At 40.8% G+C, this 72,089-nt stretch overlaps 1 protein-coding gene across 1 annotated transcript; it reads left to right on the forward strand.

The window, feature by feature from the left end:
• Window positions 1-4,404: 4,404 nt before the first annotated feature.
• Window positions 4,405-51,304, forward strand: Atp6v0d2 (ATPase H+ transporting V0 subunit d2). Its single transcript, XM_032890356.1, has 8 exons — window positions 4,405-4,631; window positions 18,128-18,299; window positions 38,658-38,836; window positions 41,100-41,179; window positions 42,488-42,565; window positions 47,940-48,116; window positions 49,350-49,424; window positions 50,987-51,304. Exons 1-8 carry the CDS (start codon window positions 4,502-4,504, stop codon window positions 51,146-51,148), a joined length of 1,053 nt encoding a protein of 350 aa, XP_032746247.1. The 5' UTR covers window positions 4,405-4,501; the 3' UTR covers window positions 51,149-51,304.
• The last annotated feature ends 20,785 nt before the right edge of the window (window positions 51,305-72,089 follow it).

The following is a 72,089-nucleotide window of genomic DNA, read 5'->3' on the forward strand; positions in this document are numbered from 1 at the left end:
GAGGCTAGATGTCCCATCATAGGGGAATGCTAGGGCACTGAGATGGGAGTGGATGGAAGGGTGGGGGAGCAGCCTCAAAGAGGCAGGAGATGGGGAGGAGATGGGGGTTAGTGGAGGGGAAACTGGGAAGGGGGTAGCATTTGAAATGTAAATAAATAAAATAACCAATGTAATTCAAAATATGAGAGAGAGAGAGAGAGAGAGAGAGAGAGAGAGAGAGAGAGAGAAGAGAAGCTAAGAGTGGTAGCACAGACTGAAGTCCCAACTCACAGAATGCAGAAGCAGCAAATGCATCTGTTTGAAGCCAACCTGTATTATATAGCAGGATTCCATCTCAGAATAAATAAAAGTAAAACAACTATACAAAAAGGTGAATATCTTTCTCAGGTAACTCATTTGTTTCTCTGCTACTCCTACTTCAAGAATCTAGACTCAGAATTAGATTAAACAAAAATGTCCTTAGGTATTGGAAGTAAACAGATAGTTGAGGATTTTGAGTGTTTTACTTTTGTTTTATAGTTGGGCCTACATGAATATTCTATTAACACAGGGGGTTTGTTTCTCTCCCTTTCTCAGCAGATTGAGATATCTCCTAATAAGTCATACATACAGTGGTCTCTTTGAAGAGTACAGAGCAATCAGGAGGGAAGGCATGAACTAAATCAGGTCCAATTTTAATTGGTGTATAAACAAAAGAATAATGTTTGTTCCAGTACAAAAGGTGAACCTTAGGTTAGGCATTTCTGTAGTCACCAACAGGGCAGGTTTAACAACTAACCTCATGAAAGCCTTTAATCTTCTCTTCAGAATAAATCATTAAAACACTCAGAACTTCAGCTCACTTAGGGGGCTGGGACAATCAAAATACTTTGCATAGATGTAAAAAATTCTCTTGGAATGAAAAGAAATTAAGCAATATAAAATTCTTTTAACTCTTAAAATTGTCTATTTTGGATTAACTGGTCTTGCTTTCAACCTCAGAAAGACGAGTGTATTTCTGAGGTAGCCATGTGAAAGCCAGTGATCTGGTGACAGATGAAAAGGTCCAGTGAACCAGGAGTGTGCTCCACCTTGTGGTATGACAACTATTTGAAACCCAAGTCCAGAGAGTAAGTTTACTTTGCTTGGTCTTTTGGTATTGAAGACAAGCACAAGTTTCCTGGATTTGCTTACTGGACTCCACTTTAATCAAGTTGAGGTCCTTGAAGAAGAAAATATACGAAAAGTAAAGTCTGTGTGGCTGTTGAAGTCAGTGCTTCAGTGGAACATTTTCCTTAGACTGATAGGGGATGTTTGTTCTGGGTTTGTTAGGTTCGGTTTTAAATAGAGAGGTAATTCAGGGAAAGTAGCTACATATTCATCCCTAAAAGAACTGAGCACATCAGCTCATAAGTCTGCCACCAAGAAACTGAACTCAGCTTCAGGAAAGGAGTGCCCATGCACACACTGCCCAGCCCAGCACAGCACAGCCCAGCACAGCCCAGCACAGCCCAGCCCAGCACAGCCCAGCACAGCACAGCCCAGCACAGCACAGCACAGCACAGCACAGCACAGTGCAGGGGCCTTTTCTCAGACTGTTCATGGTTCATCTATGTTGTTGACAATGGCAGGATTTCCTTAGTTTTGTAATGATAACAACAGACACACACATCACTTTCTTTCTGCACTCATTTGGTGATGGGTGCCTCAGGTGTTTGCAAGTCTTGGCTATTCTCAATAGTACCACAATAAAGCTGGCAGCAAAAATAGGCTTTTGAAATACTAATGTCAAGTCCTTTACTACACAAATACAGTCTTGGAACTGAGAACACAAATACTGTTTGAGCTCACTTACGTGTGGCCTCTGAAAAGCTGAAGTTTTAAACAAGGGGTAGGACAGCCAGGGATGGCTGATTGGGAGGGCTGTGGAGATGGTAGTCATGGGGGACACATTTTTTTTCATGTATAATGTGATTAATGTGACGGTTATAGTTAGCAATAGTGTATACGTGAAATAAAAGTGGAACAATAACAGCATGTGGCTAAACTTTGTTCTACAGAATGGGAACATTTTGTTTTGTCTTGTGTGCTGATTCACATAAAAGCTTTGAAATACTGTGAGTGGAGAGGAGGCTCAGAAGTTGAGAGCATTTCCTGCTCTCACAGAAGGCTAGGTTTACGTTCCCTGCATCCACATCAGGTGGCCTGCAACTGCCTGTAATTCTAGTCCTAGGGAATCTGATGTCTCTCCTGTCCTACTCAGGTACCTGCACTACTCAGTAGACACCATACATATATATGTATTCACATGAATATGTGTCTTAGTTAGGGTTTTACTGCTGTGAATAGACACCGTGACCAAGGCAACTCTTACAAAGGATAACATTTAGTTGGGGCTGGCTTACAGGTTCAGAGGCTCAGTCCCTTATTGTCAAGGCAAGAACATGGCAGCTTCCACCCAGGCATGGTGCAGGAGGAACTAACAGTTCAATATCTTCATTCGAAGGCTGCTAGTGGAAGACCGACTTCTAGGCAGCTAGAATGAGGGTCTTAAGCCCATGCCCACAGTGACACACTCCAACAAGGCCACAGTTACACACCTACTCCAACAAGGCCACACCTCCTAACAGTGCCACTCCCTGAGCTAAGCATATACAAACCATCACAATATACATATATAAATCCCTCTTTCTAAATTTCTAAATATTAAAAGGAAAGGTCCATTTTGCCTGTTTTCATGGGATACATACTCCTATCATGGTAGGCCAAGAAGAATTGCATAGGAGCACACTGATGGGTGGAATGTTTCCCTCTTGGGTAATGGGGTAGTTCATTGCTATAGTTTGCTAAGAGTGTTCTAGGGCTTGATTCAGTAACACGCACAGAAAGGAAGAATGAAAGGAGAAAAATTACCATTCAAATCAAATAGATCCAACATCAAGGAAAGAAATAATAGAGAAACATAAGAAAATGATAAAACATTGTTGTCACACATTATGTGTAAATTTCCATCCATTTTTAACTATGTAAAATGACAACGTACATCCAAATTAGACCTGTGAAAATGATAAAGAAGCTCATACGAATGATTCATGAGAAAGCAGGATCAGGATGTTTGCAGACGGTGGGATTGTAGGAGAGCTGTGGCAATATAATCAGAGCCTTGATCTCCTGTCAATCATGGACATTCAGACGTGGACCGTGAGCAGAGCTAAGAATTTGATTCTCTGTGGTAAAAAAAAAAAAATACAGCAGAATTTGCATGGATTAGAACTTTTCTACTTGCCAGTATTTCCGAGGGAGCCCAGAGAAGTTCTGACACCTTAACTCTATGTGAACCCTTGACAGAATACATAGGAAACCCTGTCCCAGAAAATCATGGGGAAGACATTTGCGAGTTTGTGAGCTGAGTCTATGGGAAGAAGAAGTAACCCTTTTAGAGTATCCATCTCAGCAGTTAAGTACCCGCTGCGTTAACATCTCCTGCGTGGCCAGCTGTGCTTTCTGAGCTGCCTCAAGGCTTTGGAAATCTAACTTGTTATCTGTGACTTGGGGAGTCACAGCATCTGTCTCAAAGTAACCATGGGAAGCAGGGGGCAGGGACAAAGAGCACATAATCAGCTCCCGAAATGTGCAAAGGTAGTAGTTTATTAGAATGTAATTGTAAGGCTCTGAATATAGACTGGTTAAGAAATAACTGGCAGCCCTTAGCAATGTCAAGACATTGCTAATTTGTTGAACAAATACACTATATTACAGAATTATCTCTTCTGTCTATAAGTTGTTGTTGTTGTTCTTGTTTTCTTTTTAAATGCTTTTTGCTTATTTTTATTTTTTGAGACAAGAGTTTCATTCTGTAACCCACGCTCTCCTCACATTCATGGCAAATCTCCACGTATAGTCTCTCAAGTGCTGTGTACTAAAGGCATGAACCATCAGCATTTTTTCAGTGTTTTAAGAAAGGAAACTTTTGGGTGAGGCGTTGTGGCTCATGCCTTTAATCTCACCATTCAGAAGCTGAGGCAGGTGAATCTCTAAGAGTTCAAGGCCAGCTTGGTCTATAAAGTGAGTTTCCAGACAGCCAGGGCTGCTACACAGAGAAACCCTGCCTCGAAAAATAAGAAACTTTTGCTCATATTAACAGTCCCCCCTAAATGAAGTAAATATAACTTAGAATTGTTGTTCAGAATTGGGAAAGGTATATTTACAACAGCATCCTGGTGTCACTGGCAAAACTGGGCACGACCTTGGACTGTGCCAGGGAAGAAATGCCAGGACCCCTCCTCTCACCTCTCCTCCCGACAGCGAATTCTCTCCGGGTGCCTCTTAGACCGTTTGGCTGACTCACTGTTGCTGTAAAAACAAAGTCGTATGAGGCACTGTGTTGACTGCCTCTGAAACCGGAGCAAACTAGTCAGTAGCACCCTGACTATCAGCTGAGTGACCGCAACACCCACACTTCCCCAGACCAAGGCCAGTTCAGCGGCTCTCCAGGACTCAGAGCTGCTTCAGCCTGAGCAGGATGCTTGAGACGGCAGAGCTGTACTTCAATGTGGACCATGGCTACCTGGAGGGCCTGGTGCGAGGGTGCAAAGCCAGCCTCCTAACTCAACAGGACTATGTCAACTTAGTGCAGTGTGAGACCTTGGAAGGTAAGCCACTCGCCTCATCCCATTCCAACAAACAAGCATGATGTTGCTCTCTGGGAGGAGGGGAAAGGGATTGTGATCTCCTTGGCAGAAGTCCCAAAGAGGTTTCTGGTCCTGGTGTTCAGATCCCCAGAGGCATTGGCTGTGAAAAGAAAAAGATCTCTGTTCCCCGTATTCTCTAGATGCAATTTAATATTTCTTTCCATTATAGAGCAGTAGGGATAAACCATGTGGTAGGTATAATCATCACCTGAGATACTTGACACCCAGAAACCCACAGCGTCCCCTGAAGTTGTCGCAGAAATGTATATTAAAGTTTCTATGGTTTGCAATCAGAGTAGATGGTACATTCATCTTTTAACTTGATTTCTAACGTCTCAATAAAGAGCAGTTTTTAAGATATTGTGATAATTATACTTTAAAGTACTGTGTTCCCTTTGTCGTCCTATCTATTTTTATCCACGTAATTGCAAACACTATTGGTAAGAACCTTCGCCAACCAGCTTAGAGTCTATGTAGAAAAAAGAAACAGGTAATACGTTTGGCTTGGGAGATTTTTTTTTATCTAGCTCCAGTTTTCCAGTATTGATTTGAGAGTTTGCTTGAGATTTGCCTTTAGAGCTGAAGGGCAAGAACAAAAGAAAAGAAAGGCCAGGAGTGTAGTGGATCTACCATGGGTTAAAATCCTGACTTTGACCTCTGCTACATCTGAGTTGGTGACCTGGTTTTGCCAAGACCCTGAGCCTCCCTCGGAAGCCCTCTCATGCATACCATACACACCGGGTAATAATTCCTATTCAGTTACCAAGGGAAAAATAGCTAAGCACTCCATAAACAATAATTTCCCTCAGTTCACATTTTTTTCTCAAACCTTAACAAAGAATGTACATCGGTAACCATTTTTATTAATAAAACTGCTTTGCTTATTCATTTTCAGAGACGTCTAGATTATTCTAGAAGACGTAAGCAAGCACTAAGGAAAAAACTTTTAGAAAAGGAATTAATTAGTAGGTGTTGTGGGGCTGAACAAACCATATTTAAAAAAACAAAAATCTGATGGTGACTTTGCTGGCTTTCTTGTAAGGCTGAGGGGAGCTGAGATCACTCTTGCATAGTTGGGACTGGTTACAGCCAGAGTCAATTGCCCAAGGTCAGATCAGCCTTGCTCTGCCCACGATTTTCTTTTTTTTCTTTTTTGGTATAAATAGATCTTTCAGATGATAGTTCTATTGACTCCAAACAATGTTATATAATTCCAAGTACAGCATATTCAGTTGGGAGTTTGGTGACTAGAAAATGTTAATTACTTATAAAAATGCATGTATAACTTAAAGTAGGGGAAAAACAGGAACCTTAACACAGGGCAGAATATTTACTCAGAGAAAAGTCAGCCATTTGAATAAATTTTATAGAGTTTTGAATCAAGCCTCTAAAAGCAATAAAAAATGCTAATTTACATCCAACCATCAGTTAAGGTGGCTTTTGACTCCAAACACATACTGCTCGCAGAAGAATTCAGAGAGAAATCAAAGAAGTTGTGTCAAAGTCAGAGAGATGATTCTAGGACATGAAAAGTAAAGAGGACACAAATCAAGATTTAAAAGTGACCACCAGGGCCAGCAAGATGGCTGAGTGGATCAGAGTAAGTTCTGCTCTTACAGGGGGACCTGAATTCAGTTCACAGCATGCTCACTGGACAGACAGCTCACCGTCATCTAATCCTGCCAGCTCCAGGGGGATCTGGTGCCTAATGCCTCCCAAAGCACCTGCCTTACATACATATACACAGAGTTTAAAATGAAATGAATCTGTTTGGTTTTTGTAAGTTACAAGACTTTTTGCCATAGGGAGTTTTAACTAAAAGATTCCATTGAAAATGAAAGAGAAGAGAAGAAGGAAACATATATAGCATATATCTAGCCTAGAAGAGTCACCTAGCTGAATTTAGTATCAAAACTTTTCAGACCCTTTTGGAGACTTCAGGATGCTTCTATACATGTGTCCACATACATAACTTCCCAAACAGTGCTAAAGCAGTGATCCACTTGACAGCATCCCTGTATCCAAGTTAAGAACCCTGCCCATGTATCATTGCTGTATAATTAACTACACCTCATGATTTTCTACCTTTCTTTTCAACATGCAGCTTTTCAATTATTAAATTTCCAGATATCTGTCTATAGACTCAGAACTCAGAAGGGCAGGCTGACCCAACAGAATCTCATGATAGTTTATAGGGATTGCCTCCAACCATTCATGATTCTGTATGCCAGTGTGCCAGACTGCAATTTGGAGGTACCCAGAAATACTGAAAATCAAAAATCAGTAAACCACATTTGAGTTATTATAGGTGCTGAAAAAATACAAATAAGAAAACATTTTTTACTGAATTCTGTTATTATTATTATTATTATTATTATTATTATTATTATTCGAATCATTCCATTTCTTTACATCTCAAATGAGATCTTACTTCCCGCTTACCCATCCACAAGCCCAACAACCTACAACCTGGCTCTCCTTCCTCCCATTTGCCTCTATGAGGGTGCTCCCCCACACACACCACCCTCTCTTGCCCCACCCTTCCAGCATCCTCCCTACACTGGGGCATCAAATCTCCATAGGTCCAAGGGTCTCCCCTCCCATTGATGTCAGACAAGGCCATCCTCTGTTACCTATGTACATGGAACCATGGATTCCTCCCTGCATTGTCAGCTGCTGGCTAAACCTCCCAAGAAGCAGTCATACAGGATTTCTGTCAACAAGTGCCTCTTGGCAGCAGGAATAGTGTCAGGTTTGGTGTCTGCAGACGGGATGGATCCTCGGGTGGGGCAGTCACTGGATGGCCCTTCCTTCAGTCTCTGCTCCAGTTTTTGTCCCTGTTCTTCCTTTAGACAGGAACGTTTCTGGGTTAAAAACTTTGAGATGGGTGCGTGGCCCCATCCCATCACCAGGGGCTGTGCCTATCTACTGAAAGTGGTCTCTTCAGGTTCTATCTCCCCTTCTCTGCTAAAATAAGAAAACTTTTAAAGACTTTTTAAAATGTGTATATATGCATGTTGCATTTGTATGCATGAATGTATGTGTATGTCACATGTATATGTGTCCACAGAGGTCAAAAGAGAGCATGGGATGCCTTGGAGACCACCAAGCACAAGGTTGAGCACCACCTTATATGGTGATAACCAACCTGAAAGAGTAGCAAGCACTCTTAACCGCTGAACCGTACCTCAAGCTTCTCAAGTAAGGACTTCTTGTCTTCATATAGCAGAGGACACTGAAGCTTAGGATGGCTGTAAGCAACCTACAGGCCAGCAACAGCAGCAAAAATATCTTTTTGTGCATTAAAATTCTACTCAAAGGCACATAATGTGTATCAGGAGATATGGCTCAGTGGTAGAGTGCTTGCCACTAGCCCAGCCATGAATAAAGCTCTGGGTGACATCTCCAGCAACATACACACACACAGAGATCCATGAATACAACCATGACGTTTTGATGTTAACTCTGTTTTGCTAATAGAAATAACACAGACTGCCTACTTAGTTCATTTCTAACATGTTAGAAATTAAATAGTCCCCAAAAGCAGTGTATCTGTTGCTTCTGTGACTATGCAGGTACCTCATGAGCTAATTCAGGGTTAAGAATTAGTCAAGGGCACATGCTGGGATGTAAGTTAAGGACATGGTGGAGTATGCACTATATAAACTATGGGTTAAGAAGAAAAGGCAGCGCTCGTTGTCACAGCACAACATTGAAGCAGGTGCATTTCACAAAAGAAAAGCTAACCTGGTAAAGGCTAATCTTATTTCACTGTTTTAAAGTCTGTCTTCTTTAAACATCTTCTGACGTGATACCAACGGGACTGTTCTAGAATCACTTACAAAGAACACGAAGTATTTCAAGTAAGTTTAGAGGGCAGAAAAAAAATTGTCTAGGAAAGCTTTAGAGAGTCTTCATATTCAGGATTGTGCTGGCTTGTGAGCCAATGTGCTCAGAAATACTCACCCATTCCAAGTCTGACCCTGACTAATGCAAGCACGAGTCATGGGAGCCACTGAGTCAGTCTTTCCTGGGAACAAAAGAAGGAAGCTGTTACCATGTTAAAAGCTAACACTATGTTCAGAATCTCGATTGGAAATGCTTATGCAAATTGTCTTAGCTCTTAGAAAACGACAAGATGGAGACAGTAATACCTGAAGCTTAGTAGTGAGTAATATTTTTTTCTGAACATGATGATAGTGTGTGCTGGCTCTGGGTGTGGACAAGACTCCAGATAGTATTTTCATATTGTTTGCTTTGCCACCCTCTTTATATTCCTAACAATTGGGTCTCTTTAAAGGGATTGATCTCCAGTTTTTCTCCAACTGTAGGAACTAATTCAAGCCACCATACACTAGTCACTTTCTAGCTAAGCAAGTAAACACGGATAAGATATAGTTTCTGCCTTTTAAATGTCTTTCATTCTAGAAAATGAAATGGCTAAAATAAACTCTTAAGAAGGGCAGTTGGGAAGAGCTCATCAAAATTTCAAATACGTAAAAAACAGTGCCTGGAAATTCCATATCCCATCAGACTTGCACACATGTGAGAGGACATCTGTGCAAATATCCCTCGTGATACTCTTTGGAACAGCGAAAGAATGGTGCTGTGTTAGGTAATTTTCTACTGCTGTGATAGAGTTCCATGACCATGGCAATAAGGAAGGGTTTCTTTGACCCTCTGTTTCTAGAAAGCTGAGTCCCTGATAGGAGGCATGGAGGAAGCTGAGAACTTACATTTTGAACAGCAAACAGCAATCAGAGAAAAAGAATGAGAAAGGGCACCGAGGCTTTGAAACCTCAAGGCCCACCCCCAGTGAAGAACTTCCTCCAGCAAGGACACTTGTCCTTAGCCTCCCATAACAATGCCACCCACCATCTTGGGGACCAGGTAGTCAAATGCCAAAGCCTATAAGGAATATTCTCATCCAAACCTCAGTAAGTGTCACTCAAACTTCCATCTGTAGGGAACTACATAATTAAGTCTGGGGACATTCCTTTAACTGAATATTCTACATCTGGAAAAAATGAAAGCTAGAACAAGCAAGTCTAAGGTAATAGAAGTGAAAGATCACCAAGGCACATGAAGTGAGCTGAGCGAGGAGAGGGCTGTGCAGAGTGTGGTATTCTTGGCCTCTTAAAAGGTGGTAGGCTTTTCAAATGTATTTATATGATTATGTAGATTCAAAGACTGTGTAAGGATTTGAAGGAAACTAAATACAATTAACAATTACCTGAAGACAAAAATTAGTGCTGGAGGTGTGTGAATATGGTAGATAAGAAATATAATTTTTTTCTCAGTACACACACATACACATGCATACATGCAAACACACACACACATACTCTCTCTCTCTCTCTCTCTCTCTCTCTCTCTCTCTCTCTCTCAAATTAAAGAATAAATTCTGTGCCAAAGAGGAGATATAGGAGACAGGCTTTTATTCCACAGACTTTTCTCTGAACCACCACACACAATTTGTTCACATTCTAGCACATACATTTGTTTTATTAGAATGTATGTGCAACACTGCTATCTTCCAAAGCACACCAGTGTCTTCCACTAGGCCACAATGTCAGCTGACTGCTGCCTGACCTTTCAAGCTTCAAGTCCAAAACATTTTCCCTATTTTAGACATATACCTTCATTCCCAAATCCCCTTCATCTGATTTTCCTGGAAAACGGCTGTTCCTATCTAGCTACAGATATTATTAGTAAGGAAATATCACTAAAAATTAAAAATTAAAAATAGTTACAATTTACACATGAAAGTGAACCAAACTTGAAAAACAGTATTTAAGGAATACTTACCCAGATGGCTTTGGAGGAAGGCTTAAGACAGGTAAACATTCTGGGCAGTGGAGGAAGCCAGTGACTTACAAGAAAGCAAAAGGCAAGTGAATCAGTCTGACAATAGCATTGCAATAACAGGGGATGAGTTTGAAGTTTGGATTGAAGAAAGCCTTGAGGTGCCTTGGAAGTCAGTATCAGTATCAGAATGCTGAATGTAACAATGGGTGAGGACAAGAGTCATGCCTGTGTCCAGCAACAGACTTGCTGCCATGAAAAACACGAACACACCACTCCTCCAGGCCTCAGTTTCTTGGTCTGCAAAATGGGGATCAAGGAAAAATTAAGAGATGACAGACATTAAAATCATCTTATTAGCAGCAAAACATTCTATGCATTCTATAAATCGTATTTTAAATTCCTTAAAACACCCAGTGGCTCTTGTAAGAGTATGGCAAGATCGAAACAGTTCTTAACAAAGAGTAAATTTTATGTCACAAGTTTCTTAACAGCAAAGAGCCTAAGAAATTCAATTAACAGATTGACACAAGAGTCTGAGTGTCAGATGAGCCTCCTAAACACGAAACGGGAAAGGTGAAAGTCAATGAAGGGATTCGGGAGATGCCTATAATTCCAGCAGTTGGGAGGCTGAGGCAAAAGGGTCTTGGGTTTAAAGCTAGCCTGACTTAGAAAGGGAGTTAGGAGGAAGCAAAAGGGGAAGAGTGGGAGAGAGGAGTAGGCAGCAGTAAGGGGGGAGGGGAGAGGGAAGGGGAGCAGGAGGAGCTGGAAGAGAGAGGAGAGAAGGAATGGAGGACGAGAGGGAAGATTCAACATCCTAAAGCACCAAAGAGAACTAAGTTTTAATACTGTGTGAATAATATCAAGCTAGCAAAACAGACGAAGTACCTGATTTTATACATACTAATTGCTTTTCTCATTGTTATGACAAAATGCCTGAAATACATAACTTAAAGAAAGGCTTAGTAAATCTCACAGCTTTGGGGACTACCAGACCACCTTGGATGCTAAGAAGTACTTGCTGACAGGCGCCTGATATAGCTGTCTCCTGAGAGGCTCTGCCAGAGCCTGACAAACACAGAGGCAGATGCTCACAGCCAACCATTGAACTGAGAATGGAGTCCCCAGTGGAGGACTTAGAGAAAGGACTGAAGGAGCTAAAGGGGTTTGCAATCCATAGGAAGAACAACAATATCAACCAGACCCCCAAGAGCTCCCAGGGACTAAACCACCAACCAATGAGTACACATGGAGGGACCCATGGCTCCAGCCACATACGTAGCAGAGGATGGGCCTTGTTGGGCATCATTGGGAAGAGAGGCCATTGGTCCTGAGAAGGCTCAATGCCCCAGTGTAGGGGAATGGCAGGACAGGGAGGTGGGAGGGATAGGGTGGCTGGGTGGGGAGAGCACCCTCATAAAATCAGAAGAAGGGGGAATGGGATACGGGGTTTCCAGAGGGGAAACCAGGAAAGGGGATAACATTTGAAATGTAAATAAAGAAAATATCCAATAAAAAAAGAGAAGACAATGGGTCAGTCCATGCTGCAGGAGCTTGTCTGTGATCCTAGAAGCAGAGCAAAGACTGGTTCCTAGAAAGGGCTATAATCTTCCAGGCCTTCTCCCAATGGGTTTCCTAGCTAGACCTAGTAGACTCTCTGACCCAAAGGTTCTACCATCTCCAAAACAGCACCAGCAATTGCACACCAAGTATTCAACCGATGAACCTGTGGGAAATAGTTCATATTTAAACCAGAACAACTATATGCATTAAAAATCTAGATAATTATTAAATCTAATGTTGGAACTGAGAATAGCAGTTGCAAAATCCTTCATTTAGAGGATGAAAATCAACATTCTTAGAAAATGAAATTGTTTAGGAACTAGATGGATACACAGAAGAGAAAGTTAACGTTTTCAAGTAGGTTATATCTACTGCCTCTTCATATGTCGCATTTGTCTTTTTAAAGGTGAGGAATAAACCAGTTATCATTTTATTTATCCCTCGCTATAGCCTGACTGTATAGGTTTTATATCCCTCTTTCTATCTCTCTCTCTCTCTGTCCCTCCATCCCTCACCTCCAACTGTGTGTGTGTGTGTGTGTGTGTGTGTGTGTGTGTGTGTGTGTGTGTGTGTGTGCGCACGCGCGCGCGCACAGATGAGCTGATGCACTGACGCTGGAGATGATACTCATGCCATGCAAGCTTTCTAATATTTTCTGGATCAGGAAACTGAGTTAAGAAAGAACATCAGGCCTTCTTAAACTTGGCACTAGCAGAGCTGGAAAACAGAAAAGTTTCAGTTGCTGCATAAGACCCTGGATGACAGGTGTGTCTAAAGGAACCTTCATGGCACAACCTCCAAGAGGGAAGAGATCTTTCTTTTTGTCGGGTGGTCATTTTTTTTAAATTTGATTTTGATTTTGACTTTGTTTTTTGTTTTTGCTTTTTGTTTTGGTTTGGTTTTTTGTCAAAATCTCCCTAGGTAGCCCACATCGGCAAACTCTTGATCTTTCCTCCTCAGCCTTCAGAGGACTAGGCTTCCAGACATGTGCAAGCACACGTAGCTCTCGATTTTCAAATGTAAGAAGCAGGTCCAAGCAGCAAGCTTCATAAAATAGAAGAGTTTTCCAGAACTCTCTGCCAATCAGTGAACAGAAGGTAATGGCCAGGTACTGCCTCATTCACTAGCCACCTGGCTTTGGATCAACCCCTTGAACCTCAGTAGCAATGTTTTACACTCTGGCCACAAACATGCATTCAGGTATACATAGATACACTCCACCCTGCGAGATACTCTACAATGCATTCAAACAACCCAACAGATTTCTTTTATTCTATTGCTGTTTAGAAACGATTACATTCATGCAGTATGTGAGGACACCACATTCTGCAAAACATCACATTTTCTCATTTAATGAGGAACAGATTACTCACTGCACTACTTTGACTAATAAAATGGTACTGCGAACTCCACACACTGTTCTGAGGGCAGCTCTCTCGTTTCATAATGTCTTAGAAGATCTGTGTCTTTCTCTTTACAAAGAAATAATCAAAGCCTTTCAGTTCCTACTGTAAAGATACCTGTTTATCCGATGCACTTGATTGCAAAGCCCGTTGCTGACACATCTACCTAGGTAAGCATTTAGGAAGAAGATGTGAGAGAAAGAAATTAGTAAACTTGTTTTGAAAACTATACAACCCTGAGTACTTCTGCAATGTCTGTTGGATCACGTTGGTGCTAGTGAAGGAAAGGGGTCCCTTACTCCATTTTCCGGGACTTCAACATTCCAAGATTCCTCCAGGGTCTGGAACAGAGGAGATGTTTCACTGCAGCTTCTCATTGGCAGAGAAAAGGGTTGAAAGTTATTTAGCTTAAAAGAAACATATGTCACTGAGCAAAATATCATGGTTTTGAAAGAAATACCATCACTTCTGTAGCTTCTGTTGGCAAATAGTCTTCAGTAGTGAAGAAACAAACTGCAGAATTATATAAAAATCTGCACTGCCGAAGTGACAGCCAAACAAGGCATGGCATGAAGTGTAATTGCTTAAAATTGAGCTAAAAAGGTTATCGATTCAATAAAGAGTATCTGTGATACAAGATCTAATCAAGACACTGAAAAAGAATGCCAGGTCATGGATCTCAACCTCTCAAGTACCATGTGATCCCTCTGCCAGCTGTGAGAGCTGTGCATTCATTCACAGCTCGGAGTGGCCCTTTCTTAGCCTCAGGGTAAAGGTTACAATCTCTCCCTGTGACAACCTGCACTTATTTCTTCAGATTTAAACCTTCTTGTCTCCTACAATCTTTTTTTAATGGCATATTAACACATATCTTTATGTTGTACATATTTTACATACATGAAAAATAAGTATTATATATCAGTGAGATGCTATTTGTCATGTATATTCAAAAGTATATATATACATATATATATATATATAATGTTCTTGTGATGCTTTAATCTTCAGTGATGAGTTGACAGAATTTGGAGTCTACTAAAAGATATAGGACTCTTAATGGGGGCATATTGTCCTCTGAGTGTATCCCAGAGTGAATAAAAATTATTGAGTGGATGAAGCCAGCCGAGTACCAGCATCTCTCTCTGCTTCCTAATGATGCAGTACAAGCAAATGCCTCACTCTGCCGCCCTCACAGCCTCCCTGCCGTGAGGATTCTATTGCCTCCTTTTAAAAGGCTTACCTGTTTTATTTTATATGTGTGAGTGCTTTCGTTACATATATCTGTGTGTACCACAATCCTGGTGGCATTGGAGCCCCTAAAACAGGGCTTATGGGTGGTTGCCAACCCTCATGTGGTTGCTGGGAATTGAATCCTGGTTCTCTGTAAGAGCAACAAAAGTTCTTCACGGCTAAGCCATCTCTTGGTTCTCTATCCTTTCTCAAATCATGAGCCAAAATAAACCACTTTTTCTTTACCAGCAAAGTAACTAACACACCCTTCATTTATGCTGTTATTAATTTACTTGGTTTATTTGTTTATGCAGGATCTTGCTCTTTATTCCAGGCTGGCATCAGGCCCCTAGATGCCAAGATTACAGACACTCCTAACCATGACAGGCTTCCATAACCTTATACTCTAACTATTCAAAATTATTCTCGTTTTTTAATCCATAGCACACACATTTAATCTGTGATCAGTCTACTGTGCAAAAAGCATACTGAAATGTTTTACTCCCATCTATAATGCCAACAAAAAATGGAGCATTGTTGTTTGTTTGTTGTTTGAGGTAGGATCCTACTATGTAGGCTGGCCTAGAACTTACTGTGTGACCACTATGTGACCATTCACTATGAGGTCAGGATCCTCAGATGCAGAGAGATCTGTCTGCCTCTGCCTCTGCCTCCCTTGTCAGTGCTGGGATTAAAAGCGTTCACTTCACCCTCAGTTTCACATGATATACTGAAAGCTCTACTTACATATCGTTGAGTTGTTCAGCTAAGCAAATTAACATAAGCATTACCTCACATACCTTATGTTGTGAGAAGTTTTTTTTTTTTTTTTTTTTTTTTTTTTCAGAGCTGGGGACCGAACCCAGGGCCTTGTGCTTGCTAGGCAAGCACTCTACCACTAAGCTAAATCCCCAACCCTGTGAGAAGTTTTAAAACATATTCTTTTGATGATTTGAGATACAGAATTCCTCACTATTTACTAGTTACCTTGTTCTTCAATAGCTATATTGATAGACTCCTCTTCCAGATATGTTGGACCTTCTAACCAACTCTTGCTCAAGACCAACATCTTCCAGCCCTGTCCCTGGTAACCACCAACCTCTTCTCTACCTCTATAAGCACCAATCTCAGGCTTCACATCTTAGTGAGATAATACCAAACGTGCCCGTCTGTGTCAGGCTTATTTTTCTAAATAGTATGTCCTCTGGGTTTATCTGCATCATCATACATAACAGGATTCCCTTCATTTTTAAGGCTGAATAATATTTCACTGGGGTTTAGCAAACACTTTCTATGTGCATGTGTTGATGGACATCTGATCATTTCTGTAGCTGTTGCTGTGGTTAGCACTGCAATAACATATATGTGCAAATATCTCATCAATGTGTTCATTTCAGTTCCTTTGAGTATGCACCCAGCAGTGAGATTATGGTAGACATATTTTTAATTTCCATATCTCCCATTTAACTGTTCATCAAACCACAGTGAAGAAGGCTGTTTAGAAGGAGCCCATGGAATTTGTATCATGATTTGTTCACATCTTGCTGGGTCGGGAATCAAAGAAATTAAACCAGAATCAGATGTCAACTTCAAAGCCTACTCCCAGTATCCTATTCCAGTATCTGTTAAATAGGCCACAATCCCAGTCTTCCAATGCAACACCAGCAGCTGAGAACCCAGTGTTCAGAGACCCGAATCTATAGGAAACATTCAAAACACAGCAGGTGCTATGCCAGAAGTATTACTAGCAATGTGTTCTCAAATTCAGATCAATGAACTTAAGGAATTTTGTCACAGAAAATTGAGGCTTTACAGAGTATATAATAATGATTGCACTGATGGAGAGCAAAATGTAGAATTTGAATGAATTTAAAGTCAGGTTAAACATTGCTTTGAATTCCAGTTTGTTTATTTTATTCTAGAGAGTAGGGCAGGATCAACAGTAACAAAATATGGCACATGGCCTTTTGAGGAAGGACAGACATTAAAATGAAGCTGGAATTGAGTCTAATTCTCTACCAACATAACCCATTGACATTTAAAGAATAATGGTGCAGAAATGATGCTTGAGCCTTAGAGCACAATATCTTCTCTTCTAGTTCTAGTATAAATTCCATATGACTCCACCATTTTGCTCCCCCCCCAAACCCCCAGACTTCAGCTTCTTCATCTGTAACAAAAGAACATTGAAATCAAGCCATAGTGGCTGTCTACCTGTTGTAGTTAGGGTTTTACTGCTGTGAACAGATACCATGACCAAGACAAATCTTATCAAGGACAACATTTAATTGGGTCTGGCTTACAGATTCAGAGATTCAGTCCATTATCATCAAGATGCATACCAGCATCTAGGCAGGCATGGTGCAGCCAGAGCTGAGAGTTCAACATCTTCATCTGAAGGCTGCTAGTGGAAGACTGACTTCCAAGCAGCTAGGATGAGGGTCTTAAACCCATACCCATAGTGACACACATTACAATAAGACCACACCTACTCCAACAGGGCGACACCTTTGAATAGTCCTACTACCTAAGACAAGCACATACAAACCATCACACTACCTCACCCTGTATCTATGTCAGCTCTTCCTAGTCTCTCTTTTCCTCAAGGGGGACAGAGCTTCAGCATTTTCAATTTCCCAAATTACTTACAAAAGATCAAATCTGGTCAATATAAAGCCACCTTTAGTGAGGGAAGGTTCTACAGAGAAACAGAGCTAAGAGAATTAGGGTATGTTACAATAGGGAATTTCACTAGAATGGCTTATAAACATTCTGGATGGTTGTATAATGACCACCATTTGCATACTGGAGGGACTGAAAACCCATTGGTGATCAGTCCGTGGAGCATTCTCAACATAGTGCTGAAGGCCTAAATGATTCCTCCAGAGAGTCTCCTGGTCCTGAATTGACAGGTTTACAGCAGTGGGCAACAGCAGCAATAGAAGAGATATACTTGACCCAGCATAAAGTGAAAGCTATCACTTTTCCTCAGACCTCTGTGTATCTGGACATCCACCAGAAGGTGCAATGTATTCTGAGGAAGAGCCTTCTTCCTTTAATTAACTTTTCTTGGAAGTGATTAGCCCAGAGGTCTGTCTCTCAGTTGACTTCAGATCCTGTTAAATTGACAGTCAGGCTCCTCTTTCAGACAGTGTTTCTCATTCTAAAGGAAATTCACATAGTAAAAACCACTCTGGCCTAAAGAATTGTTTGTTTACTTTCTTGTTTTTAGCTGTGTGAAATAATACTGTTTCTTAAATAATTTTGTATTCTTATGGTGTGCAACAATATCAGCTTTTATATGGACTCTTTCATTTCTTTGAAGATCAGCACTCTTCTCTAGAAATGTGTATAGCTCTGTTAAAGTGTAAGAGGATAGCAAATATGTCTTTCCCTTAAAGTTACCACAAACGCATCTCCAAGTTTAACTTCACCTGAAAGTTCTTTACATTTTAGATTTGAAAATTCATCTCCAGACCACTGACTATGGCAACTTCCTGGCTAATGAAACAAACCCTCTCACTGTTTCCAAAATTGACACGGAGATGAGGAAGAAGCTATGCAGAGAGTTTGACTATTTCCGAAATCATTCCTTGGAGCCCCTCAGCACATTTTTCACCTACATGACGTAAGTGGAGCTCTGCTAAACCCCAGTGTGGTGGATGATGACCCCTAACAGTTGTAAGTGGGACAGTGGGCCTGGGTGTGTGTGATAGACCGTAGTATGGTCAGTAGTTTTGAATACATGGAGATTTTAGCAACTGGTAAATTCACAACCTAGTTTTGTAATAGAGAAGACATCATGAATATAAAGCGGATGTCAGGTGGTAAAACCCCAATGTATAGTGTTTTTGTTCTCATGAAAACAAAAGTGAGGCTAATCCTTGAGGTGTTAGTGCTGTGGTATATCTGTATGACTCCTTCATATCACTCCTAGGGTGGGAGAAGACATTACAAATTGTTCTAAATGGCAAGCCTACCTTTCTTACAGTATAAGTGCCTATCTGGTCCTGTTCTCCCAGTCCAAGTGCCTCTTGGCATAGATGCACATGTTTTAGTCCCTTATCAGTGGTTTCAATTTTTCAATGTGTGTGCTCCTCATTCTAAGGGAAATTACAATGCTCACGTAAATGACACTTAAACTGTACCAGTGCTCACAGGAGCCATTTGAACTAGCTTTGTACCATTCTAGTTATCCTAACTAAAAGCAAGGACTTACAAATGGATATGCTGTATATTATACAGATCAAATTTAATTATAAGGTACAACATTATAAATAATAGACCTAAGTTCTATACAAGTGCCTCTACTCAAGTATGCTATGCATTCATAGAAAGATAATGTACATGCTGGATCGTATGAGTCTAAAAGTAGAAAAATAAAATGAAAGAACGGGACTTTTGTATGTGATGTTGTGTTCAGCAGTAGACAGAAATAAGGAAAGTGTTAATGAATCAAATAAAGTGAGCACTGGGGTGCATGTAAGAATGGCCTGGGAGAAAACTATGGAGCTAAAGATAGATTCTGAGGAACAGGAGTAAAGGTGAGGACAGATGAGCAAATGGCAGAGGGGCCTTCTAAAAGGGTGGTTTCAGCCTCTGCCTTTATGACTGACTGTCAGTACAACAACAGTGGTGCTACTGTGCTGCAGCCCCATTCTCTTCTTCCATCTACTCATCACCCCTTCTTCCATTCTGCAAATATGATCAGCTCTGGACTTGGACTACTGAATAACTAATGGAACTATGGGTATCCAAAATGTCTACTGAGGCTGGTGAGATGGCTCAGTGGTTAAGAGCACCAGCTGCTCTTCCAGAGGACCTGGGTTCAATTCCCAGCAACCACATGGTGGCTCACAACCATCTGTAATGGGATCTGGTGCCCTCTTCTGGTATATCTGAAGACAGCAATAGTATAATCACATAAAATAAATAAATAAATAGTAAAAAGAAATTCAAAATGTCTACAGAGCTGATCAAAATTGGATGGATGCTGGATGCTGTGCTTGACTTTAGACTGAGGAGAAAATGTGTCAGTTAGAAAGACTTTTCCCATTATATGAGATATGTATGTGAACCTAAAAATTGGCAACTAGAAAATACTCCACAGAAATGGAACTGCAACCTAAGCTTGGTACGAGCAAATAATCAATGTGAACTTTCTGCCATTGGTACTGGAGTAGACCAAAAATAAAGAAAGGCTTAGCTCTGAGGTTTTCTATGGTATTGTGATATTGGAGGATCAACGTCACTTCAAGAAAATATTATCAAGAAAAAAAATATAGCCAAGTTGGTTGTGCAGTGGGAGAGTATTTTCTAGCCTGGGAAACACCTTGAGTTCTATTACCCATGTTTCATTAAAGAAGGAAGAAAAGAAGGAGGGAGGGAGAGATCTAAGGAAGAAGAAAAGGAGAGGAAAAGAAAGAAAAATCAAGAGGCATAATTATAACTTTCCCAGAGGTCAGAAAAACATAAAAATTGCCCTATTCTACATATCCCTTTAACCCCCACCCAGTTCTCCCGAGTGTAACCATTTACTAATTCCTTGTGTTTTTTCATAAAAATATTTACATGCATGGATGTTTAATAACACATGCCCTAACCATCACTCCATATCATATTACAAATGTATACAGACAGCATCTTCTGGGCCTCCTCTCTCTCTCTCTCTCTCTCTCTCTCTCTCTCTCTCTCTCTCTCTCTCTCTCTCAATATTTCTTACTGATATCCCTGTGAACATCATTCTCCTTAAAGAAGCATATAATTCTGTGTTTTAAATCTGCCATGACCCCATTTACCAATCATCTCTGGACAAGTAGCTAAATTATTTTCATTTCTTTCCATTGCAAAAATAAGTTGCAATTAGCTACGTTTTTTGCAGTGATCTCTAGGATCAAACCCCAAGGCCTTATATTTCCAAGGAAAAGTAATTGCCCTGTTAATGAGTCGTATCCCTAGACATCAAGGTACAGGGAATCTGGAATAGATTTCTAAGTTCAGTTTGTGGTACTGGAGGTGATGAGTCAAAGAAATATGCTTTCCTTGGTTTGTTCTGTTCTGACACAGGCTCCCCGTGACTAAATTAGGCAGCCTCAGACTCACTGTGTACCTCAAGCTTCCTTGAACTCATGATGCCCTTGCTTCAGGTTAGGAAGTGCATGTTTAACTTCGGTAAATATTGCTAAACTGATCACAACAGAACAACACCAACTTTAACCTTCAAACAAGGAGGCTTGCATTCCTATGTAACTGCCAACATTCTGCACTGTTTCCCACTCTGATAGATTCTTCTTTTGATTTTCAGCTACTAATGAGTAAAACTGATTACCTGATATTTACTTGTTACTAGACTTAATTCTTTGCATATTTTGTTAGAGTTTATAGATCTCTTTAGTTGATATTCATTCTTTGTAAATTAATATAGAAGTCATTTTTAGTAATAATAGGTTGCAAAGTTATTTTCTTGGTTTGATACAATTTAATATTGTAGTACTCACTATTGGTATTGGAAGCTTTTGGTGCTGAATATTAAATTCAGGATCTCACACATACTAGACAAGTGCTTTGTCTCTGAGGACACCCCAGACCCAGTGATCTTTATTTTTTATATTTATTTGTGGTGTGTTGTGTGTGTGTGTGTGTGTGTGTGTGTGTGTGTGTGTGTGTGTGTGTAGGACATTTTATGTGTTTGTTTGTTTGGCTTGGGTTTTTGAAACAAGGTCTCATGTAGCCCAGCCTGGGGTAGAACTCAGTTTGTAGCCAGACAATCTTGAACTCCTTATCCTCCTGTCTCCATGGTCCAATTGCTTGGATTATGGGCACGTACTACCAAGCTTTGCCTTGTATTTTTTGTATTTTTTTTTCTTGAGATACTCTCACTGTATAGCTAAAAATGACCTTGAATTTGTGTTCTTCCTTACTGTACCTGTTAATGGTAGGATTACAGACATTTGGTACTGTATTCATACCCCTCTCTGTAGGACTCTTTGAAGAAATGAAAGTACAGCTAAGTACCCGGACAGGAGCCTGATATAGCTGTCTCCTGAGAGGCTATGCCAGAGTCTAACAAATACAGATGCAGAAGCTCGCAGCCAACCATTGGGTTGAGCACTAGGTCCCCAATGGAGGAGTTAGAGAAAGGACTGAAGGAGCTGAAGGGGTTTGCAGTCCCATAGGAAAAACGATATCAACAAACCAGATGCTCCAGAGTTCCCAGGGACTAAATCACAAACCATTGAGTACACATAGAGGGACCCATGGTTCCAACCACAAGTGTAGCAGAGGATGGCCTTGTCCCGACATCAGTGGGAGGAGAGGCCCTTGATCCTGTGAAGGCTAGATGCTCCAGTGTAGGGAAATGACAGGGCAGGTAGGCCGGATAGGCACTCTCATAGAAGCAGGGGAAGGCAGGAAGAGATAGGGGGTTTCCAGAGGGGAAACCAGGAGAGGGAATAACATTTGAAATGTAAATAAATAAAATATACAATATAACAAAAGAATTTACAGAAAAGGAAAAAAAAGAAGTGAAAGAAAAGAAAAACTGTCCTAGAGATTCCAGAGATCCCAAGCACGATGTTCTGCCATTTTATTTTTTCTTTTCACACAGGCCCACTAATGGCCAGGCTTCTCTAAGCTACTAGCTGATTCAGAATTTAAAGACCTGCCAAGGATCTGGGATTTCAGAAATGTAGAACTAGGTCTTATAACTTTTGAACTCCTGAGGAGCGAACCAGGCCCACCTCTACACTAGGCAACAACTCTACCACTGAGCTATATCCCCAACCCATACAACCATATATATATATATATATATATATATATATATATATATATATAAAATCATGCATATATGGTCAAATCATATAGCTCAGACTATACTAGATAGGCAGCCCAAGGTGGCTCTGATCTCTAATTCACCTGCCTCAGCTTCCTGGGTGCTAACATTGCAAATGTGAATACTATATCTACCTCCTACAGAGCTATCTGTGTTTTGCCTCACAGTGTCATCCTGTGGTGTGACCTGTCAATTCTGGCAGAAGCTTGTTGCTTTCTGCAGAGCTTAGAGATTAGTTTCGATAACCAACTGTGTACAAATGGGGAATGTTGTCCCACAGTTCTGAAATATTTTTTCTTGCGCTCCCTCCAAAATGTTCTGTGAATTCAAGTGCCCATCTAGCCTCCATGAACCTCCAACAGTCAGAATTCTATCTTCCACTAGTGCTCCTGAGGCAACACTAAAGCACTGTCAAAGTCAACCCTAAGAGACACAGTCTAAATTTAAATTGATTATCTTAAGCTTTGCACATTTTATATGAGATAATTACTGTACATGAGAAACTTATTTTGAAAATGTGGAGCAGATATTTTTAATTCCTTCATAGCAAGAATATCTAAAGGTTCTTCATACTATAATTATGCACAGTTTATGAAACAAAGGAGCAGATACAGCAGCGCATTACTGAAGACTGTTTAATCCAGGCTGAGATTGTTTTATTTTTCTTCCCTCCCACCCACTACTTTCCAGAAGCATTTCAACTGCTCATCTCTTTTGGAGCCATTTAAAAGCAATCTCTCAAAAAGTCAAAGCATTCTGATATCAAGTCAATAAAAATTTTTAAATCAGTAACCAGAAAAATATAACCTTTAGGACCTGTGTAGTAGTCCTGACCTCCACCGAGTGCAGATTAAAAATATTCTGATAAACAACGCACCTACCATACTAAACATGGACAGACTTTTGTTGTAACTACAGCTTTAAATAAGAACAGCTACTTATATAGCATCTATGTCATATCAGTTGATAGAAGTAATCTAGAATTTATGTTAAATACATGAGACAATTCATACAGGCTACTTACAAATACTATATCATTTTACCTCCTTAAATATCTGGAAATGTGGGTGTTGGCCAGGGAAGGGTGTTTCAGAATGATTCTTACCTTGGGCACAGAGATACATGAAATGGGAAATCTTGGATTTTTAGATGAAAGATACTGAGAATTTCAGGTTAATCTGGAGAAATCTTTAAAGATTCATTTATGCTTGGTAACCAGTCTTCACCATCCCAGCAATGGCCTACAGCTCATCTGCAGGCTTTGCCCTATGTTCAGGTTCTTCCAGCCTTGAAGTATTAAAGTCAGGCAAGTCCTCAGCTGTCTAGAGAGGAAATGAATACCTTGGGTCAGGTCCACTAAGAACTATCTGAAAAAAGCATGCAGATGGGTCCTTGGTGAAAAGCCAAGATAGGATTCTGCAACAACTATCAAAGAGCAGAGCATCAGTCAGTTAGTCAGTCAGTCAGTCAGGATTGAAGCAACAGCTCTGACATTCAAGGCTCTGCAGAGAAGGCGAATAACCAACAACTAAAATGTGCATAACTGAGACATGAGTGTGTGCTTAGAAATACAAACTCATTTCTTCTGGGTCTGGACCCAGACATAAAGAGAGGAAGGAGGGGCTGGAAGAAGGCCAAGTTCAGGGCTTCGATTAAAGTAAAAGCCAAGAAAGGTCTTTCACAGAGATGCTGGTATTGATGTGCTTCTTTGTGCCAATCTGTACCCCTCACTTGATGGTCACGGCCCTACATGACAAAGGAGTACTTTCCTGCTGTGAGACCAGAAGACAGAATGATTGAAGACTCCCACCGTAGCTGGCTGAATAGCTGAACAGTCTAACATCCATGACTTTATGCTCTTTTCACATCTGGCCAGTGGGGAGCCCTTAGGAAGGTTGCTCACAGAGCTCATTCGATAACTGCCAATGCTGCTATCATACCTACTCGCTGCAGTATTGACAAAGAACTGGCTCGAGTCTGCATGACTGGTGACTAAGCACCCAAGTACTGTGCTCCAAGCAGCCATATTCAACATATGCTTCCTTTCTTCCTGATTTTTTATTTATTTGCTTTTACCTGTCCATTCTTCCTACCTCATGGAGTAGAATGATGTATTTAGGGAGATATCATAAAAGGTGTGTTCAGGGGATAAGAATTAAAGCAAAGAAAATGTAGAGGAATTTTTTTTAATTTGTATTGGAAGCCTTTACAAATGAGATGGGAAAGAATGGATGGTGGCTAGATATTTCTAGAAGTTGAGTTTCTTTGAATTTAGTATATGACTAAAGAAAAGGAGGCAGCAGTGATTCCTAGGCAGTTTAAGCAAGAGGAGGGGATAATTTGTAAGAATTTAATTTTTATCTGTAGATTTAAAAATAAACTGAAAATTCCATGTGAATTAAAGTATATAATGTAAATAAATCCCCATTTATCTCACCTTTACTTGAAATCTTTCTACATTCTCTTTCTCTCTTCATTTTTAAAGAACTAAAATCATTGTTAATTTGGAATATTAGCTTTCCTACACTCACTGTCAGTTTTTTTCCAGCATAAGTAATGTTCTAACCTATTTTTAAATGCCTGTAGAGCCTTCTGTCTGGTTCTAGACAAGTTAGAGGCATTAAGTTTTGTGTTCCCTTTCTCCAAACTCTGCTTAGTACATTTTACACTCTTGTTTTCACATTCAAACTTCCAATAATATTTTGAGACTGACTGACAATATTGGTAATTAAACTTGACTATCAATTGGATTGGACTAAAGATGCCATGAGATAAGTAAAGCACACCTGGTAGATGTGTCTGTGAGAGATTTTTTTCATCAATGTCTAGAACTTAAATGTTCTGATCTAATCAACAGTTCAGTCCATGGATGGATTAATATTTTGAATAAATTATTGGAAGATGATGGATCTGGGTGCAGTTGAAGGAAGTGGGAAACCTGTCTCTAAGGGCTTGCCTTTCCTGGCCCCTTCCAGTCTTCACGATGTCAGCTGTCAGAGCTGTATTGAGCTGATGAGATGAATGTCATTCAGGTACAGGTAGACAACGTTTACTTCTGCCGACTCTTTCTCAATTCACAAAGGGCTGAAAAGGTTTGGGTTGAGCCTATATGAACAAGTGTAGCTGACCCAGCTCCCAGGCTCGTATGAGTGGAAAAGCTTCACTCTGCCACTAACTTTCCACTGTGGAGGAGGGAACCCTCTTAAGTGGAGAGTTAGTCAGGCTTCCTCTTGAGTCGTTTATGTCAGAAATCCCATGGGAAGTGTTAGCTGCAGATGCTGACAAAGCCTTAGCACTTAAAGTTCCCCAGCCATTCAAGAACTGAAAACTATCAGTGCTAATCTGCAGAATCAAAAATCTGTTCTGCCTGAACTGTGCAGTATTCGATGATCACAATACTGTATTAAGCATTCAGTGGAGGTTTGCACAAGGCTCTAAGATTAGAACTGTGTTCTAACTGTGGAAAAATTATTTAAGGTGCAGATTCCAAGACTGCACCAAAAGGAGGTGTGGTTTAGTGGGTCCTGAAGCGTGTCTATGATTCTGCGTTTTGTTTTATAAGCCTTGCAAATGAACATATTGCATGATGGGAAACTCTCACATCCCAGTGGCTCCAACATGGTTCTACACTAGGCTACATTGAGACCACAAGAAAAAGTCCTTTACTCACTCAAAGCCTTCGTTTCCCTCTGATCAATAAATGTCATTTTGTGCAATACAGAGTTGTGCGTTTTGTAAAAAGGAATCAGGTGCGTATGTTGTGATAGCAGCTGCATGTAAAATGCAGGGCCTTCAGTTTAAAGATGTTTAATAAGTTCAAGAGAAAATAGAATACGATTAAATTAAAATAGGTCCCTGGTGTATTACATACAGCACAGATTTGTGAAAATCACCACATAAACATGTGTGGTTACACAACAGATAAAAACATCCATTGTATCTTCGTTCAAGCATGTTCAACCGTGCTGCATCCAGGGCTGTGTTAATGCCGGTGGTCCCTGTTACCACCAAAGGCCATGGAGATGTCTGGGGTCTGTACTGACCACTAACTCCCTGTTGATGTCCGTTGTCCATGTTGTAGCGAGAAACAAGATGGAAGTCTATGATCCATGCTGCCGCCGACTCTAAAGGGCAAGGAGGGCTTCCTTTGCAGTGGTATTGATGACTGCAGACTCAGCTGAAAACGCGATTCATAGAAGGCTTCTGTGACAACTTCTTCCACCCACACCCGCTACTCCACTCCTCCCCACCAAAATAATCTAGACAGGAAGCCATTGAAAAGAACTCCTAAAAATTGTAACAAGGATGTTGAAGTGTAGCTCTTCACAGTAGGTGACTTCTGGCAGGGAGGCAGGTGGGGGACTTTGTTTCATAGTTTTCTTCAAGTGTCCGCTGGGAGTGTGACTATGCTTCAGTGATATGGGCAGCATGAATTGACTTGGTGTTTTTTCTGTTTCCTCCTTCTCCCTCTTCTTCCTCCTCCTCCTCTCCCTCCCGTTCCTCCTCCTCCTCTCCCTCCTTTCCCTCCTCCTCCCACTCCCCCTCCCCTCCCCCTCTCTCCTCCTCCTCCTCGTCCCAATTCCTCTTCTTCTTTTGTTTTGGATGAGGTAACAAGGGTGAGGGATGGACCCCGGAGAATTGAGAAGAGGATGTGATCTGGGTGCGTTATGGGAAATTCCTAAATAATCGATAAAAATATTAATGTTAAAAAATGTTCAAGTGTGCTTTAAGAAAGCAAATGCCACCTGGGTGAGTGAGAAAGGATGCACAAAGGAGGCCAATGCACATGCTCAGGCTCTTAGGAGGACCTTGTAGTTCTATGCAGAAGTGGCTAGGTCCAGGTGAATCCAACAACGAAAACAGAAACACTGGTACGGCCACTGAACTGCCTATGCCAGCCGAAACTTAGCAAAAGTACCGTCTGAGGATTAAGGATGTTAAGGTAGTGGATGGGGAGGAGTTTAGGAGGTCATCCCTGCAACAGATCTTCAAGTGGGAGCCACTTTCCTTTGGGCTTTGTCCAGGAACTGTCAAACAATCAAGTATCCACCAGGGGGCGGAGTAGATCCTGGTAACCTGATTTCCAACATACCGCTCTTCCTAGCAATTGCTTGGGAGATTTGAGGCTGTTTCATAACCTTGGTTCTCAGGACAGAGGTTGACATCTACCTTGTTAGTGATCCAGATATCTCTTGCCCTGGTTTTATTTTATCTTCTTCTTCTTCTTCTTTTTTTTTTTTACCTTCAAAGAAGCAGTGTGCTTTTAAAAATTAGTTTTTAATTTAGAATTAAAATACTCGCTACCACCTAAAACATCTCTAAACACCTTAAATGAATCGGGCTAACCTAATTCTCGCAATGAGCATACCGCATGGCACTAACATTATTATGTTTTTAGAAATAAGAGAGCATACTAGGTATCCGGTTCCTGAAGCTTGTGGTAACAATGAGTATGTTTTGAAAATACCTCTTCTACATGTTCCATGTGAAAAGTTACATATGTACACGCATTTAATATAAGCAAAATTTTATTGTTTGTTCAGACAATAGTAATACACCGTAGACATTGTCTATAAGTTGTCTCATTTTCAAATAAAAACGTGTAGATATGTGTTATGCACTGAGTATACTATTATACTATGTTGGGTGCATGATAACTTATTTAATCCTTCCTTTTTATGATTCAACAACCAATGTCACTGTATCCACACCCACTCTTTCATGTGATATAATTTCTCTAGATTCTCAGAAGTAAGATGGCTTTATAAAAAGATATTCAATATTTATAGTTCAAAGTTAGCAGGCTGTGCTTCTCTCCAGATACTCTCCTATCCACTGGGATTTGTTTTGTTTTCTCTGTGTCAGAGACAAAGAAAGAAAGAAAGAAAGAAAGAAAGAAAGAAAGAAAGAAAGAAAGAAAGAAGGAAGGAAGGAAGGAAGGAAGGAAGGAAGGAAGGAAGGAAAGAAAAGAAGCCTAAAAAGATGAGATGCTGCCACTTTTTACTGTGGGAATCTGGCTATGGTAGATGTGCCCACATGTTTAACTTACAGGAAGGGGGAGAGGAGAGAGAGAGAGAGAGAGAGAGAGAGAGAGAGAGAGAGAGAAGAGAGAAAATCACTAAGCGCAAAATCAGAATACAACAACCGGTCTTATGTGAGAGAGACTTATTAAGAGGGGGTAGTAAGGGACACAGAGGCTGCCTCTGGGTGGAGGAAGGAAAAGGGGAGATGGGGGAAGAAAAGTGTGGTCTTTTAATCAAGACTATGGTGCATTCAAAGGAGGACATGTAATGAAGGTGACAATGGGAACGATTCGCCTCTGGGCAGCTGTTGTCTCTGTGACCTTTGGGCTGACCATGGAGGTGTCTGATGGTCCCTAGGGCTGGCCATGGAGGAGCCTGATTACGGAAAGAAAGAAAGAAAGAAAGAAAGAAAGAAAGAAAGAAAGAAAGAAAGAAAGAAAGAAAGAGAGAGAGAGAGAGAGAGAGAAAGAAAGAAAGGAAGGAAGGAAGGAAGGAGGAAAGAAAGGAAGGAGAAAAGGAAGGAAGAAAAAGGGAAGAAGGGAAGAAGGGAGGAGGGAAGAGTCACTTCTATCTGTTGTCTATGGATAGTTTTCTTTCGAGTTCTTGCAATGCTTCATATCGGCGAGATGATAGAAAATATTGGAGTCATCTCTTTAATATTATGATCATTCTGTGAATAGAAAAGTTACAGAAAATACAGGAAATGGGCAATTATCACTCGTGGAGAAGGAACTCCAGGCAGTCAGTTAATTTCCTTTACTTTTGTTAACACTATCAGTTCACACACTTGTATGAACATGGAGAGAGAAAAAATTCATTGTATCCCTGTTCTTCTCTAAGACCAGAAAGGAAAGAAAGAGAAAAAGAAAAAGGGAAAAAATGCTTGGTAAAGTCCCCGTCTTCGCAGATGGGTAAGAACGATGTCTCACTATATGTCAAATGAACATATGGAATGACTTAAGAGCACACAGAAGTGACAGAGCTAATAGTCGACTCCAGATCGCATGTCCCATTAAACGTCTACTAAAGATTTGTGAGTGGATGCGCTCAGGATTCTTTACAGCCATCACCGCTTCTGCCAGTGTGCATGCACAGGAACCATAGGCGGAGACAGAGAAGAAGCACAGTCAGAGGGAGAGCCCTTCTAGGTGAAGACATTTAAAGCTTTACTTTACGTGGATGTGTGAGCACCTGCATGTCTGTGTGTATGTGTGCACGGGGCATGCCCAGTTCCAGAGGATGACAGAAGAGGGTGTCAGATCTCCCTAGAACGGAGCAGTTGTGAGCCACCTAACATGGGTGCTGGGAACTGAATCCCAGTCCTTTCCAAGAACAGCGAATGCTCTTAACCATTGGAAGATCTCTCCAATCCTGAGTTGGAAACACTTAGGAAGCTAAAATGAGAATGTATCTGACTACAGCCTGAAAGGATTAGACATACTGGAACTTTTAGCACCTCTATGTTTTTAGAAAAGGCAACGGACACAACGACAATGTAGAAAAATGCAAATACATTGGAGGAATTTTCAGCAAGCCTGGGCACTGTCTTAAATACCAAAGAGTTTAACAGTTCTAGAGTTTGGGCAATACAAGCTTAGCAACCTTCTTGTTTTATGTTTACTGTTTCAGTCAACGCTAAATACAGAGTCATCTTTCGGTATTTTATTTTGCTAGAAGGAAAAAAAAGGATGTGACAACAAAATTCAATAGTTCTGAAAAATTAGTTTTCACTTCCTCTTATTTTAAAAACGGGAAGCTTCAGAGAAATAAAAATGTTACCGAAAATGCAGAGGGAGCAGAACGTTTGTATGTGCTAAATCTCAGCAGCACATTTGCAAGTCACACAAATGTCAGGGCCCCCCCATGGAGCACATTTGGCGAGCTCTGGATTGAGCAGTTCCATGGCTTGATTAAACATTTGTCACGCGTTAAATCTTCACTTGAAAATTATTAAGTTGGAAAGATACAACATGGTCCTTACTGTCTTTGTCACACTGAATGACAGGGTAGCCTGTTATGTGTGAACCAGTACCTTTCACTGGGGAGTTTTCCTGAGGGGACGAAATACATTTTAAAAGGTATCAAACGTAGCATCCACCACACCTTTATTAGTAAAGTTGCATCTGAAAATGTATGTTGTTTCTTTCTCTCCCCCTCACAGGTACAGACATGATCCAGCCAACATATCTAAGAGCTCTGACCACCTAAGACAATTATTGCCACTGACTATAACTGTGCTTTCCAGATAGAAGGATTCTGGTACAGCCTGTAAGGTAGAAAGGCACTGCAGTGACCAAGCTTGACGTAAAGATGTGACTTTCAAGTCGGCAAGATCTTAGTGAGCAAAGTCTACCATTCATGATAAGTAGAGTTCCATTCCAAGGATCCACACAGTGGAAGGAGAGAAGTGACTCACCTCATGGTGTCCTCTGACCCCCACACGTCCTAGCATGCACCCTCCTAATCACAAATCCATGTCATAAAGATGTGACTTCCAGGATTAAACCACACCCCGCCTTTAGACCCTATATCTAGTATCATCACCACACTGTTTGTTTTGAGATCAAAGGGAAGAGTTCAGTCTCAATCTGGAAGTGCTTCCATTTACAAAAATAAGTCCAAGTCTGTTTATGTACAGAAGCCTTTGTAATGGACGACGGCTACCAGCAAGCGCTGTCGTCATTTTTGTTTTGGGTGTTTTATAATAGCCTGTTTTAATTACACAAAATGTCGAGGTCATTGTAACATTTTCACATATGCGTATAATGTTCTTTAATAATAATAGTTTTCAAAGTCAACGAATTTATTGTTGAAGACATAGATAACATTGAACTTTTTACTTAAAAAAAATAGTTGTCTAGAACAATGATCACCCAAAGACATGTAGGATTCAAAGGTACAGAACTGGACACACACACACACACACACACACACACACACACACACACAGAGGGGGGTGGGGGAAGGGGAGGAAAGAGTGTGTTGACTGGCTTTTCAAAATACTTATAAATCAAGCACTTGAAGCTAACCCCCCCAAAACATAACTGTCTCATGTTCCTTTTTGAATTTTAATTTTCTTTCTTGTTAATATGTCACTACAAGCACATTAATGTAGATGTCAAAAGATAACTTTGGCGAGTTGGCTCCCTCCTTCCACTGTGGGTTCCCTGGATGGATTAAAGTCAGGTAAAAGCCATTGAACTATCTCCCTACCCTCTACTCACGGACTTTTGGAGGTCTCACCCTTCCACGTGACTGCTCGGCATCTTGTCCCCACCGTCCGTCTACCAAGAAGAAAGGGTGAATTTTGAAAGTGTTCTTTTAGTTGGAAGTAAATGTGAAGCCACATATGAGGAAACCTCAAGCTTAATAGAAGGATATAAACATGGTGAACGTTTTTATACTAAAGATATGGCTTTTGACTTTCTACTTCTATGCCTGCAGAGATCAACTTACAGGGAAATCTTTTCTCAGAATACATGGCCTTATTTTATGGAAGGCACTCTCCTGTGTTTTCTTATTATTACTAATCCTGAGGCTAACCATTGAAAATTGAATAAATATTTCTGTTCTTACGCTGAGGAAATGGAGTGCTTGTGAACCGGCTTTTAAGTGGCAGAACTGGCCTTAGAACCATGTTTATCTATTCCCAAGCCTCGGTTCCTTCTAATGTGACAACCTTGTTATGATTTACAAACCGCTTTGATATGCATGGTTTACTTTAATTTGCCCAGTGGCCCTAGTAAGCCCTCCCTTCTTGTCCTGTGGTGCCAACTTCGATTAAAAGAATGCTCTATCTCCCTCTGTTTTAACACTTGTTTGCGTACTCCCTTCGGTCTTGTACCCTACTTCACTGTGCCTTCAAAACTGTGTGGGCTGCTGAGTCCCTTCCACCATAGCCCCTCCCACCTTAGTCCCGCCCATCTTATACAGGCACTTCCGGTTGCCATCCTCACCCCACTCAGTCTGATGAGTCTTCCTTTTAGCACACCTACTCAGTGTATCTCACTAAGTCTCATTTCGGCCCCAAAAACACTCTTCAGACATCTGCTCTATTCTTTCTTCTAAAACGTGAACTTTCCCCCCCTTTCAGTGCTGTGGGTCACATTCCAGGCCTTGGTACAGCCTAGATAACCATTCCAGCACTGGACTATATCCCCATTTGTTAAAATATATACTTTCTTCTAAGCTATCTTACATTATTTTTTATTGGATATTTTATATTTACATTTCAAATGGTATTTCCTTTTCCTGTTTCCCGCCCATAAACCCCTTTGCCCCATTCCCCTTTCCCCTTCTTCTACCCACCCACTCCTTCCCGCCTCCCTGCCCTGAAATTCCCCTACACTGGGGCATCGAGACTTAGCAGGACCAAGGGTTACTCCTCCCATTGGTGCCCAACAAGGCCATCTTCTGCTACATATGCAGCTGAAGCCATGGGTCTGTCCATGTGAACTCTTTGGATGATGGTTTAGTCCCTGGGAGCTGTGGTTGGTTGGTATTGTTCTTACGGAGTCTAACTCCTCCAATGGGGACTCTGCTCCCAGTTCAATGGTTTGCTGCTAGCATTCGCCTCTGTATTTGTCATGCTCTGGCAGAGCTTCTCAGGAGACAGCTATTTCAGGCTCCTGTCAGCATGCACTTCTTGGCATCAGCAATATTGTCTGGGTTTAGTGGCTGTATGCATATGGACTGAATCCCCAGGTGGGGCAGTCTCTGGATGGCCTTTCCTTCAGTCTCTGCCCCAAACTTTGCCTGTGTATTTCCTCCTATGAATATGTTTGTGCCCCCTTCTAAGAAGGACTGAAGCATCTGCATTTTGGTCATCCTTCTTCTTGAGCTTCATGTGGTCTGTGGATTGTATCTGGGTTAATTCAAGCATTTGGGCTAATATCCACTTATCAGTGAGTGCATACCATGTGTCTTTTTTTGTGTGTGTGTGATTGGGTTACCTCCCTCAGGTTGATATTTTCTAATTCCATCCATTTGCCTATAAGTTTCATGAGGTTACCTTCTGCTGAAGAGGTAATCATAGACCAATTTTAAGAATGCCTGTACAGATGGAATGGAGATTTCTGTTTGCCCTTGAGAGCAGAAGGAGGTCACTGTCACTTTAAGAGGGAAAGCAGTGGTGCTGCTGATAAAGTCTAGAGATTGCCAAGAGAAGAGAAACATATCCGTGGCATTTGGGTTGGGCACTGCTGTGGATCATGGGAGTTTGATGTCTGTGGGAAAAGGAGCAGTCACATGCGCCAAAAAGAAATCTCAGAGTCCAGATCACAGCTGGGCACGTAGCGCAGTGACAGGAGACTGTTATGGCATCTCAGAAGCCTGGTCCAATCTTCGGAACAGTAATGTATAAATTAAAAACAGGCATCTATTTTATTTTACATTATGCATCCATAATGAAACTATGTGTGTTTAGAAGAAGCAAAGACCATATTCTCAGAACCATAGATTTGAAACCCATGAAACGCACTTCTTTAGAGCTGAAAATTTGTGAATATTCTGCTTCCACAATAGAAGAAAATATGTGGCTGATATTGTTGAGTAGTGGGTATTGAATTAAAATTGCAGTGGGCTGGATATTTGGTTAGAACACACACAGGAACTTCATTCTCTCAGCTGAGAAGGTCTAGCAGAAATAGTGTCCTCTTAGCAAACCCAACTAGTACCCAGATGTTGGCTCTAGCACTATTTGCTCAAAAATAGGATCAAAATGTTTCCTCGGAGAAATAGCTGATTCTACGGCTGGGACAGGAAATGTGCAGAATTAGCCTAGACCACTTTATAGTGCCAGAAATGGAGGAAGTGCTAAGAACCAAACTACAATGACACAGGCATGTGAAAGGAACATCAGGCCAAGTGAAAGAACTCAGAGTAGCCGAAGCTGGGACAATCTGTGCCCAAAATAAAGGAAGTAGCATTGAACTATCATCCCAGGTAGAAAATAAACACCATGGGTTAGTGTCGGTGCAAACAAACTATTAAATTAATTAATAATTGAAGGAGAAACAATCTCCATTGTAGAAAAATTCCTGGAACTATTGCAGATTCTCTGTACTAAGGGCAAAATCGTCATCACCACTTCTCAGGGACAATGCATGTAGAGACAGACATTCAAAAGATGCAACATGGAGAGAATAGATGGGGCAGTTTTACTTTGGAGAGACCTGGCAAATGCTACCTTAGCCCAGAAATCAAGTCAATATCAAAGATGCGAAATTATGTTAACATCTACCCTTGATACGATGCAATGAGTCTTCTTCCTGGTCCTAGTAATCTATGCTTACAAAACATATTCTAGCAGCAAGGCATCCTATACCACACCTGATCAGTGCTCCACAAATTATCCAGGCCCATCAGTGACCCGTGTCTTCCATAGAAAGCATTCATCTCTTTTCCCCCACATAACATTTTTATTGATTCTCTGTGAGTTTTACAGCAAGTACCTGGTCACAATCCCTTCACCGTCCTTCTAGCAAACATTCGTCTTTTTCTATCTTACACCCACAGTACTTAGCAAAGGGCAGACGTTTCACAGTCGCTGTTAATGACACTGACATATTAAATTTTTTATCTCTAGAAGGAAGTTTTTCTAACTCAGTAAAGTAATAACTCTGAGCTGACTTTCAGCAACAGCCCTATGAGTTCAGGATCTGGTCATTGTTGTACAGAAAATATGTTTTTCAAGACTCTTAAACACGCTAAAGGACAAGTGAAAGTCCTAGAGGAAAGAGGAAATCTGAGACCCAAGGGAAATGCTGGACGTGTCTGGCTTCAGCTGGTTGTTTTATCTAAACCGGATAAAGGAATTGAAGCCTTGGCTTTGAACGTGGTTGTTTATGTACCCAAGGCAACCGTGTGTAGGCATTTTACACAACCTGAGGAAGTGGTGGATACTTGGAATGGAAAAGAGGTTTCACAGAGAGGCAAGTTGGCATTACCGCCAACAGGTTGCTGCCAGATTCGAGCAAGATGACCGGAAGACACATTCCACAGCCTTAGACTCCGTGCCCCGAGCTGTGACGTCTCTGCAGTAGACTGTCAGGACGCCTGAGGGAGAAACGCTTGCACATACTAAAACTCTACAACAATTAACATTCTCTTGCAATTTTGAAGTAGGGTCTCACTCTCTGGCTCAACTTGGCCTCAAACCTGTGTGGCCCCTTCACTTCATGACCTAGTAGCATTAGAGGTGTGTTCCACCGTGCCCGACCTAAAACCTACTTTTAACAACTTAAAGTGGTTTTGAAATTGAATGATTATAACATGATTTTAGGTGTTTTCATGATTTTCCCAGATGCTAATACCAGAGGGTATTATGTAGAAAGGGACTAAAAATGGGGATATTGGCATAGACCATGAGTAGAACTGAACATTACTCCACCTGAGTAGGTACTGATCCTGGCTACTACAGTACGTATGAGCAAAATTATCTAAAGTGGGAGTTTGAACTAAATAGATAACCAGGCCTCTTGTAGCTAGCCACCATATTCACCGCCAGGGAGCTTTATAGATATTATGGCTAGAGAAAGTAGTCTGTCATTTGATGAATGTCCCATGTCCAAGGGTTGATGGTGTTGATGAACCTGGTATATGTTGTGTAATGAGAACAAGGAGTGAAGGAGGGGACAGGAAAGTGATACCTCCCAATCATTCATTTCCTAAAGGACACTAGGAGAACTGGTGTTATGGTCCCATCTGAGAAATAAGTCCACTCAAAAAAGGAAGTTGAAATAAAGCTCAATTCAATCAGTACTACCCTTGTCTTTTTTTTTTTTTTTTTAATATTAAGCCAACTTCTGTCGTAGTGGAAACATACGCACATGTAATACACACATGTCCGGACCTTCTGAAGCCCACAACATGTAGGCAAATCTTCTTCATACCACTGACTTAAGCTGGACAATGTCATCTGTGCATATGCTCTTACATTTCAGAGGTGCTGAGGGGAACATCAAGTGCCCAAAGCTTACCAAGGACTACTAAGTGACAACAAACCCTTTATCGGGTAATTTCTTTTGAGCTTAGAGGGACAGTTAAGTAAATAAAACCATGCTGGAATCGTTTTCAACAGATAAAGTGGATTCTAAAATTTCACAAAGTCTAAATGTGGTACCGCTGTTTGGGAGGTAAAGAAACTTTATAGTCAAGTGCTTTTAATGAAGGGGATAATTGTCTTCTTCAAGAACGCTAGTTAGAATTCTCAGTGGGGTAGACCGTAGACTTACCAGAGCGAAGAAGACTTTGCTCTTCCAAATGGAAATGAATTGGTGCTCAGTGAGCCTGTAAACCATGCACTGAGCTCCAGCAATAGCATTTCCAACTATTCAGGTTCAGTGAAATCTGTAACGAAGTATCTCACTTTTCAAATCTATATGGTGGCAATGATGCAGTCTTCCACCACTGTTAAACTAGAGGGCCTCTGTCAATTCATCAGTGGACTGTCCCCTCCCTCCTCCAATCTGCCACCTCATTCTCTCCACTGCTTCTTTCCCCTTGGCATTGCATACCATTTCTTCTCTCTCAGCTGAAACAAATATGAACGATCTCTCTCTCTCTCTCTCTCTCTCTCTCTCTCTCTCTCTCTCTCTCTCTCTCGCCTTCTCTTTTCCCATTTCTTTAAACATATACGTATCAGGCTCTGCCTGCCTTTCTTCTTTTACGCTCCCACAAGCATACCTACTGAGTGCTTTTACTATCTCAGATGGACTCTTAGTACCTATAGCCTATGGATGCCTATGTCAGTGTCTACCTTAATATGCCTGTGTTCAATGACATCTCCTTATAACTTTTTAGAGCCTGTTGGAATTCACTGTCCTGGCTCTCTTCTGGCCATTCTAGTCCATACCCTTCAGCTCTTGAATGGTAAGGAGACTTCTATAGTTTACAAGGGGAACACTTTACATACTGTCTTAGAGTGTCTAGTGCTTTGAAAAAAACACTGTGATAAGAAGTAATGAAGATAGGAAAGGGTTTATTTGTCTTACATATCCTGAACGTCAGTCAATGAGGGAAGCTAGGGCAGTAACTCAAACTGAGCAGGGACTGGAGGCAGGTGCTGATGCAGAGGCCAAAGAGGGATGCTGCTTACTTGTTTACTTAGCCTGCTTTCTTACAGAACTCAAGACCTCCAGCCAGGGACAGCCCTTCCACATCAATCAGTAATTAACAGAATGTCCTACAGGTTTGCCTATAGCCCAGTCTTATGGAAGTACTTTTCCTAATTAAGGATCCTTCCTCTTAGATGACTCTAGACTGTGTAAAGTGGACATAAAACAAGCCAGCATATATGCTCTCTAGGGAGTGAGCTTAATCCCTGTCAACGCTTTGCCTTCTACCTTTAACTTGCCCTCTTCCTGCCTCTAGCTGTCTTAGGTTACACTTCTGAAGCTTTCTATCATCTTCTTGGGTATAATTCATTCTGTCCAAAATATCTGTATACACTGACACCATCTTCTTCCCACACTGTCTCTTCTCTTCTAAGAGTCCCTAATTTACTTGTGGTCCTAAACACTAAAAACAGCATAATATAAGGATTAAGAAGTAGTATCCTACAACAGACTGTATGAGTTTGGCTCTCAGCTGTCCCACTTCTTAGCCATAGCCACTCTCATGGGCTACTTTTGCATCCATTTGGGCCTCTGGAGATAATGACAGAATCAACATTACAGTGATTTTTACCTAGATCAAGTAAACTAATTTTCGAAAAGCATATATTCTACAGGTATATTCTTCCACCATTTTAATATTGAACACAGAGACTGTGACACAACCATATGCCCTGTAGGTGAAGCATTCAGCATCCAACATTGTTCTTAAGACCAAAGCGCTATCCAGCATGATCCAGCATGAGCAGACTTGGGCCTGCCCCAGTGGTCAAGTGTGTGTGTGTGTGTGTGTGTGTGTGTGTGTGTGTGTGTGTGTGTGTGTTATTCTTTTTCAAATATCCTTCCTTCTACCTTGAAACACTCACGTCCCCAGATCTTTACCCTTTATGTCACAAAATCCACTCCTTCTTTAAATTTCAGCCTGAATGCCATCCCAGGGAGTCTAACCTGTGGGCTCAGCTACAAATCACCACACCGTTCAGCACTGTTTTTCTAACATTTGAGTACTATTCCAGGTGCAGCTATATGATAGACAACATAATTCTACTGATGAATGGGGCATTGCAAAAGAAATCCCTGAAAGAAGTTCTAGCCAAGTGTCACCCATTGGGCCGTTTCACTGAGATGGAAGCCGTCAACATTGCAGAGAGCGCCTCAGAGCTCTTCAAGGCTGTGCTGGTTGAAACACCATTGGGTATGAATACTTATTTGTGAAATGGCCTGTGCATGGGAGCAGAGTCATTAGAAAACACACCTTCAACATGCAACATGTGTATGGATGTAGTTCTATACTATTCAGATTCATAGCTGTGTGCAGGATATCTGAGCTGGACGTGGTGGCACATACATACATATGTGGAAGGCTAAGGCAGGAAGTTGGGAGTCCAGTTACACAGAGAGACCCTGCTTCCTGAAAACAAAGAACACAACACAGCAAAAAGAAGCCTCTAGGCCTAGGGTCATTGCTCAATTGGTAAAGCACTTGTCCTGCAGGCATAACAGCTTTGAATTTGAGCCTCAGAACCCTTGAAGAAAACACAAGTGTTGTGGCACATTTCTCTAATCCCAGCACTGCAATGACAGAGAGCCATAGGTCTTGCTAGATGGCTGAGACTTGACATGCTTTAGGCCAGTAAGAGACTCTATCACAAAAACACGGGGTGTGGTTCTTAAGGAATGACACCTAAAGTTTCCCTTGACTTCCACTTGTATACACACACACACACACACACACACACACACACACACACACACACACGTATGGGCACCCACTCATACAGGTATACATGTACAGAAATATACATAAACGCACAAGCAGAAAAACAGATAAAGTTAGGATAACCTTACATTCTCATTTCTCAGAGGAAGGCAAGTGAGGCGATCTGGTATTTGTCACTGATAATCATTCAAATTAGGGAAGGGGATGGGGCTTATATCCCAACTTCCAAATCCTTATGCTTTCTACGAGGTCATAGAAATTAAATGAACTTGTGAGGTTTCAAACTATTGGTTTCCTTTCTGTGTTTTACACAATTAGTTCTTTATCCTTTCATATTAAACTCTTACTAATTCGGGTCATATCTAGGGAGCATTTTGTTTTAAGAAGTTTAGAAATGTCATTGTTATGAGCCACTTGGGAGCTTCTATGAAATTATCTAGATCAGTTATGAGATGACTTAATTTCATTATAATTTGGTGCTGATAAAAATGTCATTGTTCAAAATGTTAAAGGGGAAGTTTTCATGCATTGTCTATTACTGTCAGGAAATCTAGAATGGTAGCAATTCATTGTTGATCATCAGCAAAGTAGCTTTATTTTTAATTTGGGGAGCAGGGGGAGCTGAAGGGATTTTCAACCCCGTAAGAACAACAATATCAACCAACCAGACACTCCAGAGCTTCCAGGGACTAAACAACCATCCCAAACTCTTGGGATGGCTCCAGTCATATATGTAGCAGAGGATGGCCTTGTCCGGCATCAATGGGAGGAGAGGCCCTTGGACCTGCTAAGGCTTGATGCCCCAGTGTAGGGGAATGCCAGGGTGGGAAGGTGGGACAAGTGGGTGGTTGGGTTGGGGGGCACTGTCAAAAGCAGGGGGAGATAGCGGGTTTCTGGAGGGTACACTGGTAAAAGGCTAACATTTGAAATAAATTAAAAAGTATCCCCCCTCAAAAAAAATGAAATGTCTCATCAGTCAGCACTGGCAGCCGTTCTGGAGGACCTGGGTTTGATTCCTAAGTACTCACACAGTGCCTCAAACTATCTGTAACTGCATTTGGTGGGGAGCCAACAACCTCTCCTCTGAAGGCACTGGGCATACACAAAAAATACAGTGTATTTTATAGGCAAAATACCCATTTAGATAAAAATATAAAAACCAAAATAAAATAAATAATTTAGAGAGCAGGGTTAAACATAGGGTATTTTTTCATGCTAAGAACATGCACTATACATGAACCTATGCTCTGAATCAAAATGTTTCCCTTCAAAGAGATAAGTTAAAAAGCCTTTCTGTATCTGGGTCACCTTTCTGTATCTGAGGCTCAGGTAGTATAGCCTCATGGAAACCAGGCCGGTCTGGAATGAATGAGCTGTGAATAGGAAGCTGTGCTCTGCCGGTCCCTGTACAATGACTTGGGTAATTTAGTTTACCCCAACACCCTCACTTTATATTGCAGGGTAACAGGTTCGAAAATGAGTCTAAACATAGTTTTAGTAAAACAATGAGCCTGGTATAAACTAAGGTACAGATGGTAAATATTGTTATAAGGATAGGATATAAGGAATTTCAAAAAGTTAGCCTTCAGTGACTATTTTCAAGGTACTGTGAAGATTAAATAAGGTAATGTGTATCTGCTGTTTGGAATAGCAAGCAATGTCTAGGGTTCACACACAGTAAATGGTTGATGAATATCAGGTTTGTACTCTCTTGTGATTTATAGCCTTTTTCTTTCAGCTCCATTCTTCCAAGATTGTATGTCTGAAAATACTCTTGATGAACTGAATATTGAATTACTGCGCAATAAACTATACAAGGTAATGGTTTTCCCAAATGTATTTTTCTTGATTGCATAATATAATAGAGTTGGAGTTCATTATTAACAAACTTAGTTCGTTGGCCAACTTCTGCAATTATTAAATCATGCCTATTTGGAATATCACCTCTATTGTTTTTTTTCTTTTTTTTTTTTAGTTTATATGCATGTATGTCAGTTTCTCCTACCTAGCAAGATTTTTAAGAATAAATAGCATATCCTATTCTTCTGTATTCTTTGTTCTTTGTCCAATGTGTGGGATAGGATATAAGGATAATGGTAAATGGGTAGATAAATATGTGAGAAAACTTATATCAAAGGCAACTGGCATATGCGGTAGGCATTCTGTTTATTGTGTCTGTCTCTGCTGTAGATCTTGTTTCTGCATCTTATAATTATCTGTACATAAAAATAGTACAGATAATTAAGCCCATGCCAGCATTACCAACTAGCAGATTCTATGTCATATATAACACTGCATAATCTGATTGTCTGAATTGTATTGCCACCATTACATACAGAGTAAACTGTATATTATAAGCTGAGCAAAATATGCTAGTGTACACAGTCATAAACTAACATGCACTACTATGTATGAAAAGAGTGTATTAAGCTCAAATACATGGTCCTCTCAATATTATTTTATTATATGCAGCCTTTCATTCTGTAAAGAGACACTTGAGCTATAAGGAGGCATTCCTGAGACATAACCAACAGAACATAGTGTCCTGTTATAAGTCCTATAAGCAATTCATGAATCTTAAAGTCTAGTAGCAAAGCTATAAGATTTGTGCAACCTTGTTCATCATATCAACCTAAGGAAGATGGAGAGACAAGGCTTTCGTTTGCAGAAACAACTTAGTAATGATTTAGTTGAGTATTAGAGCTGGAATGCAAACACAGGCAGTCTAACCTTACAACCTAGATGTATTCTCACAGTCAAAGCCAACATGTCTTACAAGATTTAATATCAGAGTCATTAAATCATTTACAGAGCTCAGAGAAGGACTTGGCACTCTTGTTAGAATAGCTGGAATCAACTACATAAAATAATCCAAGAACAGTACAAACGTGATCGTTAAATAATTAGACATTGCGATAAGTGCAGTTTTGTTCTTTTATGGAGTTCTTTTTCAGTCTGGCCATGGGAATATTAAATTCCTATTAAATTCACTATAGAATATCCTATGGTAGAAACAATTCAGTTTCCAGTAAAGCATTTTATAAGCTAGGAAAAGATGACCTAGAAGTTTCCAGAAGGAAAATTACTCATTTCATTGTTAAAAATCTCATCTCCCTTTTTTCCAAGTCTTACCTCGAGGCATTCTACAAATTCTGCAAGGATCACGGTGATGTCACAGCAGAAGTTATGTGTCCCATTCTTGAGGTAAGAAGGATCCTTTGGCTCTGTCTTTGGGGTTTTTTTTATCCTAGAAGTTACTTGAAAATTCAATCCGGGATGTCATTTGATGTCTTAAGAGTACTGCTTTCTTAGAAGCTAGCATCGTAACTAGGTGGGTGAACCTAAGGGATTTGGGCTCCATTTCTAGCAATGCACAAAACAACCAAACAAAATGACTATCAAGGAGTGGTTATGATTCATGCCGACAGACATGTAGAAAGCAGGTTACAATTCAGTAAACATTTTGTGTACTACTCACACCTGGTAGATTATAATATCCACTCAGATTTGCTCCAAGGAGGGAACACTGCGGAGCAGGAAACCCTGCTGCAGTCCATCATGTCTACTCACAGTGGCGTAATCCTTTTACAGACTTTAAACAAAGCCTCGCTCGGCAGCCCTCTACCATGCCAGCCTCCAGCAGGAAGAATATAGTTTAAAACACACAATAGCAGGAATTCGATTATGTGTGTAACTCCACATCCACATCCCCAGAGTTGATGTTGCATCCTTTTACAGTTTCTTTGTATCGTCAAAGATCCCATGCATGCTCAGAGGTCCTCTTGACAGAAGGTTGACATCTAAGTGCATGGGAGATTGGGTGGACATCAAGGGAGGCTGGTGTTCATCCCAGATTGTATTTAACAGACATTTCACCATGACCTTCTAATCCTCTTGACAAATGAAAGGAATACCACTTTCATGTTTTCTGAATCCTTATTTTGCCCTTTGAAACTAAGTCCTATCTAGGGAATATTTCTATTCTCTCTTTTTTTTTTTTAAAAAAAAAATGGACTTCTGGTTTCAAGCAAAGTCTATTAAGCACTATCCTTTAAGCAAAAAGAAAAAAAAATTACAGGTGGCATTTGCATATATTTTCAATCCAATTCTGAAACTGCTTTTGATCTAATTCGTTCTCAAAATATATACTCATTTCAATTTTATAGTTAAAGTTCCTTTGTTATTCCTTGCTGAAATGTTTAAAGACAAGCAGCCCTTGAAATAAAAATTTTACCCATGTCTGAAAAAGTATAAAAATGTGTTTTGCTATAATATATTATGAAGTGGGAATTTAACAAATAAAAACATTTTTTTTTCATAACGCAATGTGACAAGTGAGCTGGTCTCTCCTGGACATGCTGGTTATATAATGAAGAATAAAGGAATCTTCAGCAGTGGTTTTCTCTCCTCGCATAGAATTAACTGCTTACCATTTCATCCATAGTTCCAAACTGCACTTTCCAGTTGGTATAATTCTGTAGGTTTAGTAACAGTGTGTCGATCTATGCCCAGGAATATGTAACATAAAAGTTTTCATAAAACCTATAACCTTATGACTCTTACCAGACAACACTGTCCCATGGGCACAGCTCAGTTGTAGCACCCTTACCAAACACAAGTGCATGAGGTCCTGCATTCAATCTTCAGCACTATCTTGGTCGGTGTTCTACTGCTGTGCAGAGATGTAACCAAGGCAACTATTAGAGAAAGATTTAAATTGGGCGTCTGCTTACAGTTTCCAAGGTTTAGTCCATTGTCATCGTGACAGGAATCATGGCGGCATGCAGACAGATGCTAGAGCAGTAGCTGAGAACTACATCCTGATCCACAGGCAGAGACAGACAGAGACACTAGGCTTGACACAGGCTTTTGAAACCTTAAAGCCCAATTCCTGTGACACAGTTCCTTCAACAAGACCACACCTCCTAATTCTTTTCAAATAGTACTACTCTCTGGTGAGTAAGCACTCAAATATCTGAGCCTATAGAGGCCATTCTTATTTAAACCACCATGAGCACTTAAAAGAAAAGGACGGAAATCCAAAACTTAACATTACCATGTGCTAGATTGTTATGCTAGTGCTTTGTATAAATGAACTCCCTAGGACTTAAAGACTGATATTTTAGAGCCTATCTTTCAAAGGAGTCCACTGAGGCACACAAATGGCTAAACACATCCCTAGAGACATATTAGTAGTAAAAGTCAATGTCAGGACTTGAGCCTGACAGCTTGGATTCAGTCCTTATATACTTATCTAAGGTGGCATATTGCTTCAACACCCATAGCTCTTTTGTGTATAAAAACATATTAATTCATAAGTAATATTCTACTGCACTACCTGTAATAACAAGAATATACAATTAGTATGCCTCTGCAATTCTCAATAGTGTTTTGGAAAAAATGGTTATCAGTAGAAAAATTTGACTACTATATACCTAGTGTTCTTGTGTTTTCTTCCCTACTCCAATAATACCAATCGCATAGAACTATCTTTATACATTTACATAGAAATATCAGCTCCACAGGGCAAGCAATTACTACATTTCTAAAGATAAGCTCAGATGAGAGTAGTCAGTTTTACGTGAGCTGAAGATCACATACTTGGCCTCTTCATAATTCTGCAGCTTCGGAGCACTACAACTTATAATAGTCCATATATGTGGTCTTGAATGTCAGTTGATGGGAGACCTCAAAAAAAACTTGCTGTAGTAGAGGAGAGCATTGAAGAGTTGGGAATGTAGCTCAGAGGGAGAGTGTTTATCTAGAAGGCAGAGATCTCCAGGTTTAAAACCCAGCCCTGCAGAAGAGGGAGAGAAAATGCAGAACAGAAGAGAATATAAAGAGAGAGGAGGAAGAGAGAGGAGAAAGAGGAGCTTCTCCTATAATCTCAAGTTGTGTCAGACTTTGCTTAGAGATAATCAAAGAGCATGTTTTTAAACTTTTAAAATTATAGTCATTTTCCCTATGAGGCTCCGCGTGCATGCCAAGAGCTTTCAAACTCAAGGGAAAAAGAACATTAAATTATAAAAAGAATTCAAAAGCAAACATCCAAATAGGCAGGAAATAGAAGAATGTGCTATGAAAAAAGCAGGCTCTTTGTGGGAACACCCCTTCCCCTTCAGTGTAGGTATTATATCAGCCTGCAGGGGTATGGAATGGAACGTGTGCTTACAAGCTAAGAAATAAACTAGTAACAAAGGCGAAGCATAAGAAATGAATGGATTATTCGGACAAACCATTATGTTCAAAGTCTTCTTTTCTCAGCCTGACTTTTCCCCATCTACCTGTTTATTTAGTGTTCCACTTGCTTACTTATCCCTAAGTTTAATCTGTGACCATCTTCCAAATGCCCCACACTCCCTCGAGCAGCAGTCTCCTCTGATGAGGTCTCTGCTGTCTTGATGCCTGCAACACTGCTTAGCCCGTCATATTTCTCTCCTTAAAATTCTAACATCTTACAACTAGAAAGAATAACTGAGACAGCTACCCACATGCTGTTTACTTCAAGGATTCTTATTGTCATGAACAATCCTGCTTTCATTTCTTCTCTTTTCCCTGGAAGTTCCAAAATGATTTACAAGACCGGTTATATGCAGGAGCCAGATTGTAACTGCTTTTGCTTCCAAATAAGGCTACCCTGCTTCTGACCCACCCATAATTTCCATGAGACTAATCAAAAGGACCAGTGGGAGCACTCACTCTGCGATGATAAGAAACACCTGTTCTAACAGAAGCATTCCATTAAAGCTGTTGCAAGCCTAGCTTTGTCACTAGCTAGTAAGTGTGGGAAGTAATGAAGGACAGCACAGAGCCAGTCTTTTCAGCTTTCTTGTGCTGGTGAACAGCCGTGGATTCTTGTTGAAGAGCAGACTGTCGTTCCATTGGTTCCAACTTTAGACTATGGCTTGAGATTCTGCATTTTCCCCATTGACGTCAAAGCTACTGAGCCATGACTTCGAGTAGCACCACTGTAGCAAATATTGTAGGAAATTCAAAAGCGATGAAATCAAACAGACTGTTCTGTTAGATTCAATAGATAGCTAGAATACTCCTCTGTGACAGGCATCGAGTCCAGAAATGAGCAATGGATTAAAAAAAAAAAAAGACATGATCCTTCCAAGAGTTAAGAGGAAGAAGTGGAAAAATACAGGGACAGACTTCAAATGACATAGTAAGTACAAAGTATTTCAACAACTTGAAGAATTCTTAAGTCCAAAGGCCAACAGCCTGCATAAAAGGTAGGGCCCTTGAGGGAGTGAAAAAGGGCCTGGGAAGAAAGTAGTAAGAGGCAGAGGATGGGGAGGATCCTGTGAGATGCTTTCAACTGGACATGACGTACCGGTTACACACATGAACGTACAACAGTTGTAGTTACCTGTATAGTCCTGCATAAGATCATTTGTGAACTGTTGGCAGTTGATGTGGCTACTGGAGGAGCTATTTTTCTGTAAGAGTGTGATGTGGCTATTGGTAGGTTCCCCATACCCCAGTGGATGGCCCCATACCCGTTTGTGTATAGGACAACCAGTGGGTTAAAAGGTAAATACATGTATACCATATAGATACATACACAATATATAGTATACTATATATAAATATAATTATTATATAAATAATAAATTATATACTATATACTATTATATAAATAATATATAAATATAGTATAAATATAAAATATTTTCACAATAAAAAAGAGGAAGATGGAATAGTTAATGTAGATCTGAGAAAAACTGAGAGGAAGCAGAAACATGAAGAACAAAGGAATAGGAAAGAAATCTTAAGAAAGCACGAGTGCAGGAAACAGGACTATTCAGTGGCCTACAGTGTTCATGAGCACAGGTCATGAGTGCACACTGACCTACTTAAGGATCCTAAGGAATCCGGCCTCGCAAGGAAGACAAATCACCCCAAAACACGGGATTCTCGGCTACAGAATCAGAGGTGCCAGGTCATAAAAAAAAATCCAAATCCAAAAAAAAAATCCAAATCATGAAAATACAGATGGTGTAAAGTATAAAGTTTAATGACATAAAATGAATAAATAGGGCTAGGGATTTATGGTAGAGCCAGTGTGACGTGCATAAGGCCCCTACGTCAGATCCTCAGCATCTCACACAGTAACAACGATACCAGCTATGGCGGCAGGAACAACGAGAAGGGCTTGGTATCATGGAGAGATGCGCGCTTTTGCTGTTCACACACCCCGGCAGACATAGTCACTCACATTGCCTTACTCCCTCCATGGCTGCATGATCCTGGCATGATTCCCACCTTTATGGAAAATACGTCGGTGACTCTGGTAACATACATGAAAACAACTTGCGAGTGGCTACTCATTGCGAGCAACCTGGGAAAGAAAGCTTTGTGGAGGGTTTCAAGAGCCATAGGCTGTCCCAGGGCTGCACAGCTTCCTCCAGCAAACAAATTTCTCCCTTTCAAGAGGAGACTAAAGGGACAGTGACGCATGCCCACTTTGTAATTAGACATGGACAGTAGATCACTTCAGAAATGCAATTCTGCGTGTAGCTTGTACTGTGAACGATGATGAGCTTTGCTACCTTATGTCTCTCGCGTTCAGTTTGAGGCCGACAGACGCGCTTTAATCATCACTCTGAACTCATTTGGCACTGAGCTGAGCAAAGAAGACAGGGAGACCCTCTTCCCCACCTGCGGCAAGCTCTATCCGGAGGGACTGCGGCTGTTAGCCCAAGCCGAAGACTTTGAGCAGATGAAGAGAGTGGCAGACAATTACGGAGTAAGTCACTTCGCCAGCACCCTGAGTGCCTTGTATTACTTCAGCACGGGCCCTTTAGAAGCTCACACATCCATTTAGACACCTCATCCAAAGTTACTCCCAGATGGCAGCAGGCAGAGCCTCTTGCAGTAATTATGCCTCCCAGAGAAACGCTTCAAGTTTCCCGTCCAAGCTGGTGTCTTTTAAGAATCCTGCCAAGAAAGCCCTTGTTTAAATCTCCCAGGAGTGGTTAGCTGAGCACTTCTTGAAGTACCTTTTAAAGCAACTTTCCCAAGAGGCCAAGGCGAGCTTCTAGAAGTGGGAGTTCATGTCAAAACTATATAAAAGAGCCTGACCCCAGTGCTCCTTTCAAGTACCCACTGGGGAAACAAGAGTCAGGGCGGAATAGCTAGAGAGACGACAAGAGAATATGGGATGTGTGTGGTTTTTCCCAGCCCCTTTGCTTAATGGCAGAAACTGGGAGACGAACAGAACCGTTGGCTCGCTCTCCCTGCTCCTGCATTCAGCACTCTCAGACAGCATGGAGATCTCCACACATACATGGTTATTCTTCTCACCCAGGTCCCACCTCCTCAGCCTTGTGGGTAGTCACACATATCACCTGCTTTTCACAGCCTCAGCGTAAAAATTGACACTGGTGTTTCCTTGTGGGTTTCTGTGTTTTTCTAGGAGAAATCCAGCAAATCCTATATATAACCCTCCTAAGGATGCCACCTATAACTGAGGGCAACTCTTCCCTATAATATTAAGAATTGGGCTTCTCCCCAGTTTCCACACCTTCTGCACTTGAAATTCCTTGAGGCGTTATTAGTTGTCATCTCAAGGAATTCACAAACCTATACTGGTCAAACTGTAAGAGTTCATTGAGTCCGATGCATTTATGTGTGAAAATGTTAATGTACAACGAGAAAAATGTAGCTTTTGCCTTGTACTTGTATCCTTGAGTACGTGAGAAAGTGAGAAAGGGGAAATTTTAACCATCGCTTTGGTTGTTTGGATATTTTGAAGGGTGCGGGGATGTCAGAAAGTCAAAGGCCTAACCAAAAGCATTCAGGCCTTCAGTTACAAATTTTCTTTAAAGCGCGCACACGTGCGCGCGCGCGCACACACACACACACACACACACACACACACACACACTAGCAATATCTACATTGCTAAGAAGATATATTCACATGCGTTTGTAAAACCTGAAGAATCCTTTACATTTAAACTCTCATCTTTGTTTTTAAGGTTTACAAGCCTTTGTTTGAGGCCGTAGGTGGCAGCGGGGGAAAGACACTGGAAGATGTTTTCTATGAGCGAGAGGTATGACAGAAGTGAAAACGTTATCATTTATGTGCTGCTGCTGCTGCTGCTGCTGTTGTTGTTATTGTCATTGTTGTTATCATAAACTATTTCCTCACTTGGAGTTTCTTTATATAGTTTATCGGGACAATTGATGCTTTTCCGTAAGTATTGCATATTTTCACTTCCATATAGTGCCAGAGCCCTGCGGCTATGTATAGTTTCACATAAATTGTCTTGTGAAGAGTTGTGCTTAGTGGGAGCTGTAGAAGTGGCTTTTGCATAGTTAGTAAAGTTTCCCCTCATTCCCTCATTCACGGAATCTGCAAGAAAGGTTTTTCCATAGTTAAAATGCAGGTATAGCTGCATCCACGTGGGAATTATTCATATGGCAACCCAGAGATTATTCCCTTTCCCTAAAAAAAGTCCAGATTACTTAATCAATTGTTCTCAGGTCCTTGGCGACTATATTATTTAAAGAAGAAAAAATTTATTCTTCCTAATCAAGTTTGTTTCTACAATTCTAGATAAATTTTCTATTATTTTTCACTTGACTGAAACCAGTGGCCTACCTGTGCCTATTGGTTGAAATTAAGTAAGAACCAGAGGTCAATGTTGGGTTATCGCCACTTGCAGCTTGGGAACTTTGTTCCTAGATATTAGGCATTTTCCAACAGTCTACCTCCACAGAAAGAAGTAGAAACAAGGCAAAGGATCCAACATATTAGGGATCTTTAAAAACTACACAGACTGTAGCAGCACAACAAAGGGACAGTCAATGAAGCTACTCCTTGCAAGAAACACAAGTGTCTACAGAGTCAGCCTCCACTTCTGACTGTGTTGCTTAAGGTGAGCAGAGCAGCATCAGGTGCTGCGCACCTCTTCTGCGCAGCGTAAGGGCCTGCGCATCTCTTCTGCGCAGCATGGTGGACTGAGTACTTCTGCGCACGCAGCTTGGTGGGCTGCGTGCCCGGTGTGCGTCTTTTCCATCCTAAAGTCAAAGTGGAACTAAGTGAAAGACCTGCTCCATTTCCAACTTTATTCTAGTTTTAAAAAATTTAATTTTCTTTTGCTTACTTAATTTTGAAGAACAAAGCAGTGCAGCTGCATGGACTGTGGCTACAGACCACCATTAAAAGCTCACAATGTCAGTCTGGATTCCAGTACACTGTCGCATTGCTCTGAGAGGTAGACAGCCTTAAACACCTCCACAACCTTTTTTGAAGTTGTGGCCAAGAAGGGATACTTTACCTAAATGAGGCTAGCCCACCAACTGAAAGCCAGATAAATAATACTGCAAAGTTAAACATACATTTCCCAAACGCACCTTTCTGCTAGGATGCGAAGCCTACCATATGAGTCCATAAACTTACTTTGTCCGTTGACACTTTCGACATTTGTCTGTGTGACACTTCCTTAATACATGCTGTTTCCTCTGATCCCACTATTGGTCCAACTTGCCTACTACTTAAGAACAAATCAGTACTATGGAAGCAGAGGCCATTTCTAGTTTCTTCATTACTTCATAAATGTAGTATGTTGTAGACAAACTGATAGTCCGTGTCGTCTTTTTCCTTCCCTAGGTACAGATGAATGTGCTGGCATTCAACAGGCAATTCCATTATGGTGTGTTTTATGCCTATGTGAAGTTGAAGGAGCAGGAGATGAGAAATATCGTGTGGATAGCGGAATGCATCTCACAGCGACATCGAACTAAAATCAACAGCTACATTCCAATTTTATAAGCCAAGTTGGAGGCCACAAGTGCAGAAGTGACAGGAAGTTATTGAACAAAGGAAAGGGGGTTGTGTTACATTATGTAGATTATATAAAAGTCAGTCATACCACCTTTCCCTGAACTGCGTGTCCACTGGAAGCCCAGTAAACAGACTTGAAACAAAGTGTTCCTTTCTTGTTTTCAGCAAACCCTAATTACTGTTTCACATCTATGGCTTATTGCTCACTGACCTCGCACACTCATTTTAATTGACCCCGTAGCACTTTGCGTACTTGGATTTAGTCATTCTAAGATCATGCCTAAACAGGCGCTTCGTTCCTTTTCCATTCTTCTCCCCAAGCTCAAACACTGAGTGGCTGCTTTGCCTTTTAACTGTTTGGTCCTTCCATGCATTCACAAAAATGCAAAGCTGTGGGTAAGTAACGAACACCACATTTGGTGAAAAAATGTTGCCTTCTCTTCCCCCAAGACTTTTGTAATCCCGAGAAAGAGAGATTCCCAAAATGCAAGCATAATTAAATTATTTGTTACTAAATTAGATTTTCACAACACTGCACACACACACACACACACACACACACACACACACACACACACACAGAGAGAGAGAGAGAGAGAGAGAGAGAGAGAGAGACAAATTAAATAGATATTTATATCAATGGTTCTGTCACAATTTATGCAAGAAGAAAATCCCACTAATTGTACCCCTTTCCTTCAGAAGAAGAGTTACAGGTATAGTGTGGTTACTTCAGAAAGTTGAAACCAATGCAGAGGCTGCTCAGTAAAAGAAAATAACAAGATATGTCTCCAGTCTTTTCTTTAAATATCAAAAGTGTTCTTAAATATAGTCTGTGTTTGATATACTTCAAGAATTCAACATGTGCAGTCAACTCAAAGACGCAGCAGGTAAGAGCGCCTGTTGTCAACTCTAAATCCATGAGTTCGATTCCTAGGAGCTCACATGTCGGAGGGAACTACAAGGAATTACAAGATTGCCTTTAACCCTTTAATCTTTACTTACGCACCCCGCCACTTACACACACTTGTAAAAGAATTTTAAAGAAACGTGCAAAAATGATTTGAACTTTTTTATTATCAGCTGTCTATATAAAAACACTGTCTAGAATAGTATGAATAAACTAAGTAGCACAACATTTGTAGAATACTCATTTATTAGTATAAAAAAATAATGATTTGTTGAAGTAAGAAGAAAGCCAAGTGCCTACTCCCCGACTGCAGATGCGATGTACCCAGCTGCCTCCCACCCACACCAACACCTTCTCAACCATGCTGGACCGTCTTCTCCAACCATGAGCCGAAACCCTTTCTTTTCTAAACGGTTGCATCAGCTATTTTGAGGCAGCAACACAACCCACTAATACAGGAAACTGATACTGAGGTTGCTGTGATGAACATTGTTTGATGGCCTTTAGAGTTGGTTGGTGTGAGAAATATGGAAGATTTGAGGATATCAACTTAAAAAGTGCTAGAAGGTTGTAAGCAATGACTAATAGGCCATTCTGATGTGAGTTTGGAAAAGCAGACTGCTCGGGGAAATCCAGAGAGCAGAAACCTTCTCATGAGGATTCTGAAGCACTCTGGTAAGTACTCAGCTAGAAGCCATTCATGTGATGTTCTGGCAAAGAGTCACAGTATTCTACCTGTGAAATAAAATCTTTACAGAAGTGCCTGCTTGTAGAAGAAATTTCAGGACAGGATAGCATTCAGGCCACGCCATTTTATCATTATCATCATTTGTTTCTCCACTTCAGTAAGTGGAAGTACAACACACACACACACACACACACACGCTGCTGGAACATATACATGACCTTGTCACCTTATTAGAGAACATCGTTGTGAGTGTTTTTATCCTTTTATACTTTATAACAGATAAGTCCAACAGAATTTTGATGTCCTTTTGGATGATGGCATGGACCAAAAAAATAGATACTGTGAATACACAAAAAGCAAGTGTAACACTTATATTGGGGGTAAAATCTTTTTTCCTAAATCATTTCTTCACATTTTCTTTATTCTACCTGGGCTCTCATCAATTATTTCACACCTTCTCCCCTGTCCCCAGTTACTTTCCAATTTCTACCACAGATTGAGAGCATGGTAACTAACTGAAGACCAAGTCACTAGAGAATGTCTCAACAAGGATGATGCCTGGTGCTTATGCTAGGGAAAGTGAAATGGAACTATTTGTAGAGGGAATAAGTAAGAAGGACCACATAAGCCACTGTGGCCATCAGTGTATTGCAAAGTTATTACTCCTCGGAGAATGGCAGGTCTCCCAGATTCACAAGTGCCATTTAAAATCTGTAATCATGGACTACATGGAAAGATCAGCAGGAGCTCTACAGCAGTGGATAACCTCAGCACCTGCAAGGCTGCTTAAATTAGTGGCGAGTGAGGCTTTCATCAAACTGTAGCATGCACATGCCTTTCTTACAAGCAACAGTGTGATGGTAACAGAGACACCAATGAAAGTCTTGATTTTCAGCAGGGAAAGTCATCTATCTTTTTTTTTTTTTCTGTCAGCGCTGGGAATTGATATTGTACGGTAAACATCTGCTCTATCACTGAGCTCACACCAGCCCAACCCTTCTTAGCTTTTGAACAGCAATTTTACATTTTCGTTAATGTATACATTTCTGTTTACTAGGAATGTTGAACATTGAGGCTTGTCTTAATGGAAAGGATGTATATACCTCTTTTCTGCCTAGCAGGCTGGGAGTGGATGCAGTTAATGGGTCATCTGCGCTATCTGTCCAATAGGCCATACCAGAAACCCCCAGATAATAATAATGTTTATCCCAGACTCTTCCTCCCTAAACCTTTATCTTGAGCATGGTCTCTCAGTGAGTAAAGCTCATGCTTAGGGGAAATGTCACATGTGCTGTATAGCTTGGGGACCTCTATGCTATCTGTATAACCAAAAGCACATAAGATCTTCCCCTAGGTCCTTAAGCTATAGAACCCATCTTACAGAAGAGGTCACGTGTACTTGCAAAAGAGTTTCAATGAAGTCACACCGTAAGCTTTATTGTATGCATGAAATTGAAAACCTTTTTTCAAAAATTATACTGTGCTTAAATATGTCTAAAATAAACTACCTGGCATCAGACTGTAAAAGTTTGAACCAAAAGCAGGTAACTAAGCCATGTTGAACTGGATTCCCTTTCTCCCTCCAGCAGATTGTTACTTCACTGGACATGGCATTTGTAGAGACTCCCCCTACACACACACACACACACACACACACACACACACACACACAGACACAGACACATACACACATACACACATACACACACACACACATACACACACACACATACACACACACACAATTTTCTCTTGTAGATTTTCTAAAATTAAAGCATCCAATTATCCAAATTGAACTTTGCTCTTAAAGCTGAGACCCTGACTCACTGTGTAATATGCTGCCTGCTTCATATTTGGGGTTGTTTCAATTTAGACTTTAAAACCATTTTGTTTTTCAAGAGAGTTTATTCTACTTCGGAGTATCTCTGTGATACCATCATGAACTGTCCATTAGGTCAATGGGGCAAAAGATATTTTAAAAAGGAAAAGACTTAACAATGTGGAGAGTTTGTTTTGTTTCGATTTTTTTTATCTGTTTATTTTGTTTCGTTTCTGCCCAGCTGGAGATCAAGCTTTATCGATGCGTGAGCACTGCCCCACTGAGCTGTATCCACAGACAGACCTTTAGTAATATTCATGGAGAGATTTTTAAAGAATTCTTTAGCATATTTCACAATATTTGAGGAGACCTGAACGCTCAAGGGCCATGAATCTCACTCCAACACTCTAGATCCTGTGACTGTGCTTGAAGATTTACCATGATGGGGTGATATCTGCAGTTCATGCTGGATAAATCGTTCAGAGCTTCAGAAACCTGTCGGCAGAAACATCTCAGGGGGAAGCAGGCAAGATCATGCCTATAAACATAAACCGTGCTCTAAGGCATGAACACCACAGTTTATTCCCTGCGCTGGGTGTAATTTATGAGATATTACTCTTACATTAGCAATAAAACCTTTAACACCAATCCCTAGAATACACGTAATCATTTGGGTGTACAGGTAGTTTAGGAATCTGATGACCACCAAGTCCTTCTCTTAGAATAATGACTATCATCACAGTCACAGAATTTGCATAAAGTCTTTGACCTATTTGTGAACTCTAGGGTAGAAGCCTCAACTGCCGAAGCTGAGAAAGGGTAGGGAGAAGTAGATGGAAAGGATTTTAATTTTTAGCGTACTTGGCCTGTGAGATAGCTCAGCAGGGAAAAGGTCAAGTTGAATCCCCAGGTCCCACATGATGGTAGAGGACAATAGACTCCACAAGTTGTCCTCTGACTCCCCGTCCTGCACAGGCGTTTGTACCTTTACCCGCCTCCAAAACAAACAAAAGTCGAGTACTCCATAAACTTGTCTTATCCAAGGGCATTTCTTGAGCAGAACAAGAGGGCTTCGAGGAGAAGGACTCCACACCTGGCCGACAAGGTGTCTGTCAGTCATGAGGAGGGCAGAGGAACTGAGGTCACAACCATTCTGAGCGCCAACTCAATTGAGATGATAACCCAAAGTGCTACAAACCGCTTCCTAAAATTGATTTACACGGTGGTCCTGGTTTTTTGCAGGAACAATGGATAAAATTTTTGTGAAATGGTTAAGATGAATGCTGGTTAGAGTTATTTCCTGAAGTCTAGCTCTAAAACTGAATAAATAATCAAGCAGGAAAAAAAATTACTTTTGAGGCTTTATCGTCAGAAATAAAAAGGAAGTTGCATTCCGGGACTCCCCCGATTTAAATTAGAGATGAACCAGTTCTATTTTATAGTCATCGGTTTGCTTAAAGCTGGGTAAAGTGAGTCAAGCAGAAGAGTAAGAGTGGTCGAGACGCACGTGGGACCCCCGTAATAAACACTGAAAATCTGGTAGGACAGGCAGAAAGGTCAGGCTGTCCATTCCGAGAGGGCTGCAGAAGCCCCTGTGTTGAGGAAGTGGCCCGTGCTGTTCTGGGTAAGGCGGTTTTCAGGAAAGACTGTGGAGAGAGTAATTGGCTCAACTCGGTAGCAGCTGGACACTGCTGACCCTGCCGGAGGCCCACAGAGGCTGCGCTAAACACAGGAGCCGTTTGAAAATGTGGGAAAGCAGCAGGAAGGAAAAAAGGGAAGCCTCTGTAAAAACAACATAGGAGAGCTCACTTCAGAAGGAACCTCAGTAGAGCATGATTTAAAACAAAACAAAATAAAACAAACAAACAAACAAAAACTAGCCCCAGCTAGGAGCCGTGAAAATTGTTCATTTGGAGGGATAGGATAGTTATGGGAAAAAATAGGTTAAAAAAAAAAGTCTCACTGATATCAAATGAAAACCACAACCTCTTTAATCTTCTTTAAGTCAATTTAAGATAGTAACAATTTTCCATCTTTCCCCTTTTCCTTTTCTTAGTTTTGGGCTTTTTTTTTTTCATATTTCTCTATTGGGATATAATTGCTACACTGTAAGCACTTAATGTAATTAGGAAAGAGTAGACTCAGGATAAGAACATAAACGGTACCTTTAAATATACCTGTGGGCACTGTGAGAGCAGCTAGGTTCAGACTCTGAGAGAGAGACTCTTGGCTGGTGCCAAGGCTGGACTCCCCAGCAAGGACAGGAGCACCCTGCCTCAGATACAGGGTTAACGGAAGAGAGTCCCACCTCTGTGGATGTAGCTGCAGGCACAGCAGAACAGCATTCCATTTAAATGAAAAGTGTCAAGCGTATAAACTGATATAAATTGAGACATTTTCTTTTTAGACATCCCCTGCAAAAGAGTGAAAACAGCCCCATTAACTTTTAAGAATCAGGTAATACTGTCAACTGTAAGTCCAAAGTCAGAATCTAAGAAAATGACTTTTTAAATATTCACTTGGGGGGAAAAAAAAGCCAACAAATGGGAAAATACATGACACATTTATTTTTAAATCCAGAGTCTCTCAGCTAGGGTGACAAAGCACAGCTTTCCTGTGGGTTGCAATGTAGAGATGCTCACCTCACAGCCCTCACAATGCACCCCTTCTCTATCCTCTAACCTCAGTTACCTTTTCTGCCTACCCCATTATGCTGTGCCGATGTTATTTTAGTCATGTGCAGTGTCTTGGAAAAACAGCTAAGCCTTTTTAAACCAGCAAAACAGAACATGAGTAACAAGGCTTTCCCCCAAGAGATTGATACCATGTCCAACAGAGGCCATTTTTATGTTTCTATGCTACCCTTTATGGACATCAAAACACCTGTCAATTTGTATGTATCTCTTCAGAGATAAGCATTTATCACATTATCTGTATCAAAGTGAGGCATTCTCTCTCTTAGAGCAAAATCTAAGTTAAAAACTAACAAAATATTTCTATGAGTAAATAAACACAAATGATTTCTTCTTAGAAAGGGAATGATTTATTTATTTTTGAAAATGGTAATTTTTTAAAAAAAATCACATCTCATGATGATGATAGAGTACTTTTTTTTTTTTTGATGATAGAGTACTTTAAGAAGGACATAAATAACTCCATTAAAGAGATACAGGACAACACAGGTAAACAGGTAGAAACCCTTAAAGAGGAAACACAAAAATACCTTAAATAATTAAAGGAAAACACAACCAAACAGGTGAAGAAAATGAACAAAACTATTCAGGGTCTGAAAATGAAAATAGAAACAATAAAGAAATAACAAAGGGAGAAACCCATGGAGATAGAAATCTAGGAAAGAGATAAGGAGTCATTGGAATACGCATCACCAACAGAATACAAGAGATAGAAGAATCTCAGAGACAGAAGATACCATAGAAAACATGAAGACAACAGTCAAAATGCAAAATGCAAGAAATTCCTAACCCAAAACATGCAGGAAATCCAGGACACAATGAGAAGACCAACCCTAAGGAAAACAGGTATAGAAGAGAGTGAAGATTCCCAACTCAAAGGGCCAATAAATATCTTCAACAAAATTATAGAAGAAAACTTCCCTAACCTAAAGAAAGATATGCCCATAAACATACAAGAAGCCAAATAGATTGGCCCAGAAGAGAAATTTCTCCCATCACATAATAATCAAAATACCAAATGCACGAAACAAAGAAAGAATATTAAAAGCAGTAAGAGAAAAAGGTCAAGTAACATATAAAGGCAGACCTATCAGAATTACACCAGATTCCTCATCAGAGACTCTAAAAGTCAGAAGATCGTGGGCAGATGTCATACAAATACTAAGAAAACACAAATGCCAGACCAAGCTACTATACCCAGCAAAACTCTCAACTAACATAAATGGAGAAACCAAGATAGCCCATGACAAAAACAAATTTACACAATATCTTTCAACAAATTCAACCCTACAAAGGATAATAAATAGAAAATTCCAACAAAAGGAGGGAAACTACACCCTAAACAAAGCAAAAAAATGTAATCTTCAAACAAAAATGCATGGAACGAAAGAATTTTAAAAGCAGTAAGGGAAAAAGGTCAAGTAACATATAAAGGCAAACCTATCCGAATTACAGCCAGATTTCTCTAAAAGCCAGAAACCAAAACAAACCCAAAAAGATACCCACACAAACACGATTCCACCCCTAACTAAAAAATAATGTGAAGCAACAATAACTATTCCTTAATATCTCTTAACATTAATGGACTCAACTCTTCAATAAAAGACTAGACTAATAGACAGGATATATAAACAGGACCAAGCATTTTGCTGCATATGAAAAATGCACCTCAGTGACAAAAGCAGTTACTACCTCAGAGTAAAAGGCTGGGAAAAAAATTTTCCAATCAAATGTTCCCTAGAAATAAGCCTGAGTAGCCATTCTAATATCGAGTAAAATCAGCTTTCAACCAAAAGTTATTGTAAAAAGATAAGGAAGGATTCTTCATACTCATCAAAAATTCACCAAGATGAACTATCAACACTGAACATCTATGCTCCAAATGCAAGGGCATCCACATTTATAAAAGAAACTTTACTAAAGCTCAAAGCACACATTACACCTCACACAATAATAGTAGGAGACTTCAACACCCCACTCTCATCAATGGACAGATCATGGAAACAGAAATTAAACAGACACAGAGAAATTAACAGAAGTTACAAACCAAATGGATTTAACACACACACACACACACACACACACACACACACACACACACATATTTCATCTTAAAACAACAGAATATACCTTCTCCTCAGTACCTCATGGTGCCGTCTCCAAAATTGACCATATGATCTATCACAAAACAGGCCTCAAAAAATATAAGAAGATAGAAATAATCCCATGCATCCTATCAAATCACCATGGACTAAGGCTTGTCTTCGATAGCAACAAAAACAACAGAAAACCCACATATACATGGACAATGCTCTATTCGATGATAACTTGGTCAAGGGAGAAATAAAGAAAGAAACTAAAGACTCTTTAGAATGTAATGAAAATGAAGATACAGCATACCTAAATTTATGGGACACAATGAAAGCTGTGCTAAGAGGAAAACTCAGAGCTCTGAGTGCCTCCAAAAAGAAACTGGAGAGAGCATATATCAGCAGCTTGACAGCACACCTAAAAGCTCTAGAATAAAAAGAAGCAAATACATGCAAAAGGAATAGAAGGCAGGAAATAATCAAACTCAGGGCTAAAATCAACCAAGTAGAAACAAAAAGGACTATACAAAGAATCAACAAAACCAGGAGCTGATTCTTTGAGAAAATCAACAAAATAGATATACTTTTAGCCACACTAATCAAAGGGCCTAGAGAACATATCCAAATTAACAAAATCAGAAATGAAAAGGGAGACCAAGGAAATTCAAAAAATCATCAGATCCTACTACAAAAGCCTTTATTCAACAAAACTTGAAAATCTGGAGGAAATGGACAATTTTCTAGACAAATACCAGGTACCACAGCTAAATCAGGATCAGATAAACCATCTAAACAGTCCCACAACTCCTAAAGAAATAGAAGCAATCATTAAAAGTCTCCCAACCAAAAAAAAAGCCAGGACCAGATGGGTTTAATACAGAATTCTCTCAGACCTTCATAGAAGACCTCATACCAATACTGTCCAAACTGTTCCACAAAATAGAACCAGAAGGAACACTATCCAATTCCTTCTATGAAGCTTCTACCTAAACCACACAACAAAGACCCAATAAAGAAAGAGAACTTCATACCAATTTCCCTTATACATATCAATGCGAAAATCTCAATAAAATCTCGCAAACCAAATCCAACAACACATCAAAATGATCATCCATCATGATCAAGGAGTCTTCATCCAGGTATGAGGATGGTTCAATATATGGAAATCCATCAGTGTAATCCACTATATAAGCAAACTCAAAGGAAAAATCCCAATCATTTCATTAGATGCTGAGAAAGCATTTGACAAAACTCAGCCCCCCTTCATGTTAAAAAGTCTTGGAAAGATCAGGAATTCAAGGCCCATACCTAAACATACTAAAAGCAATACACAGCAAACCAGAAGCCAAAATCAAACTAAATGAAGGAAAACTTGAAGCAATCCCACTAAAATCAGGGACTAGATAAGGCTGCCCACTCTCTCCCTACTTATTCAACATAGTTCTCAAGTCCTAGCCAGAGCAATCAGACAACACAAGGAAGTCAAAGGGATACAAATTTGAAAGAAAGAAGTCAAAATATCACTATTTGCAGATAATATGATAGTATACTTTAGTGATCCCAGAAACTCCACCAGAGAACTCCTAAACCTGATAAACAACTTCAGCAAAGTGGCCGCATATAAAATTAACTCCAACAAACCAGTAGCCTTCCTCTACTCAAAGAATAAGCAGGCTAAGAAAGAAATTAGGGAAAAGTCACCTTCATAATAGTCACAAATAGTGTAAACTACCTTGGTGTGACTCTAACCAAGCAAGTGAAAGATCTTGACAAGAACATCAAGTCTCTGAAGAAAGAAACTGAAGAAAATATCAGAAGATGGAAAGATCTCCCATGCTCATGGAGGATTGGCAGGATTACTATGGTAAAAATTTCATCTTGATGAAGGCAATCTATAGATTCAATGCAGTCCCCATCATAATCCTAAATCAATTCTTTACAATTTTAAAGAGCAATTTTCAAATTCATTTGGAATAACAAAAATCTCAGGATAGTGAAAACTATACTCAACAATAAAAGAATTTCTTGGAGAATCATCATCCCTGACCTCAAGCAGTATTACAGAGCAATAGAGATTAAAAAAATTATGGTATTGGTACAGAGACAGGCAGGTAGATCAGTGGAACAGGATTAAAGATGCAGAAATCAACCCACACGCCTATGGTCACTTGATCTTTGACAAAGGAACTAAAACCATCCAGTGGGAAAAAGACAAACTTTTCAACAAATTATGCTGGTTCAACTGGAGGTCAGCATGTAGTGATCCAGTCTTAACTCCTTGCACAAAGCTCAAGTCCAAATGGATCAAGGACCTTCACATAAAACCAGATACACTCAAACTAATAGAAAATAAATTGGGGAACAGCCTCGAAAACATAGGCATAGGGGAAATTTTCCTCAACAGAACACCAATGGCTTATGCCCTAAGATCAACAAATGACAAATGGAAACTCATAAAACTGCAAACTTCTGTAAGGCAAAGGACACTGTCAATAAGACAAAACGGCAACCAACAGATTGGGAAAAGATCTTTACCAATCTTCCATCTGATAGAGGGGTAATATCCAGTATATACAAAGAACTCAAGACATTAGACTCCAGAGAACCAAATAACCCTATTAAAAGGTGGGGTACAGAGATAAACAAATAATTCTCAACTGAGGAATATTGAATTGCTGAGAAGCACCTAAAGAAATATTCTACATCCTTAGTCATCAGGGAAATGCAAATCAAAACAACCCTGAGCTTCTATCTCATACCATTTAAAATGGCTCAGATCAAAACCTCAGATGACAGCAGATACTGGCAAGGATATGAAGAAAGAGGAACACTCCTCCATTGTTGGTGGGATTGCAAGATGGTACAACCACTCTGGAAATTAGTCTGGTGGCTCCTCAGAAAATTGGTCATAGTACTACCTGAGGCTCAGTTATACCACTCCTGTGTATATACCCAAAGATGTTCTAACATATAACAGGGACACATGCTCCACTATGTTAATAGCAGCTTTATTTATAACATCAGAAGCTGGAAATAACCCAGCTGTCTTTCAAATGAAGAATGGATACATGAATTGTGGTGCATTTACACAATGGCGTCCTATTTAGCTATTAAGAAATGAGTTCATGAAATTCGCTGCAAGATGGATAGAACTTGAAAATATCATCCTGAGTAAGGTAACTGAGTCACAAAAGAACACACATGGTATGCACTCACAAAAGCTTGAAACACCCAAGATACAATTCACAGACCACATGAAGCTCAAAAGGAAGACCAAAGTGTGGATGCTTTAGTCCTTCTTAAAAGGAGGAATAAAATACTCACAGGGGGAAACACGGAGACAAAGGGCAGAGCAGAGACTGAAGGAAAGGCCATATAGACACTGGCTCGCCTGGGGATCCATTCCAGACCCAAACTCCATTGCAGATGCCAAGAAATGCTTGCTGACAGGAGCCTGATACAACTGTCTCCTGAGAGGCTCTGCCAGAGCATGACAAATACAGAGGCAGATGCTTGCAGACAACCACTTGACTGAGAACGCTATCCCCAGTGGAGGAATTAGAGAAAGGATTGCAGGAGCTAAAGGGATTTTCAACCCCATAAGAACAACAATATCATCCTACCAGACACCCTCCCAGAACTCCCAGGGACTAAACCACCAACTGAAGAATAGACATGGTACGACCTATGGCTCCAGCTGCATATGTAGCAGAGGATGGCCTTGTTGAACACTAATGGGAGTTGTGGACCTTGGTCCTATGATGGCTCAATGCCCCAGGGTAGGGGAATGCCAGGGCAGGGAGGCAGCAGTAGTTGGTTGGGAGGAGGATCACCTTCACAGAAGCAGGGAAAGGGGGATATGATAAAGGGTTTGCAGAGGGGAAACCGGGAAAGGGGATAACATTTGAAATATCCAATAAAAACCAAAAACAAAAAATTTTAATAAATTTAATAGCTAATAAATTGCTAATAGCTATAGAAAGCATGTTTTCAAGTCCTCTCAGCAAAGAAGAAAGAGATTCATTAGGTTTGGCAAGTATCCCATAAGTATCCCTTTTCTCCAGAATACAGGTTCTCACCTTTATCTGTTTCTTTAGTCAGCTAAGGGAAGTTTTCAGGTTAATTTGTGGCCGAGGTTTCCCACCAAGATCCCCAGAGCAAATGGTTCACACCATCCAGTTACACTGAGTTTGTGACATATTTTCCCTCCTCCAAGTGTTACAGGTTAGCAATTTTCATGGTAAGGACCATGATGTGTGTGTGTGTGTGTGTGTGTGTGTGTGTGTGTGTGTAGAGGTACAAGGTCAATGTCAATTCTGTGTGTGTGTGTGTGTGTGTGTGTGTGTGTGTGTGTGTGTGTATGTGTGTGCACAAACATGCCTGCCATCAAGTTTATAGAAGCCCTAGGTGAATGTTAGTTCTTTTATTACTCTCCCTAGTCTTTTGAGACAAGGTCTCTCCCTAATCCTGGGGTTTGCTCTTTTGGCTAGACTGGCTGGCTAATGAGGTCTCAGGGTTAACCTATATCCCCCCTTTTCCAGATACACCCCTCTGTGCACAACTCTAACGAGGGCGCTAGTGTTTGTGCTTGCACAGCAAGTGCTTTACACACTGGTCTCCCAATCTCTGACTCTAATTAAACAATTGCATGGTCTATTCTGTGCTCCGGCACACAGACCCAGGCAGCCACCCTGCATCCATGAAGGCCTGCTCATATCTGGCTGTGGTTCTCTTATCTGTTTTACCCTGGACCACTTTTTTTTTTTAATTATTCTTTGTGAATTTTACACCATGCACCCAAATCCCATTCATTTCCCCATCTCTCCACCTCTACCCTTCACCATTCCAACTTTCCCCCAAAAGAAAGCAAACAAGTAAAACCTCAGCCCTGGAAGCTGAGGTGTGACACGTGTGTCCTACAATATATCCTTTTGTCCAAACAGCTTCGCTTGCAAATGTTCGTTGGAATGAGTTGTTGGTCTGACTTCTGCTACACTATCAATACTAAGTCCGCACTGGGACTCCTCTTGGATATCCTGTTGTTTCCCTGTGTCATGAATATCTTGCAGTTTTGGTTCTGGAGAAGCAGCCCCTTCCTGCCCTCCAGCATTTCATCAATTGGGTTGGTGTAGGGGTGAGCCAACTCAAAGCCCTGGATCTGGGTCTGGGGTAGCTGAGCTGCTCAGTCTGACAGCTTCCCCGTGCCATCAGGGCCAGCTTTCCAGTACCAGACAGGTGAGAGACAAGCTGCTCGCCTAAGTGCTGCAATCAGTGTGGGTCGGGGTCAGCTCTCCTGTTCTTAGACCCTCAGGGCCATTTCTGCCATGCTATCCTGGTGAGGGGTGGAGCCAGCTCTTCCAACTGTGGCAACCAGTGAGGGGTGGGGCCAGTTCTGCACAGATTTTGGACATTAACATGGCCACAGGTGGCACCCCAAACCAGGGATGTCCATGCATGGCCTTAGGTAGTAACATTGGCCACAGACATCCATACCCACACTCTGCTGCTGCAGAGCCAGAGACCCAGACATGACCCTCAGTGGCAGACTAGGCTTCTAGGCTATTTACATCAGGATGGTCCTCACTACCCTCATCTCGAGTTCTACTTCTCTTCACTGGGCACACACCTTCTCTTTCTCTTCCATCTCTCCACCGCTTACTTGCTCATGGAAGTGGCACTCAGGTCCTCTATGTGTCTTCTGAGTGATTCCAGGCAAGGGGCCATTTATTTATTTTTATTTTATCTCTATGTGTGCTTTTACCAACATATATGCTTGTGCACCATGCATATACAGTATCTTTGGAAGCCAGAAGAGGACATTAGATCTCTCTGAACCTAAGTGACACGTAGTTGTAAGCTGCCTGTGACTGTGACCCCTTAGAAATGAACCCAGGTCCTCTGCAAGAAGAATAAGTACTCTTAACACTGAGACTTCTCTCCATGCCCAATATACATGATATGCCAAAGTCTCTGTTATTCAATAGTCTATTTCTGTATTTTGAACTAACAACCTTAGTGCATTACTCCCAGTATCTTATTTTGTTTTTTATTCAATACAACTTGCTAAAAAAAACTTTATCTCATTGTTCTCCTTCATAACAAAGTTCTCAACCAGAGGTTTTATATGTTTGCTGATTTATTAAAATCTCTTCTACTTGTTTACTCTGGGTTTTAGACTCAGTCTTTGAACACAGTATTGCTAAACCTTTGCCATCATCTGTCTGTCTCCCATCAAGGCTGCAAAGATCACGACTCCTCTCACATGACCTTTTTCTTGAATGTTTGCTCCCACTCAGCTGAATTTTCTTTAAAGAGCTGGGCCAGAGGTTAATTGTTATTGAATACATACTGAAGTCAGACAATCCAAGGCCATTGTTATACTAAACTTAGGTTATTTATAGAAACCTATAGATAGTTTCACAATTGGCTTTATCTCCTACCTGGGAACATATTCAAGAAACATAGAACTGGCTTACTGGTCTGACTCAGCTCTTCCCATTCAGAAATCTCTATTCACAGTGGAACAGAGTGTGGGATTCAGAAAGTCAGCCTCCCCTTCCCTCTCCTTCTTTTGCATTGCAAGTTCACTAACTGAATAAAGCTCCCAGTTACTAAACTTCAACCAGTAAAGAGGATTCTGGAAAAATAATGTGATCAGATAAAGTCATCACTTAGAGAAGACTGCAGTGAAGGAAAATAATTGGGCTATAGTCTCAATGTGCAATCCAGTTCAAGGTATCCTAACTCACCTCATTCGTAGCATGGAGTAATAGATGATTCCTTGATCAGTTAGTCACCCTATATCCATAGCACTTCACTTTGGTGGAGGCCTTTTCTCCATAAGAATAACACTTTTGCTCATCCAGGTGGTCAAGGTCATAAACCAGATGGCTAGACTTGCTACAGTTGTGGCAACCTTTCCTCTCTCTTGGGCTGTTTGCAGTCCTTGGCAATATGGCTATGTCTACCACAGTTATAGCAGTCATCTTTCAGATGATGAAAATTCTTTGGGCAAAATGACCAGCTTGATAAGAGTATTCTGGAAGACAAGAGGAAGTAATGTGGAAAGCAATGCCGTGGCTTTTCATTCCATGAGTCAAGCCACAGAGCAAGTTTCAGAACATCCAGGGCTAAACAGAGAAACATTGTCTCAAAACAAAAAGCCATATGGAAACTTACCTACTGTGGTAGAAGCTTCATATATTATAGTGGAACCCAAACTCCTGTCTTCTAGAGAGCATTTAGTGTTCCTAACTATTGAGCCTTCATCTCTCCAACCCCCTAGTGGCTACGGCCTTAAAGAAAATTGCTCTTTCTCCCATCACCTATCAACTGCCAGTAACTTCTCAACCAGTTATAGTTCCCATGATTGACAGATGGACAGACAGACAGAGTTAAAATGGAGTTACCCTTTAGCCCTAGTAGCACTTGGGAGACAAAAGCAGGTAGATCCCTGAGGTTAACTCCAGTCTGTTCTACAAAGCAGATTCCAGGATAGCCAGATATACCCTGCAAGGTATAATGGTATATGACAAGTGGCCTGGCAAGATATGCCCACTGGAACAAGAAAAGCACTAGAATCATGAGAGTAACCAACCACTTGCTGATTAGATTTAAGCCCTGCTTCACAGGATGAAACCCATACCTGACATCATTGTTGGGCCAAGAATCTGTGACTAGATAAGTCAAAGGCCCTAGGGGAGAACCTACTATTATTCTGTTAAATAAACAAACACAGTATTAATTTGACACCTAATCCTTATGGCATCCATGTTTTACTACATTAATCCCTCATCAGAGATACTTCTATTTGTATTAGATGATGATTAACACAGAGACCCACTACTGGTCTAGGCACACACAGTAAGAGACTACAAAATGCTTAGCCCTACAATATACTGGCTCTTCCCAAAACTCAGGGGTCAGTGTAGAAGTGGAGATTAGAAGGGACACAGGAGGCAGAGGACAACCATAAGGAAACATTATCATCCAAGACACAGCAGTGAGGCTATACACAGAAACTCACAGCAGTTGTTTACAGCATGCGCTCAAGTCAGACCAAATCCCAACACGGAGAAAGGAGGTGGGCATAAATCGCACCCCTAGCTAGCTGAGAAGCTATTAGCAGTTGATAGCTACTGGAATAGGGAAAGCCAATTTTCTTTAAGGTTGTAGCCCCTAGGAGACTGGAGAGATGCCTTCGTAATTATGAACACTTGATGCTCTCCTTAGAGTACCCAGTTCAGTTCTCAGCACCCACATCGGGCAACACACACCTCTGGCCTCCACAGTCATTTGGTCTCACATACCCATGCACACATGCACATGTTTTGTTGTTGATGTTGTTGTTTTAAGTGTAGCCCCTGGTAGATGAATCGTACTCCAGTAGAGCAACACATATCAAAAAATAAATACATTGGCAGCATAAATGGAATCTGATGGGTGTAAGGAAGAGAGGAAACAAAATTGGACAGCTAGAAATATGGAGTGGGTCTTGGAAGAATTAAGGGGTAAAATCTACCAAATCACATTGTATGGAATTCTCAAAGAACTAGTAACGAGATAGAGAGAGAGAGAGAGAGAGAGAGAGAGAGAGAGAGAGAGAGAGAGAGATCATTAAGTGTATGTGTAGTGGTTTGAATTAAAATGTCCCCCATAGGCTCATATAGTTGAACAATTGACTCAGTGGAGCTGCTTAGAAAACATTAGGGGGTGTTGAAGAATGTGTATCACTGGGGGTGCCCTTTGAAGTTTTCAACAGCCCATACCACTCCCAGTTATTTCTCTCTACTTGATGCCTGTAGAGCTATGAGCCACAGCTCCAGCACTGTGTCTGCCTTCCTGCCTGCTGCCATGCTCCCCACCATGATGGTCATGACTCTAACCTTTAAAACATGAGCCCCAAGTCAAATGTTTCCTTTTATATTACTTTGGTCATAGCAAATGTTTTATCATAGCAATGGAAAAGAAACTAAGACAGGATCCAAACCAACATTTCTCTCCACCCCCCACCTATGATGTTATTATGTCAGTCAAGTCTCCAAGGGGAGTTACTGTTAGGAACCTATTTTGATTCATTTAATATTTCCTCTACCAATCATGCCATTTACTGGAATGGGTCAGCATTTTGCTGACTGTGTGGCTTACCTTACAGGTTAGGGAACATTTCTCCCTCCACAGATGCTTTTTCAGGCTGTGCACTGGTTACGTTCAGCCTTTGGAGTCTCTAAGGCCTGTCTGTTGAAATCAGAATTTTAGGACCTCTTTCCGTGGGCTTTGTCATCTCCTAGGTATATCCCTTCTGTCTTCCCAAGGAAAGAAGACGAGTGCCATCCTTTTAGCCATTTATACTGTTTGACCTCCAGGATTTGGCCCTTGAGCATCCAAAAGGACAGTTTTACCAGGCAGCACAAGGAGTGAAGGTTTATTTTAACCTTCACATAACATTCAGACAAAGGTTAGACAAAAATAAACAGATTCTTAAAAATTAACATGAAATTAGATGTCAAGTGTTTTGAATCTTCCATATATAAATATTAATATCTTATTAATATAGAATTGATTTGTAAGTCACAGCTTCAAAAGATTATTAGCTCTGAGAAATAAGACATCCTATTAGATGAACCTGAGGTACAAGAGGAAATTATTTTCTCGTGTCATAGCTGGACTCAGGCTTCAAAATATTAAGATCCATCACTGTGTAGTATCAGGTTGCCAAGTATCAGCCCAGTACACAGTCTACCTAGGACTCTCCCCAGTGGAATGAGTCCCTCTTGTCCAATAGCAACAAAAATGTGAGGTTGCTGGGGATGGGAGTGTCAAAGCCATTTCAGATGAACTTTTCCAATTATCTATTATTCCACTAATATTTACAATATCGGGATAAATTATTTAAAATATGTTCTTAACTTTTACTTGTAAATTATAAGAATGGTAAGAATGCTGCTGACTTTAATTATTCACTTCACAAATATTTGTACATTTGCCGAGCACCAGGTCATATGCCAAGTGTAACTGAAGACTTCTAGTTCAGAATGATGTTCTCGCTGCTCAACCATAAATTTAGTGATGCTAGTTACCAAAAAAGAAAAATGGTTTATTGAGATGTTAAGTTATAAATGTTAATAGTTATGTTACAGCAGAAATCTTTCACTCAACATATGTCCTAGTTATGGTTTCTATTAATGAGATAAACACCACGACCAAAGCAAATTTGGGAAGGAAAAGGTTTATTTTATCTTAACATCCAGGTAACAGTTCATCATAGGCGAAAGTCATGGAAGAAACTCCCGCAAGGCAGGAACCTGCAGACAGGAGCAGAGCAGAGGCCGCAAAGAAGTGCTGCTTACTGGCTTGTTCCCCATTGTTTGCTCACCCCGCTTTCTTATAGCACCCAGGACTACCTGCTCATGGTGGTGCTGCCTGCAGTGGGCTGCAATGAAATAAGAGAATGTCCCAAAGGCTTGCGCATGGGCCAACCTGATGAAGACATTTTCTCAATTAAGGTTTCCTTTTCCCAGATGACTGTAGCATGTATCAAACTGACAAACAATAACAGCAAATCCACCAGGCTCTCAGTTCTACTAACAAAAAATATTTTGGTTTCTTTAAATTACTTTTCTGTGTTTTTATTTTGGGTGTTTGGATATTTTGCCGATATGTAGGGCTGTGCACTATGTGCGTATGGTGGTTTAAGAGGCTAGAAGAGAGAATCAGGTCACCTGGAACTGCAGTTATAAATGGTAGTGAGCTATCATGTGGGTTATAGGGATCAAATTCAGATACTCTGCAAGAGCAATCACTGCAGAGTCATCTATCCAGCCTCCAAAATTTATTTTTATTTATTTATTTATTTATTTATTTACTTTTGCAAGGACAAAACCACGTTTATTATCAGCAGGCATGAGGGAAACAGTGGCTGGGCAGATGGAACATCTTCTAGAAAACTTCTGGTGTGGGAAAGCAAGGCTGACCTGAGGTACCTGCTCCTTGGCCTGTTCTGGTAAGGTCTATTGGGTGTCAGAGCATCCCTGGCCAGCAGTTCCTGAGTGCTACTATCCCCTTGTATTTGACTGGATGGTTCGTTCTCTTTGTGTCTCATAAGGCAGGCAGAGCCCATTCCTTTCTTTATACATTGATGTGGGTCAGAGGATTTATGGGCAAAACCTGGTTGCTCTTTGTCTCCAATTTGTGTGTATCTGAATAAATGATCATACCCCCCTAGGGCTTCTATGTGGACATGTGCCTACACCAAAGTTTATTCTATTTTTACCTAGGTTACAGGCTCTCTGGTCAGCAAGACCTGGCTCCTGCTTGTCTGTAAAATCCCAGAAACTACATGGAATGCCATTCCCCGTGGGAGTGGGGAACCTGTCAAAACCCATTCTCTCTTCAGCTGGCTCTGATGTTGGTCACAGGCTCTCTGGACATCAGCTCCTGACTCCCTTTTCTCTCCAGTTCCCCTGTAAGTGAGTGGATGCTTGTGCTCCTCAGAGCTGGCAAGGCCACATCTCATTCTGCTTGCTGATGTATCATGGTTTGGGTCATACAGAGACTCAGAAGAGTGGGATGAGCCACCCAGCTGGGATGTCCGTTATTCCACTTTACACCCTTGTACCTTTGATGGTTCCCCTTCAGTGTTCTTCAAGGTCTCTACAAGAAAATTTGAAAAGTATGGGGCTTAGCTATCATATGGTAAATGAGCTTTTTTTCTTGGTAGGACAGCCTCCTATGTCTGCTCAGTAGCTGCTGGGGGGCTAGAATTCTTTAAAGAATCCTCTGTCGCTTGCATTTTCTGCTGTTGTTTCCACATTGTAAAGCATTCCTTGGAATGGTCTTCCAAGAGCTTTTAGAAGCAACCTCTCCTTTTCCTGGTATCCAAGTCTTTGCTGTATCCTTGAGCTGGGTGGAGCTCATGATGGAAGACTTTACTCTCCCAAGCCTTTCTCCCTGGTTTATGGCTCTACATCTTATAGTAGTATTCTGCCTCTCTTCATGGGGATGAAACTCCTTGAGATCCTTCCCTTCGATAGTATCCTTCAAGATACTGATCACTTCAGTTTCCACACGCTCATGTCTCCTCACGTAGACCTCACATAAGCCCTGGGAAGTCTTGGGCTTTTGGCATCTAGTCTGGAAGCTGGGCAGAGAGTGCTTCGAAGGCTAGATGGCTTTAGCAGGGTGCACTCTACTGGGGCCATCGGGATGATATCTCACAGGGCAGGCTTCTAGCATCTTGTTTGAACTCAAATAAATCTTAGTGTACCCTTGTGTTCTTACAGTTGAGTTTTGTGATTGCTGCTGGGGTAGGAGTTTGAAGAAGGCCTGGACTTCTGTCTCTACAGACCCAAAGTTCCTGGGATTGATATTGATGGCTTGGACATTGTGAATCTCACTGGATCCCAGACTCCCTCTCAAAGTATGAGGTAGCTATTCTCTCACCTCCAGGGCATTGGGTTGTTTGACAGTTGAAGGTGGGATCCTTTCTTCAGGGGCAACTATTGTCATACTGCAGTGGGGCTGTCCTGTGGCCACATCCTGAAAGCTCTTCCATAGTTGATGCTTGGACATTTTAGGGGTAGTGTTTGATTGTGGGCTGCGTCTTTGGTGGAGCTCTGCCTGGATGCATAGAGCAGGTTGTTGAACACTCAGGTATCCCCGCCATGGATCTCGATGGCTCATGGCTGGCAGCAGGTGGAGGGGCTCCTTTAGTCTCCCAAACCTCTGCTGGTG

The sequence above is a fragment of the Rattus rattus genome, chromosome 1 (genome assembly GCF_011064425.1).
Source record: "Rattus rattus isolate New Zealand chromosome 1, Rrattus_CSIRO_v1, whole genome shotgun sequence".
Taxonomy (NCBI): domain Eukaryota; kingdom Metazoa; phylum Chordata; class Mammalia; order Rodentia; family Muridae; genus Rattus; species Rattus rattus.

Coding starts and splice junctions, on each gene's coding strand:
- Atp6v0d2 (XM_032890356.1), top strand. CDS start 4,502: ATGCTTGAGACGGCAGAGCTGTACTTCAATGTGGACCATGGCTACCTG. Junction 4,632..18,127: donor GCAGTGTGAGACCTTGGAAG/GTAAGCCACTCG, acceptor TTTACATTTTAG/ATTTGAAAATTCATCTCCAG. Junction 38,837..41,099: donor GCTGGTTGAAACACCATTGG/GTATGAATACTT, acceptor TTTTTCTTTCAG/CTCCATTCTTCCAAGATTGT.